The following is a 72089-nucleotide window of genomic DNA, read 5'->3' as shown; positions in this document are numbered from 1 at the left end:
GTAAACGAATTACTGTCGAGCAATTGATAGAATTGAGCATAGTTATGATAATATCTAGGTATGATCATGTATATAGGCATCACGTCCGAGACAAGTAGACCGACTCCTGCCTGCATCTACTACTATTACTCCACACATCGACCGCTATCCAGCATGCATCTAGAGTATTAAGTTCATAAGAACAGAGTAACGCTTTAAGCAAGATGACATGATGTAGAGGGATAAACTCATGCAATATGATATAAACCCCAACTTTTTATCCTCGATGGCAACAATACAATACATGCCGTTTCCCCTACTGTCACTAGGATCGAGCACCGCAAGATTGAACCCAAAGCTAAGCACTTCTCCCATTGCAAGAAAGATCAATCTAGTAGGCCAAACCAAACTGATAATTCGAAGAGACTTGCAAAGATAACCAATCATACATAAAAGAATTCAGAGGAGATTCAAATATTGTTCATAGATAATCTAGGTCATAAACCCACAATTCATCGGATCTCGACAAACACACCGCAAAAAGAAGAGTTACATCAAATAGATCTCCAAGAGAATCGAGGAGAACTTTGTATTGAGATCCAAAGAGAGAGAAGAATCCATCTAGCTAATAACTATGGACCCAAAGGTCTCAGGTAAACTACTCACCCATCATCGGAGAGGCTATGGTGTTGATGTAGAAGCCCTCCGTGATCGATGCCCCCTCCGGCGGAGCGCCGGAAAAGGCCCCAAGATGGGATCTCACGGGTACAGAAGGTTGCGGCGGTGGAAATAGGGTTTTGGCTCCGTATATGATGGTTTGGGGGTACGTAGGTATATATAGGAGGAAGAAGTAGGTCGGTGGAGCTACGAGGGCCCACGAGGGTGGAGGGCGCGCCCAGGGGGGTAGGCGCGCCCCCTGCCTCGTGGCCTCCTCGTTCGTTTCTTGACGTCCACTCCAAGTCCTCTGGATCACGTTTGTTCCGAAAATCACGTTCCCGAAGGTTTTATTCCGTTTGGACTCCATTTGATATTCCTTTCCTTCGAAACACTGAATAGGCAAAAAAACAGCAATTCGGGCTGGGCCTCAGGTTAATAGGTTAGTCCCAAAAATAGTATAAAATTGTATAATAAAGCCCATTAAACATCCAAAACAGAATATAATATAGCATGGAACAATCAAAAATTATAGATACGTCGGAGACGTATCACTTACCAGCAACGTCTTACTTTGATTCGGCGGCATTGTTGGATGAAGCGGCACCAGACCGACGTTACATGACCGCGTTCATGAGACTGGTTCTACCGACGTGCTTCGCACACAGGTGGCTAGTGGGTGTCTATTTCTCCACCTTTAGTTGAATCGAGTTTGACTACGCCCGGTCCTTGTTGAAGGTTAAAACATCAGACTTGACGAAAAATCGTTGTGGTTTTGATGCGTAGGTAAGAACGGTTCTTGCTAGAAGCCCGTAGCAGCCACGTAAAACTTGCAACAACAAAGTAGAGGACGTCTAACTTGTTTTTGCTGGGCTTGCTGTGATGTGATATGGTCAAGACGTGATGATATATAAATTGTTGTATGAGATGATCATGTTTTGTAGAAGTTATTGGCAACTGGCAGGAGCCTTATGGTTGTCTCTTTATTGTATGAAATGCAATCACCATGTAATTGCTTTACTTTATCACTAAGCGGCAGCGATAGTCGTAGAAGCAATAGTTGGTGAGACGACAACGATACTACGATGGAGATCAAGGTGTCAAGCCGGTGACGATGGTGATCATGACGGTGCTTTGGAGATGGAGATCAAAGGCACAAGATGATGATGGCCATATCATATCACTTATTTTGATTGCATATGATGTTTATCCTTTATGCATCTTATTTTGCTTAGTACGGCGGTAGCATTATAAGATGATCTCTCACTAAATTTCAAACTACAACTGTTCTCCCTGAGTATGCACTGTTGCTATAGTTCGTCGTGCCGGGACACCACGTGATGGTCGGGTGTGATAAGCTCTACGTTCACATACAACAGGTGCAAGCCAGTTTTGCACACGCAGAATACTCGGGTTAAACTTGACGAGCCTAGCATATGCAGATATGGCCTCGGAACACTGAGACCGAAAGGCTGAGAATGAATCATATAGTAGATATGATCAACATAGTGATGTTCACCGTTGAAAACTACTCCATCTCACGTGATGATCGGACATGGTTTAGTTGATATGGATCACGTGATCATTTAGATGACTAGAGGGATGTCTATCTAAGTGAGAGTTCTTAAGTAATATGATTAATTGAACTTTAATTTATCATGAACTTAGTACCTGATAGTATTTTGCATGTCTATGTTGTTGTAGATCAATGGCCCGTGCTACTATTCCTTTGAATTTTAATGCGTTCCTAGAGAAAGCTAAGTTGAAAGATGATGGTAGCAACTACACGGACTGGGTCCGTAACTTGAGGATTATCCTCATTGTTGCATAGAAGAATTACGTCCTGGAAGCACCGCTAGGTGCCAAACCCACTGCAGGAGCAACTCCGGACATTATGAACGTCTGGCAGAGCAAAGTTGATGACTACCTGATAGTTCAGTGTGCCATGCTTGACGGCTTAGAACCGGGACTTCAACGTCGTTTTGAACGTCATGGAGCATATGAGATGTTCCAGGAGTTGAAGTTAATATTTCAAGCAAATGCCCGGATTGAGAGATATGAAGTCTCCAATAAGTTCTACAACTGCAAAATGGATGAGAATAGTTCTGTCAGTGAACATATACTCAGAATGTCTGGGTGCCACAATCACTTGACTCAACTGAGAGTTAATCTTCCTGTTGATAGTGTCATTGACATAGTTCTTGTATCACTGCCACCAAGGTACAAAACCTTCGTGATGAACTATAATATGCAAGGGATGGATAAGACAATTCCCGAGCTCTTCGCGATGCTAAAGGCTGCGGAGGTAGAAATCAAGAAGGAGCATCAAGTGTTGATGGTTAACAAGACCACTAGTTTCAAGAAAAAGGGCAAAGGGAAGAAGGGGAACTTCAAGAAGAACGGCAAGCAAGTTGCTGCTCAAGTGAAGAAGCCCAAGTCTGGACCTAAGCCTGAGACTGAGTGCTTCTACTACAAAGGGACTGGTCACTGGAAGCGGAACTGCCCCAAGTATTTGGCGGATAAGAAGGTTGGCAAAGTGAAAGGTATATTTGATATACATGTTATTGATGTGTACCTTACTAATGCTCGTAGTAGCGCCTGGGTATTTGATACTAGTTCTGTTGCTCATATTTGCAACTCGAAACAGGGGCTACGGATTAAGCGAAGATTGGCTAAGGACAAGGTGACGATGCGCGTGGGAAATGGTTCCAAAGTCGATGCGATCGTCGTCGGCACGCTACCTCTACATCCACCTTCGGGGTTAGTTTTAGACCTGAATAATTGTTATTTGGTGCGAGCGTTAAGCATGAACATTATATCTGGATCTTGTTTGACGCGAGACGGTTATTCATTCAAAATCAGAGAATAATGGTTGTTCTATTTATATGAGTAGTATCTTTTATGGTCTTGCACCCTTGATGAGTGGTCTATTTTTGTTGAATCTCGATAGTAGTGATACACATATTCATAGTATTAAAGACAAAAGATATAAGTTTAATAATGATAGTGCAACTTATTTGTGGCACTGCCGTTTAGATCATATTGGTGTAAAGCGCATGTAGAAACTCCATGTTGATGGGCTTTTGGAATCACTTGATGCTTGCGAACCATGCCTCATGGGCAAGATGACTAAGACTCCGTTCTTCGGAACAATGGAGCGAGCAACAGACTTGTTGAAAATAATACATACTGATGTATGCGGTCCGATGAGTCTTGAGGCTCGCGGCGGGTATTGGTATTTTCTGACCTTCACATATGATTTGAGCAGATATGGGTATATCTACTTGATGAAACATAAGTCTGAAACATTTGAAAAGTTCAAAGAATTTCAGAGTGAAGTGGAAAATTATCGTAAAAAGAAAATAAAGTTTCTACGATCTCATCGTGGAGGTGAATATTTGAGTTACGAGTTTGGTCTTCAATTGAAACAATGTGTAATAGTTTCACAACTTACGCCACTTGGAACACTACAGCATAATGGTGTGTCCGAACGTCGTAATCGTACTTTATTAGATATGGTGCTATATATGATGTCTCTTACTGATTTACCACTATCGTTTTGGGGTTATGCTTTAGAGACGGCTGCAGTCACGTTAAATAGGGCGCCATCTAAATCCGTTGAGACGACACCATATGAACTGTGGTTTGGCAAGAAACCCAAGTTGTCGTTTCTTAAAGTTTGGGGCTGCGATGATTATGTGAAAAAGTTTCAACCAGATAAGCTCGAACCCAAATCGGAGAAATGTGTCTTCATAGGATACCCAAAGGAGACTGTTGGGTACACCTTCTATCACAGATCCGAAGGTAAGATATTCGGTGCTAAGAATGGATCCTTTCTAGAGAAGGAGTTTCTCTCGAAAGAAGTGAGTGGGAGGAAAGTAGAAGTTGTTGAGGTAATTGTACCGGCTCCCTTATTGGAAAGTAGTTCATCACAGAAATCAGTTCCAGTGATTCCTACACCAATTTGTGAGGAAGCTAATGATGATGATCATGAAGCTTCTAATCAAGTTACTACCGAACCTCGTAGGTCAACCAGAGTAAGATCTGCACCAGAGTGGTATGGTAATCCTGTTATGGAGGTCTTGTTACTTGACCATGACGAACCTACGAACTATGAGGAAGCGATGATGAGCCTAGATTCCGCGAAATGGCTTGAGCCCATGAAATCTGAGATGGGATCCATGTATGAGAACAAAGTGTGGACTTTGGTTGACTTGCCCGATGTCGGCAAGCCATAGAGAATAAATGGATCTTCAAGAAGACTGACGCTGACGGTAATGTTACTGTCTACAAAGCTCGACTTGTTGCGAAAGGTTTTCGACAAGTTTAAGGAGTTGACTACGATGAGACCTTCTCACCCGTAGCGATGCTTAAGTATGTCCGAATCATGTTAGCAATTGCCGCATTTTATGATTATGAAATCTGGCAAATGGATGTCAAAACTGCGTTCCTTAATGGATATCTTAAAGAAGAGTTGTATATGATGCAGCCAGAAGGTTTTATCGATCCAAAAGGTGCTAACAAAGTGTGCAAGCTCCAGCGATCCATTTATGGACTGGTGCTAGCCTCTCGGAGTTGGAATATATGCTTTGATAGTGTGATCAAAGCATATGGTTTTATACAGACTTTTGGAGAAGCATGTATTTACAAGAAAGTGAGTGGGAGGTCTGTAGCATTTCTGATATTATATGTAGATGACATATTGTTGATCGGAAATGAGACTAAATTTCTGGATAGCATAAAAGGATATTTGAATAAGATTTTTTCAATGAAAGACCTCGGTGAAGCTGCTTATATATTGGGCATCAAGATCTATAGAGATAGATCAAGACGCTTAATTAGACTTTCACAAAGCACATACCTTGATAAAGTTTTGAAGAAGTTCAAAATGGATCAGTCGAAGAAAGGGTTCTTGCCTGTGTTACAAGGTGTGAAGTTGAGTCAGACTCAATGCCCGACCACTGCAGAAGATAGAGAGAAAATGAAAGTCATTCTGTATGCCTCAGCCATAGGTTCTATCATGTATGCAATGTTGTGTACTAGACCTGATGTGTGCCTTGCTATTAGTTTGGCAGGGAGGTACCAAAGTAATCCAGGAGTGGATCACTGGACAGCGGTCAAGAACATCCTGAAATACCTGAAAAGGACTAAGGATATGTTTCTCATTTATGGAGGTGACAATGAGCTCGTCGTAAATGGTTACGTCGATGCAAGCTTTGACACTGATCCGGATGACTCTAAGTCACAAACCGGATACATATTTATATTGAATGGTGGAGCTATGAGTTGGTGCAGTTCCAAGCAAAGTGTCGTGGCGGGATCTACGTGTGAAGCAGAGTACATAGCTACTTCGGAAGCAGCAAATGAAGGAGTCTGGATGAAGGAGTTCATATCCGATCTAGGTGTCATACCTAGTGCATCGGGTCCAATGAAAATCTTTTGTGACAATACTTGAGCAATTGCCTTGGCGAAGGAATCCAGATTTCACAAGAGAACCAAACAAATCAAGAGACGCTTCAATTCCATCCGCGATCAAGTCAAGGAGGGAGACATAGAGATTTGCAAAATACATACGGATCTGAATGTTGCAGACCCGTTGACTAAGCCTCTCTCATGAGCAAAACATGATCAGCACCAAGACTCCATGGGTGTTAGAATCATTACTATTTAATCTAGATTATTGACTCTAGTGCAAGTGGGAGACTGAAGGAGATATGCCCTAGAGGCAATAATAAAGTTGTTATTTATATTTCCTTATATCATGATAAATGTTTATTATTCATGCTAGAATTGTATTAACCGGAAACTTAGTAGATGTGTGAATACATAGACAAAACAGAGTGTCCCTAGTATGCCTCTACTTGACTAGCTCGTTAATCAAAGATGGTTAAGTTTCCTGACCATAGACATGTGTTGTCATTTGATGAACGGGATCACATCATTACAGAATGATGTGATGGACAAGACCCATCCGTTAGCTTAGCATAAATGATCATTTAGTTTTATTGCTATTGCTTTCATCATGACTTATACATGTTCCTCTGACTATGAGATTATGCAACTCCCGAATACCGGAGGAACACTTTGTGTGCTATCAAACGTCACAACGTAACTGGGTGATTATAAAGATGCTCTACAGATGTCTCCGATGGTGTTTGTTGAGTTGGTATAGATCGAGATTAGGATTTGTCACTCTGTGTATCAGAGAGTGATGACCCACAAGTATAGGGGATCTATCGTAGTCCTTTCGATAAGTAAGAGTGTCGAACCCAACGAGGAGCAGAAGGAAATGACAAGCGGTTTACAGTAAGGTATTCTCTGCAAGCACTGAAATTATCGGCAACAGATAGATTTGTGATAAGGTAATTTGTAACGGGTAACAAGTAATGAAAGTAAATAAGGTGCAGCAAGATGTCCCAATCCTTTTTGTAGCAAAGGACAAGCCTGGACAAACTCTTATATGGAGCCGAGGACACATGGGAATTATCATCAAGCTAGTTTTCATCACGCTCATATGATTCGCGTTCGTTACTTTGATAATTTGGTATGTGGGTGGACCGGTGCATGGGTGCTGCCCTTTCTTGGACAAGCATCCCACTTATGATTAACCCCTATTGCAAGCATCCGCAACTACAAAAGAAGTATTAAGGTAAACCTAACCATAGCATGAAACATATGGATCCAAATCAGCCCCTTACGAAGCAACTCATAAACTAGGGTTTAAGCTTCTGTCACTCTAGCAACCCATCATCTACTTATTACTTCCCAATGCCTTCCTCTAAGCCCAAACAATGGTGAAGTGTCATGTAGTCGACGTTCACATAACACCACTAGAGGAAAGACAACATACATCTCATCAAAATATCGAACGAATACCAAATTCACATGACTACTTATAGCAAGACTTCTCCCATGTCCTCAGGAACAAACGTAACTACTCACAAATCATATTCATGTTCATAATCAGAGGGGTACTAATATGCATAAAGGATCTCAACATACGATCTTCCACCAAATAAACCAACTAGCATCAACTACAAGGAGTAATCAACACTACTAGCAACCCACAGGTACCAATCTGAGGTTTTGATACAAAGATTGGATACAAGAGATGAACTAGGGTTTGAGAGGAGATGGTGCTGGTGAAGATGTTGATGGAGATTGACCCCCTCCCGATGAGAGGATCGTTGGTGATGACGGTGGTGATGATTTCCCCCTCCAGGAGGGAAGTTTCTCTGGCAGAATAGCTCCGCCGGAGCCCTAGATTGGTTCCGCCTCGTGGCGGCGGTGTTTCGTCCCGAAAGCTTGCTTATGATTTTTTCCAGGGTAAATGACTTCATATAGCAGAAGATGGACACCGGAGGCCTGCCAGGGGGCCCATGAGGTAGGGGGCGCGGCCAGGGGGGTAGGGCGCGCCCCCACCCTCGTGGATGGTGGGTGGCCCCCCTCTGGTACTTTCTTCCCTCAGTATTTTTTATTAATTCCAAAAATAGCTTCCGTGGAGTTTCAGGACTTTTGGAGTTGTGTACAATAGGTCTCTAATATTTGCTCCTTTTCCAGCCCAGAATTCCAGCTGCCGGCATTCTCCCTCTTCGTGTAAACCTTGTAAAATAAGAGAGAATAGGAATAAGTATTGTGACATCATGTGTAATAACAGCCCATAATGCAATAAATATTGATATAAAAGCATGATGCAAAATGGGCGTATCAACTCCCCCAAGCTTAGACCTCGCTTGTCCTCAAGCGGAAGCCGATATCAAAAAATATGTCCACATGTTTAGAGATAGAGGTGTCGATAAAATAAAATACGGACATGAGGGCATCATGATCATTCTTATAACAGCGACATATATATATTGTCATATGATTTCTTATGCTAAAGTAATAATATATTCACAATGTAAAGTGTGAATCAGAAACTTCATTGAGAACCAACAAACTATTATCTCAGTCATTGAAGCAATTGCAATTTATCATAACATCGGAAAGAGTCAATATAAGAGCTTTTCAGCAAGTCCACATACTCAACTATCATTTAGTCTTTCACAATTTCTAACACTCACGTAATACTTATGGGTATAGAGTTTTAATCGGACACAGAGAAAGATAGGGGCTTATAGTAGGGTAATGTCAACAATAATAGTTCATGCTAACTTACATCCAATTGTGTGTGTGTGTGTATATATATATATATATATATATATATATATATATATATATATATATATATATATATATATCAGGATCTTTCCAACACAATGTGCTTGCCAAAGGATAAAATGTAAAAAGGAAAGGTGAAGATTGATACGTCTCCAACGTATCTATAATTTCTGATTGTTCCATGCTATTATATATTCTGTTTTGGATGTTTAATGGGCTTATTTATACACTTTTATATTATTTTTGGGACTAACCTATTAACCCAAGGCCCAGTGCAAATTGCTGTTTTTTTTCTATTTCAGTGTTTCGCAGAAAAGGAATATCAAACGGAGTCCAAACGGAATGAAACCTTCGGGAGAGTTATTTTTGGAACAAACATGATCCAGAGGACTTGGAGTGGACGTCAAGAAATCACCGAGGAGTCCACGAGGCAGGGGGCGCGCCTACCCCCTGGGCGCGCCCTCCACCCTCGTGGGCCCCTCGTGGCTCCACCGACCTACTTCTTCCTCCTATATATACCTACGTACCCTGAAACCATCGAGGAGCACCACGAAAACCTAATTCCACTGCCGCAACATTTTGTACCCGTGAGATCCCATCTTGGGGCCTTTCCCGGCGCTCTGCCGCAGGGGGCATCGATCACGGAGGGCTTCTACATCAACACCATAGCCTCTCCGATGATGTGTGAGTAGTTTACCACAGACCTTCGGGTCCATAGTTATTAGCTAGATGGCTTCTTCTCTCTCTTTGGATCTCAATACAAAGTTCTCCTCGATCTTCTTGGAGATCTATTTGATGTAACTCTTTTTGCGGTGTGTTTGTCGAGATCCGATGAATTATGGGTTTATGATCAAGATTATCTATGAACAATATTTGAATCTTCTCTGAATTCTTTTATGTATGATTGGTTATCTTTGCAAGTCTCTTCGAATTATCAGTTTGGTTTGGCCTACTAGATTGATCTTTCTTGCAATGGGAGAAGTGCTTAGCTTTGGGTTCAATCATGCGGTGCTCGATCCCAGTGATAGTAGGGGAAACGACACGTATTATATTGTCGCCATCGGGGATAAAAAGATGGGGTTTATATCATATTGCTTGAGTTTATCCCTCTACATCATGCCATCTTACCTAATGTGTTACTCTGTTCTTATGAACTTAATACTCTAGATGCATGCTGGATAGCGGTCGATGTGTAGAGTAATAGTAGTAGATGCAGGCAGGAGTCGGTCTACTTGTCGCAGACATGATGCCTATATACATGATCATGCCTAGATATTCTCATAATTATGCACTTTTCTATCAATTGCTCGACGGTAATTTGTTCACCCACCGTATACTTATGTTATCTTGAGAGAAGCCACTAGTGAAACCTATGGCCCCCTGGTCTATCTTCCATCATATTAATCTCCCGTCAACAAGCTATTTTTGTTGCCATTTATTTTTCTTTCTTTACTTTTAGTCTTTATCATAAAAATACCAAAAATATTATCTTATCATCTCTATCAGATCTCACTTTTGCAAGTGGCCGTGAAGGGATTGACAACCCCTTTATCGCGTTGGTTGCAAGGTTCTTATTTGTTTGTGTAGGTACGAGGGACTTGCGTGTGGCCTCCTACTGGATTGATACCTTGGTTCTCAACAACTTAGGGAAATACTTACGCTACTTTGCTGCATCACCCTTTCCTCTTCAAGGGAAAACCAACATAGTGCTCAAGAGGTAGCAAAGATCACCATGACTCTTGAATAAGGTATGAGACAAGAATAAAAGATAGGCCCTTCGCAGGGGGAAGCAGAGGTTGTCATGTGTTTTTGTGGTTGGATGCACAAAATCTTAATGTGAAAGAACATCACTTTATATTGCCACTTGTGATATGGACCTTTATTATGCAGTCCATCACTTTTATTTCTTCCACATCACAAGATCATATAAAGCTTATTTTCTCCACACTAATAAATCATACATATTTAGAGAGCAATTTTTATTGCATGCAACAATGACAACTTACTTGAAGGATCTTACTCAATCCTTAGGTAGGTATGGTGGACTCTCATGGCAAAACTGGTTTAAGGGATGTTTGGAAGCACAAGTAGTATTTCTACTTGGTGCAAAGAATTTGGCTAGCATGAGGGAGAAAGGCAAGCTCAACATGTTGGATGATCCATGACAATATACTTTATTTCGGATATAAGAAAACATAACCCATTACGTTGTCTTCCTTGTCCAACATCAACTCTTTAACATGTCATATTTTAAAGAGTGCTCACAATCATAAAATATGTCATATTTATATGTGAAAACCTCTCTTTCTTTATTACTTCCTATTAATTGCAACGATGACCAAAACTATGTTTGTCAACTCTCAACAACTTTTATTCATCATACTCTTTATATGTGAAGTCATTGCTCTCCATAAGATCCATATGATCTCTTTTATTTCTTTTTATTCTTTCTTTTTCTTTAATTCCCTCAAGATCATAGCAAGATAAACAAGCCCTTGACTCAACACTAATCTTTATTATATATAGCTTACAGACTCGATTACATAGAAGGATCATAAGGCAAAACTCAAAAATAAATCATACTAAAATTTTATTCTACTAGATAAAGATATTACTAAAAGGATCGAACTAAGAAAATCAGTAAAGATAGGAGTGTGATGGTGATACGATACCGGGGCACCTCCCCCAAGCTTGGCAGTTGCCAAGGGGAGTGCCCATACCCATGTATTTAAGTCTCTTTCCTCGGAGGTGGTGATGATGGAGTTGTTAATGATGTGGGCTTGTCGTCCATCTTCCAAGGCATAGGCTCACCATCATAGAAGGATGATCGAGTCTCCGGGATCCTCAAATCTGCAGCCAAACTCATCCTCTTGAATCTATATTCATACTCACAGGTTTGGTTTTGCAGGTCATATATTTGGGCTTGGAGGTGCTCGATTTTCTCGTGAAGCTTGAAGATGGCCTCCCCAATGTTCTTGGCGTCCAGCTTGTGGTTGTTGGTGAACTCCGTGATCATTATGTGATTGGCGTCGAGTCCACGTTCCACCATCTCCTGGCACTTGAAAACTTGTTGCTCCATTGCCTCGAGCCTTATCTCCACGCTTCCGGTCCTCCTTGGTCCTTCAACATCGCGGATGTGCAGCAACCCCTCACTCATCTCAATGGTTTGAGGATGTTGCCGCACTTCTGCGAGGTAAGGGTTGATGACCTTCTCGAAGAACTTGTCCTTGGGGGCACTTGGAGACGTCATGGTGATCTAGATCTGTCAAAAAAACAGCTCGAAACAAAAACAGAGGATATTTGCGTGGTACGGTGGTCAAAACCTTCGGGAGATTATATAATGAATTTTTACCGACCAAAAGAAGTATCGTGCAAGAAAACAGAGTCTGGAGAGCACACGAGGTGCCCACAAGGCAGGGGGGCGCCCAGGGGGTAGGGCGCGCCCTCCACCCTCATGGATGCCTCGTGTCCTTTCCGGACTGCTTCTTATTTTCCTATTTTCTTAAATATTCCAAAACGGAGAAAAAATACCATTAGAACTGTTTTGGAGTCGGTTTACTTACCGTACCACATACCTATTCCTTTTCAGAGTTTGGAACGTTCTGGAAAGTGTCCCTTATGTATTCCTCCGGGGTTACGGTTTCTATAACATTGGTTTCAACATTTATAGGATCACCTGAGATATAATGTTTGGTTCTTTGACCGTTCACCACCCTCGGATTTGTGCCTTCGAAGTTGTTGATTTTTATGGCACCGGAACGATAGATCTCTTCAATAATGTAAGGCCCTTCCCATTTAGAGAGAAGTTTTCCTGCAAAAAATCTTAAACGAGAGTTGAATAGTAACACATAATCACCTACATTAAACTCACGTTTTTGTATCCTTTTGTCATGCCATCTTTTAACCTTTTCTTTAAACAGTTTGGCATTCTCATAGGCTTGTGTTCTCCATTCATCAAGTGAGCTAATGTCAAATAGTCTCTTCTCACCGGCAAGTTTGAAATCATAATTGAGCTCTTTAATGGCCCAATATGCCTTATGTTCTAGTTCGAGAGGTAAGTAACATGATTTTCCATAAACCATCTTATACGGAGACATACCCATAGGGTTTTTATATGCAGTTCTATAGGCCCATAATGCATCATCAAGTTTCTTGGACCAATTCTTTCTAGATCTATTGAAAGTCTTTTGCGAAATTAATTTGAGCTCTCTATTACTTAGTTCTACCTGGCCACTAGACTGTGGGTGATATGGAGATGCAATTCTATGATTAACATCATACTTAGCAAGCATTTTACGAAAAGCACCATGAATAAAATGTGAACCACCATCAGTCATTAAGTATCTAGGGACCCCAAACCTCAGAAAATAACTTCTTTGAGCATCTTAATAGAGGTGTTATGATCAGCACTGCTAGTTGGAATAGCTTCTACCCACTTAGTAACGTAATCAACAGCAACTAAAATATGTGTATACCCATTAGAGGAAGGAAACGGTCCCATATAATCAAAGCCCCAGACATCAAATGGTTCAATAACAAGTGAATAATTCATAGGCATTTCTTGATGTGTACTAATATTACCAATTCTTTGACATTCATCACAAGACAAGACAAACTTACGGGCATCTTTGAAGAGAGTAGGCCCATAAAAACTGGATTGCAATACCTTATGTGCAGTTCTATCTCCAGTGTGGTGTCCTCCATAAGCCTCGGAGTGACACTTGCGTAGGATATGTTCCTGTTCATGCTCAGGTATACAACGTCTAATAACACCATCTACTCATTCTTTATAAAGATGTGGGTCATCTTAGAAGTAATGTCTTAAATCATAGAAAAACTTTTTCTTTTGCTGGTATGTGAAACTAGGTGGTATAAATTTAGCAACAATGTAATTAGCATAATCAGCATACCATGGAGCAGTACGAGAAGCATTTATGACAGCTAATTGTTCATCAGGGAAGCTATCATCAATAGGTAGTGGGTCATCAAGAACATTCTCTAACCTAGACAAGTTGTCTGCAACGGGGTTCTCAGCTCCCTTTCTATCAATAATATGCAAATCAAATTCTTGTAGTAGGAGAACCCATCTAATAAGTCTAGGTTTAGCATCTTTCTTTTCCATAAGATATTTAATAGCAGCATGATCAGTGTGAACAGTTACTTTGGAATCAACAATATAAGGCCTGAACTTATCACAAGCAAATACAACCGCTAAAAATTCTTTTTCAGTAGTAGCATAATTTCTCTGGGCAATGTCTAGAGTTTTACTAGCATATTGAATAACATTTAATTTCTTATCAACTCTTTGTCCTAGAACAGCACCTACAGCATAATCACTAGCATCACACATAATTTCAAAGGGTAAATTCCAATCAGGTGGCTGAACAATAGGTGCAGAAATCAATGCTTTCTTAAGTATTTCAAATGCTTCTACACAATCATCATCAAAGACAAAAGGAATATCTTTTTGTAAGAGATTAGTCAGAGGCCTAGAAATTTTTGAGAAGTCTTTAATGAACCTCCTATAAAAACCGGCGTGACCAAGGAAACTTCTTATACCTTTAATATCCTTGGGACATGGCATCTTTTCAATAGTATCAACTTTAGCTTTATCAACTTCAATACCTCTTTCAGAAATTTTATGCCCCAAGACAATACCTTCATTAACCATAAAGTGGCACTTCTCCCAATTCAAGACAAGATTAGTTTCTTCACATCTCTGCAAAACTTGATCAAGGTTGCTCAAGCAATCATCAAAAGAAGTTCCATATACTGAGAAATCATCCATGAAAACCTCGACAATCTTTTCACAAAAATCAAAGGATATAGCCATCATGCATCTTCGAAAGGTAGCAGGTGCATTACAGAAACCAAAAGGCATACGTCTATAAGCAAAAGGTACCGAAAGGGCAAGTAAAAGTGGTCTTTTCTTGATCCTCTTTTGACACAGGTATTTGAGAGAAACCAGAATAACCATCTAGAAAGCAAAAATGTGTATGTTTGGATATTCTTTCTAGCATTTGATCAATAAAGGCCAAAGGGTAATGATCCTTTTTAGTAGCTTTATTTAATTTGCGGAAATCAATTACCATCCTATAACCTGTAACAATTCTTTGTGGGATCAATTCATCTTTATCATTAGGAACAACAGTAATACCTCGTTTCTTAGGGACACAATGGACAGGGCTTACCCACTGACTATCAGCAACGGGATAAATTATACCTGCCTCCAAAAGCTTTAGTATTTCTTTTCTTACCACTTCTTTCACCTTAGGATTTAACCGTCGTTGGTGATCAACAACTGGTTTAGTGTCTTTCTCCAATTTTATTTTGTGTTGGCATAAAGTGGGACTAATGCCCTTAAGATCATCAAGAGTATATCCAATAGCAGCACGGTGCTTCTTCAGTGTTTTCAATAATTTCTTTTCTTCATGCTCTGAAAGGTTAGCATTAATAATAACAGGATATATCTTTTTCTCATCCAGATAAGCATATTTAAGAGTATCAGGTAATGGTTTAAGCTCAAACACAGGATCACCCTTGGGTGGAGGAGGATCCCCTAGGATTTCAACAGGCAAGTTGTGTTTCAAAATAGGTCCCTATTTAAAGAATACTTCATCTATTTCCCTTCTTTCATTCATAAACATATCATTTTCATGGTCTAGCAAATATTATTCTAAAGGATCATTAGGAGGAACGACAATAGAAGCAAGACCAACAATTTCATCTTTACTAGGCAATTCCTCATCACGGGGTTGTCTACGAAATTTAGCAAAATTAAACTCATGAGACATATCACCCAAACCAATAGTAACAACATCCTTTTCGCAATCTATCCTAGCATTAACAGTATTCAAGAAGGCTCTACCAAATATAATGGGACAAAAGTTATCTTGTGGGGAACCAAGAACAAGAAAATCAACAGGATATTTAACTTTCCCACACAAGACTTCAACATCTCTAACAATCCCAACTGGTGAAATAGTATCTCTATTATCAAGCTTAATTGTAACATCAATTTCTTCTATCTGAGCAGGTGCAATATCATGCATAATTTCTTTGTATAAGGAATGGGGTATTGCACTTGCACTAGCACCCATATCACATAAGCCATGATAACAATGATCTCCTATTTTAACAGAAATAACAGGCATGCCTACAACAGGTCTATGTTTATTTTTAGTATCGGGTCTAGCAATTCTAGCAGCTTCCTCACAGAAGTAAATAACATGCCCATCAATATTATCTGCCGAGAGATCTTTAACCATAGCAATACTAGGTTCAACTTTAATTTGCTCAGGGGGTTTGGGTGTCTTAATATTACTTTTGTTGACCACAGTTGAAGCTTTAGCATGATCCTTTATTCTAACAGGGAAAGGTGGTTTCTCAATATAAGCAGTAGGAACTACAGGATCATTATAAGTGATAGTCTTTTCTTCAACTTTAATAGGTGCAACTACTTTTACTTCAATGGGAGGATTATATTTAAACCACTTCTCCTTAGGGAGATCAACATGAGTAGCAAAGGATTCACAAAAAGAAGCTACTATCTCAGAGTCAAGTCCATATTTAGTGCTAAATTCACGGAAAACATCGGTATCCATAAAAGATTTAACACAATCAAACTTAGGTGTTATACCTGACTCCTTAACTTCGTCGAGATCCCAATCTTCAGAGTTGTGTTTAATTCTTTCCAATAAATCCCATTTGAATTCAGTAGTCTTCATCATGAAAGAACCAGTACAAGAAGTATCAAGCATGGAGCGATTATTGAGAGAAAGACGAGCATAAAAATTTTGAATAATAATTTCTCTTGAGAGCTCATAATTGGGGCATAATATAACATTGACTTAAGCCTCCCCCAAGCTTGAGCGATGCTTTCTCCTTCGCGAGGCCAAAAATTATATATATAATTGCGATCACGATGAACAAGATGCATAGGATAAAACTTCTGATGAAATTCCAATTTCAATCGGTTGTAGTTCCATGATCCCATATCATCACATAGCCTAAACCATGTCAATGCCTTTCCCTTCAAAGATAAAGAGAATACCTTCTTTTTGATAACATCATCGGGCATACCTGCAAGCTTAAATAATCCACAAACTTCATCCACATAGATTAGGTGCAAATCGGGATGTCATGTTCCGTCTCCTGTAAAAGGATTAGCTAGCAGTTTCTCTATCATGCCCGAAGGAATTTCAAAGTAAACATTTTCAGTAGGTTTAGTAGGTTGAGGAGAAACTCTTTGCTCTACTGGTCGGGGTGAAGATACTCCAAACAAGCCCCTCAAAGGATTATGTTCCATAGTAACAAGTGACAATAAATTTCAGCACACTATATAAATTTTTCCTTACCAAATTCCACTTACCAAAGGCGCTTCACTCCCCGACAACGGCGCCAGAAAGGAGTCTTGATGACCCACAAGTGTAGGGGATCTATCGTAGTCCTTTCGATAAGTAAGAGTGTCGAACCCAACGAGGAGCAGAAGGAAATGACAAGCGATTTTCAGTAAGGTATTCTCTGCAAGCACTGAAATTATCGGTAACAAATAGTTTTGGGATAAGGTAATTTGTAACGGGTAACAAGTAATGAAAGTAAATAAGGTGCAGCAAGATGGCCCAATCCTTTTTGTATCAAAGGACAAGCCTGGACAAACTCTTATATGGAGAAAAGCGCTCCCGAGGACACATGGGAATTATCGTCAAGCTAGTTTTCATCACGCTCATATGATTCGCGTTCGTTACTTTGATAATTTGGTATGTGGGTGGACCGGTGCTTGGGTGCTGCCCTTTCTTGGACAAGAATCCCACTCATGATTAACCCCTATTGCAAGCATCCGCAACTATAAAAGAAGTATTAAGGTAAACCTAACCATAGCATGAAACATATGGATCCAAATCAGCCCCTTACGAAGCAACTCATAAACTAGGGTTTAAGCTTCTGTCACTCTAGCAACCCATCATCTACTTATTACTTCTCATGCCTTCCTCTAGGCCCAAACAATGGTGAAGTGTCATGTAGTCGACGTTCACATAACACCACTAGAGGAAATACAACATACATCTCATCAAAATATCGAACGAATACCAAATTCACATGACTACTTATAGCAAGACTTCTCCCATGTCCTCAGGAACAAACGTAACTACTCACAAATCATATTCATGTTCATAATCAGAGGGGTATTAATATGCATAAAGGATCTGAACATATGATCTTCCACCAAATAAACCAACTAGCATCAACTACAAGGAGTAATCAACACTACTAGCAACCCACAGGTACCAATCTGAGGTTTTGATACAAAGATTGGATACAAGAGATGAACTAGGGTTTGAGAGGAGATGGTGCTGGTGAAGATGATGATGGAGATTGACCCCCTCCCGATGAGAGGATCGTTGGTGATGACGGTGGTGATGATTTCCCCCTCCCGGAGGGAAGTTTCACCGGCAGAACAGCTCCGCCGGAGCCCTAGATTGGTTCCGCCAAGGTTCCGCCTCGTGGTAGCGGTGTTTCGTCCCGAAAGCTTGCTTATGATTTTTTCCAGGGTAAAAGACTTCATATAGCAGAAGATGGACACCGGAGGCCTGCCAGGGGGCCCACGAGGCAGGGGGCGCGCCCAGGGGGTAGGGCGTGCCCCCACCCTTGTGGATGGTGGGTGGCCCCCCTCTGGTACTTTCTTCGCTCAGTATTTTTTATTAATTCCAAAAAAGCTTCCCTGGAGTTTCAGGACTGTTGGAGTTGTGCAGAATAGGTCTCTAATATTTGCTCCTTTTCCAGCCCAGAATTCCAGCTGCCGGCATTCTCCCTCTTCGTGTAAACCTTGTAAAATAAGAGAGAATAGGCATAAGTATTGTGACATAATGTGTAATAACAGCCCATAATGCAATAAATATAGATATAAAAGCATGATGCAAAATGGACGTATGAGAGAGGTATCTCTGGACCATCTCGGTAATGCTCATCACTATAAGCCATGCAAGCAATGTGACTAATGAGTTAGTCGCGGGATGATGCATTACGGAACGAGTAAATAGACTTGCTGGTAACGAGATTGAACTAGGTATAATGATACTGACGATCGAATCTCGGGCAAGTAACATACAGATGACAAAGGGAACAACGTATGTTGTTATGCGGTTTGACCAATAAAGATATTCGTAGAATACGTAGGAGCCAATATGAGCATTCAGGTTCTACTATTGGTTATTGACCGGAGATGTCTCTCGGTCATGTCTACATAGTTCTCGAACCCGTAGGGTCTGCACGCTTAATGTTCGATGACGATTTGTATTATGAGTTATGTGATTTGATGACCGAAGTTTGTTCGGACTCCCGGATGAGATCACGGACATGACGAGGAGTCTCGAAATGATCAAGACATAAAGATTCATATATTGGAAGGTTACATCCGGACACCGGAATGGTTCGGGTCGTTTCGGCTAAGTTTCGGAGTACCGGAGGTTACCGGAACCCCCCCCCCCTAGGAAGTTCATGGGCCTTAGTGGAAAGGAGATGAGGGATACAAGGGAGGCCCCCCCCCAATGGCCAGTCCGAATTGGACTAGGGAGGGGGCGGCGCCCCCTCCTTCCTTCTCCCCTCTTCCTCCTTCCCCCCTTCTCCCTCTCTTGGATGGAAGGGGACTCCAACTAGGATTGGGAATCCTAGTTGGACTCCCGATGGGGCGCGCCCCCCTTGGCCGGCCTCCTCCTCCTCCCCTCCTTTATATACGTGGGAGGGGGGCACCCCAAAGGACACACAAGTTTCTTTTAGCCGTGTGCGTTGCCCTCGTCCACAGTTACACACCTCGGTCATATCGTCGTAGTGCTTAGGCGAAGCCCTGCGCCGATAACTTCATCATCACCGTCGCCACACCGTCGTGCTGACGAAACTCTCCCTCGGCCTCAACTGCATCAAGAGCTTGAGGGACGTCATCGAGCTGAACGTGTGCTGAACGCGGAGGTGCCATACGTTCGGTGCTTGGATCGGTTGGATCGTGAAGATGTTCGACTACATCAACCGCGTTACTAAAACGCTTCCGCTTTCAGTCTACGAGGGTATGTGGACACACTCTCCCCGCTCGTTGCTATGCTTCTCCTAGATAGATCTTGCGTGATCGTAGGATTTTTTTTTGAAATACTACGTTCCCCAACAAGTGCCTCTACTCCAGTTAGTAGCTTAGGTTAGGGTTTTAAGTCCTCATAGGAGCGGCGCTCGGGCGGACGTACGGTGGTGGTTCTTCTTTGAGTTTGTCTTTCAGGCACCGATCCTCCTCGAGTTCGTTTGTCTGGACGTAGTCGACGGAGCTCCGGCATAGATTCATGCCATCTCCTTTTGGTGGCGAGGTTAGGATTTCTCATCATGTGACGAGATTTGGTGTGATGTGATTCAGAACTATGCAAGGGTTCAACTACGACAACTGCGGCTCCAGGACGCTGGTCCTTAGGGGCATGCGCATGAAGACTTCTCAGCGTCCTCCACAAGGTCATGCCGGTGATGATGATGAACATGGCGCCCCGAAGATGGAGATCAAAAGGAGCAAAATGATATTGGCCATATCATGTCACTATTTGATTGCATGTGATGTTTATCATGTTTTACATCTTATTTGCTTAGAACGACGGTAGCATGAATAAGATGATCCCTCGCTAAAATTTCAAGAAAGTGTTCCCCCTAACTGTGCACCGTTGCGAAGGTTCGTTGTTCCGAAGCACCACGTGATGATCGGGTGTGATAGGTTCTAACGTTCGCATAAAACGGGTGTAAGCCAGATTTACACACGCAATACACTTAGGTTGACTTGACGAGCCTAGCATGTACAGACATGGCCTCGGAACACAAGAGACCGAAAGGTCGAACATGAGTCGTATAGCAGATACGATCAACATGAATATGTTCAACGATGATTACTAGTCCGTCTCTCGTGATGGTCGGACACGGCCTAGTTGACTCGGATCATGTATCACTTAGATGACTAGAGGGATGTCTGTCTGAGTGGGAGTTCGTTAATAATTTGATTAGATGAACTTAATTATCATGAACTTAGTCTAAAAACCTTTACAATATGTCTTGTAGATCAAATGGCCCTAATGTTGCCCTCAACTTCAACGCGTTCCTAGAGAAAACCAAGCTGAAAGACGATGGTAGCAACTACACGGACTGGGTCCGTAACCTGAGAATTATCCTCATAGCTGCCAAGAAAGCATATGTCCTTGAAGCACCGCTAGGTGATGCACCTGTTTTCCCAGCAACTCAAGGCGTTCTGAGCGCCTGGCAGTCACGTAGTGATGATTACTCCCTGGTTCAGTGCGGCATGCTTTACAGCTTAGAACCGGGGCTCCAAAAGCGTTTTGAGCAGCACGGAGCATATGAGATGTTCCAAGAGCTGAAAATGGTTTTCCAAGCTCATGCCCGGGTCGAGAGATATGAAGTCTCCGACAAGTTCTACAGTTGTAAGATGGAGGGGAATAGTTCCGTCAGCGAACACATACTCAAAATGTCTGGGTTGCACAACCGCTTGTCTCAGCTGGGAGTTAATCTCCCGGATGACGCGGTCGTTGACAGAATCCTTTAGTCGCTCCCACCTAGCTACAAGAGCTTTGTGATGAACTTCAATATGCAGGGGATGGAAAAGACCATTCCTGAGGTATATTCAATGCTGAAATCAGCGGAGGTGGAGATCAAAAAGGAATATCAAGTGTTGATGGTGAATAAAACCACTAAGTTCAAGAGAGGCAAGGGTAAGAAGAACTTCAAGAAAGACGGCAAGGGAGTTGCCGCGCCCGGTAAGCAAGCTGCCGGGAAGAAGACAAAGAATGGACCCAATCCTGAGACTGAGTGCTTTTATTGCAAGGGAAACGGTCACTGGAAGCGGAACTGCCCCAAGTACTTAGCGGATAAGAAGGCCGGCAATACCAAAGGTATATGTGATATACATGTTATAGATGTGTACCTAACCAGCGCTCGTAGTAGCTCCTGGGTATTTGATACCGGTGCGGTTGCTCATATTTGTAACTCAAAGCAGGAGCTACGGAATAAGCGAAGACTGGCGAAGGACGAGGTGACGATGCGCGTCGGGAATAGTTCCAAGGTCGATGTGATCGCCGTCGGCACGCTACCTCTACATTTACGTACGGGACTAGTTTTAAACCTCAATAATTGTTATTTAGTGCCAGCTTTGAGCATGGACATTGTATCTGGATCTTGTTTAATGCGAGATGGCTACTCATTTAAATCCGAGAATAATGGTTGTTCTATTTATATGAGAGATATGTTTTATGGTCATGCCCCGCTGGTCAATGGTTTATTCTTAATGAATCTCGAACGTGATGTTACACATATTCATAGTGTGAATGCCAAGAAATGTAAGGTTGATAATGATAGTCCCACATACTTGTGGCACTGCCGCCTTGGTCACATTGGTGTCAAACGCATGAAGAAACTCCATGCAGATGGACTTTTGGAGTCTCTTGATTATGAATCATTTGACACGTGCGAACCATGCCTCATGGGCAAAATGACCAAGACTCCGTTCTCCGGAACAGTGGAGCGAGCAACCAACTTATTGGAAATCATACATACTGATGTGTGCGGTCCAATGAGCGTTGAGGCTCGCGGTGGCTATCGTTATGTTCTCACCCTCACTGATGACTTGAGTAGATATGGGTATGTCTACTTAATGAAACACAAGTCTGAGACCTTTGAAAAGTTCAAGGAATTTCAGAGTGAGGTTGAGAATCAACGTGACAGGAAAATAAAGTTCTTACGATCAGATCGTGGAGGGGAATATTTGAGTCACGAATTTGGCACACACTTAAGGAAATGTGGAATTGTTTCACAACTCACACCGCCTGGAACACCTCAGCGTAATGATGTGTCCGAACGTCGTAATCGCACTCTATTGGATATGGTGCGATCTATGATGTCTCTTACCGATCTACCGCTATCATTCTGGGGTTATGCTTTAGAGACTGCCGCATTCACTTTAAATAGGGCTCCGTCGAAATCCGTTGAGACGACACCGTATGAATTATGGTTTGGAAAGAAACATAAGCTGTCGTTTCTTAAAGTTTGGGGATGCGATGCTTATGTCAAGAAACTTCAACCTGAAAAGCTCGAACCCAAGTCGGAAAAATGCGTCTTCATAGGATACCCTAAGGAAACCATTGGGTATACCTTCTACCTCAGATCCGAAGGCAAGATCTTCGTTGCCAAGAACGGGTCCTTTCTGGAGAAAGAGTTTTTCTCGAAAGAAGGAAGTGGGAGGAAAGTGGAACTTGATGAGATGACCCCTCTCGAACCAGAAAGTAGTGCAGCACAAGAAAATGTTTCTGTGGTGCCTGCACCGACTAGAGAGGAAGTTAATGATGACGATCATGATCAAGTTACCACTGAACTTCGTAGGTCCACAAGGACACGTTCCGCACCAGAGTGGTACAGCAACCCTGTCCTGGAAATTATGTTGTTGGACAACGGTGAACCTTCGAACTATGAAGAAGCAATGGCGGGTCCAGATTCCAACAAATGGCTTGAAGCCATGCAATCCGAGATAGGATCCATGTATGAAAACAAAGTGTGGACTTTGACAGACTTGCCCGATGATCGGCGAGCGATAGAAAATAAATGGATTTTTAAGAAGAAGACGGACGTGGATGGAAATGTTACCATCTATAAAGCTCGACTTGTCGCTAAGGGTTATCGACAAGTTCAAGGAGTTGACTACGATGAGACCTTCTCACCCGTAGCGAAGCTGAAGTCCGTCCGAATCATGTTAGCAATTGCCACATTCTACGATTATGAAATATGGCAAATGGACGTCAAAACGGCATTCCTTAACGGCTTCCTTAAGGAAGAATTGTATATGATGCAGCCGGAAGGTTTTGTCGATCCTAAGAATGCTGACAAAGTATGCAAGCTCCAGCGCTCAATCTATGGGCTGGTGCAGGCATCTCGGAGTTGGAACATTCGCTTTGATGAGATGATCAAAGCGTTTGGGTTTACACAGACTTATGGAGAAGCCTGTGTTTACAAAAAAGTGAGTGGGAGCTCTGTAGCATTTCTCATATTATATGTGGATGACATACTATTGATGGGAAATGATATAGAATTCTTGGAAAGTATAAAGGCCTACTTGAATAAGTGTTTTTCAATGAAGGACCTTGGAGAAGCTGCTTACATATTAGGCATCAAGATCTATAGAGATAGATCGAGACGCCTCATAGGTCTTTCACAAAGCACATACCTTGACAAGATATTGAAGAAGTTCAATATGGATCAGTCCAAGAAGGGGTTCTTGCCTGTATTGCAAGGTGTGAGATTGAGCACGGCTCAATGCCCGACCACGGTAGAAGATAGAGAAAAGATGAGTGTCGTCCCCTATGCCTCGGCCATAGGGTCTATTATGTATGCCATGTTGTGTACCAGACCTGATGTAAACCTTGCCGTAAGTTTGGTAGGAAGGTACCAAAGTAATCCCGGCATGGAACACTGGACAGCGGTCAAGAACATCCTGAAGTACCTGAAAAGGACTAAGGATATGTTTCTCGTTTATGGAGGTGATGAAGAGCTCGTCGTAAAGGGTTACGTCGATGCTAGCTTCGACACAGATCTGGATGACTCTAAGTCACAAACCGGATACGTGTATATTTTGAATGGTGGGGCAGTCAGCTGGTGCAGTTGCAAGCAAAGCATCGTGGTGGGATCTACATGTGAAGCGGAGTACATGGCAGCCTCGGAGGCAGCACATGAAGCAATCTGGATGAAGGAGTTCATTGCCGACCTAGGAGTTATTCCCAATGCATCGGGGCCGATGACTCTCTTCTGTGACAACACTGGAGCTATTGCCCTTGCCAAGGAGCCCAGGTTTCACAAGAAGACCAGGCACATCAAGCGTCGCTTCAACTCCATTCGTGAAAATGTTCAAAATGGAGACATAGATATTTGTAAAGTACATACGGATTTGAATGTCGCAGATCCGTTGACTAAACCTCTTCCACGGGCAAAACATGATCAACACCAGAACTCTATGGGTGTACGATCCATCACAATGTAACTAGATTATTGACTCTAGTGCAAGTGGGAGACTGTTGGAAATATGCCCTAGAGGCAATAATAAAATGGTTATTATTATATTTCCTTGTTCATGATAATTGTCTATTGTTCATGCTATAATTGTGTTATTCGGAAATCGTAATACATGTGTGAACACATAGACTATAACATGTCCCTAGTGAGCCTCTAGTTGACTAGCTCGTTGATCAATAGATGGTTATGGTTTCCTGACCATGGACATTGGATGTCATTGATAACGGGATCACATCATTAGGAGAATGATGTGATGGACAAGACCCAATCCTAAGCATAGCACAAGATCGTGTAGTTCGTTTGCTAAGAGCTTTTCTAATGTCAAGTATCATTTCCTTAGATCATGAGATTGTGCAACTCCCGGATACCGTAGGAATGCTTTGGGTGTACCAAACGTCACAACGTAACTGGGTGGCTATAAAGGTGCACTACAGGTATCTCCGAAAGTGTCTGTTGGGTTGGCTCGGATCGAGACTGGGATTTGTCACTCCGTATGACGGAGAGGTATCTCTGGGCCCACTCGGTATTGCATCATCATAATGAGCTCAATGTGACTAAGTAGTTAGTCACGGGATCATGCATTACGGAACGAGTAAAGTGACTTGCCGGTAACGAGATTGAACGAGGTATTGGGATACCTACGATCGAATCTCGGGCAAGTAACGTACCGATTGACAAAGGGAATTGTATACGGGATTGCTTGAATCCTCGACATCGTGGTTCATCCGATGAGATCACCGTGGAATATGTGGGAGCCAACATGGGTATCTAGATCCCGCTGTTGGTTATTGGCTAGAGAGGTGTCTCGGTCATGTCTGCATGATTTCCGAACCCGTAGGGTCTACACACTTAATGTTCGATGACGCTAGGGTTATAAAAAAGGTTTGTATGTGATTACCGAATGTTGTTCGGAGTCCCGGATGAGATCCCGGACGTCACCAGGAGTGCCGGACGTCACCTCCCTCCTCCTTCGACGGCGCCTGGTCCAGATCGGGCTCAGGTCATCGCCTGGTCCAGATCGGGCTCAGGTCGTCTCCAAGCAGGGGTGAACAGCGGGAAGCGGTGGGGAGAAGCGAGCGGCAGCCGGCAGGGAGAGGCGGAGAGCCACGACGGGGTGGACAGCGGGAAGCGGTGGGAAGAAGCGAGCGGCAGTCGACAGGGAGAGCCACGACGATGGCCGGCGTGAGCTGCCACTTCCTCCCCTCGTCGGCGCCGCGAGGCCGCTGAGCCCGCGCCGGAGCTTCCCGTCTGTGAGCGGTCGCTCCGCCCACCGGCCGTCCCCCGTCCGTGTGCTTCTTCTCGGGACGTCGACGCCACGGAGCTCGTCAAGGTGCCCTCTCATCCCTCTTCACCTCCTCCACGCGTCTGTCTCTATTCGATTTGGTCCTCTGATTCAGATTTCTCACACAAGCGGATGGTTGTTGTCCTCTGTTCGTGTTCGCGCTCGTGCAGCTCCCTCTCTGCTGCTGCAGGAGGATTGGATTGGATTGGTTTCTACTTGCTCTATTATCTATTTGAGAATCTGAGATGCGGCCCTCCAAATCTTCGGCCCCAGAAGGAGGATTTGAGAGTGGAGAAGGGTCACCTGAATGTGATTTGGAGGAAGGAGTTGTCCAGGAATCAAAATGTTATTATTTTACTATTCTGCAGGGGAGAATCTAAAGATTATTTGTTTCTTTTTATGCCTGCAGATCGTGTTTAGTGTTTGGGATTCACACCCTGCATTGATAAGGTCTGAATTTAACATCCACTTTTAACACTGGGATCCTCAAGTGTTTCAGTTCGTACTTTGCCGACGTACAATCTATTGGCCACATTTTCTAGCACACTTATTCCAACTGAAGTCAGCTCCTGCTTGCACTTCTCCACTGAGTGAATGCTAATAGTTCTAAAAAGATAAACCACCCATAGAATTGGTTCTAATTAGATCCTCTGAAAGATGCAAGCAGCTAGAGTACCTTAGTCCATAGGAGTCCTGAACTGGTTCAGAAGTTCTTGAGTAAACTGGATCAGTGAGAATATTAATTGAGTCGCTGCTCAAGAAACAAAGTAGAATAACGACAGCGTAGCTAATACCATTTGTCCCTGCATGATGTATTTTGATCTCAAATGCATTTGAATGGCTTGATTTTTGCAGAGATCTTGTCACCTGCGCCCTTGTTTGGTCGTACATAAAACTGTCATCTTGCTTTAAATTCAAGTGGTCAGGTCTTTGATAGCACGCATGGCTGAACCCACCTTTTGTTGAATTTGGGAACCGTCTAATATAGCTATTTTTTAAGGAGCTTGAACAGATCTCAGTATATGTTAATTTTGTAGAACTAAAGGTTAGCACAGAACTAAAGGAGCCTGAGTGACTAGGTAAATGTATTGGCAAGAATGTTAGACCATAAAGAAGCTATCATATCTCATTTAAGTTGGGCTAGCCTCTATTCCCAGCGAACTGAAGCAGCTAAGCTTGCAGGCATGTGTACTGTAAACAGAACCAAGTTCTGCATATATTGTATTTGCAGAAAATGTTTTTGGCCTGTACGTTCTAACAAATTTGAGGTGATAAATTCTGAACACTAAAAGAATTAGTTTTGTAGGACCAGTTTTCTTGTATGACCTTGCACTACTGTATTGATTTTCTTGTACTTGCATGGTCGGACTAATAATCAGCACAGTACATTACTAATTCAATAGGACTAATTTATTTGAACTAAAGCCTTAGTATGTATGTTCATAATATGTGCAGATCACCACATGCAGACTATTCATTCCTTGCCAAACTGCACATGCTAGCTACTGTTTGAAGATGACGTTGTAAAAAATGCATAAGCTGGGGATGGCATGGTGATGCTGCTGGTCGAGAAGTACCATCCCAGTGCGTACTTCCTCCAGCCCATAATTTCAATTTTCTCTTGTTGAATGGCAAATTTATGCTTGGCTAGGTTCGGATTCTGGCGTTTAGTGCATCCGCACTGAACTGATTGCTGGATTTGGTAGGGGGTGATATCATTTCGTTCATGGGTGAACCTGAACACTGATGTAGCTTCCCAGATTCCTCTACGCTCCAGTCATTCAAATATTTTGTGATGCCTTAGTTCTATCTTCAGGAATAAATTTAACATCAACACGGTGATTTGAGAATGCAAACAAGCACAATAGGATCTTCCATGTCAATTGGTATATTTATCTCTCTCCTTTTAGATTCCCTGCTAAATGAAATTTCCAATGACGCTTGATTATGGTACATGCTAAAGAATTAGTGGTGGCATTTGGTTATTTTGTACGGTACTTCTGAACACTAAAAGAATTAGCTTATTCAATTTCTTCCATTGTTGTGCCCGCCACTGATGTTCTCTATGGTTCCCTTGGTTGCAGTTCCCTCCTTACCTGCCAATGCTTCCTCCTGCCTTGCCAGCCACGCGTGTCCTCACCTTTGTTCATCAATTCGTGTGCAGGTATGGATCGGTGATGTTTTTGACGCCCATAGAGCCATTACCTTGTGCATGTGTATTTTGTGTGCCAGTTTACCAGTTAGTGGGTGATAATGTCCGTATGAATGTTTCATCGTTTAGCAACTGATCAGCAACAGACATCTCTTACTTTTGGATTGAAGTGCAGATCTTGCTAAAGAGTTGACCATGGAGTCATTTATGTATTCTTATGCCCCAATGCTTCATTAAGTATTCTTATTATGCAATATAAAATTATTTCTTACCGTCTTCTATTGTTTCCTCTGTTTTTCTCAGTTATTCAGAGAACACCACATGTACATGAATTCTAGACTACTTTCCTAGAGGTAGTTGTTAGAATCATCTTCTTGAATTTGCCTGCTTAGCATCTAATATTTCACACTCGCCAATTGTAATATCTCACGCTTGCCAATTTTTAGAATCAGGTTCTTGAGTTTGCTTGCTTAACCGTGTCCCTGTGCAATTGCTCACCAACCTCACCAATTGTGAGTTTGTCCCACATAGTGGAGTTTCTGTGAGTTTTTGTAGTCTATAAATTCTTGGAAGTTCCCTTGTTGCTGCTATAATGTGGGTGTGTTCGGCTTCCTTCTTCATTTAAGGTGAATCCTTGCTTCCAGGTTGGCCTATGAAATGATGTAGTTTCTGCTGGAAAATAAGTTGTTATGCAATTATAGTTAGGTTGCCAATTTTCCTTCATAACTGCATTTAATGGGTGGCTGTTATGCTCACTTTGCTCAAAGAAAGGTTGTCTAGCCATGCTACTTTGTGATTTAAGAAATAGGCTGACACCAAATCAGTAATCCCGGACTTCTGCTTTGTTGGCCGAAATTTACTAATTTTGTTTTTCTTGTTATCTTTAGCCATTCCAAAACATTTATCTGGTTCTGTAGAATTACAGACCATAGGATTATAGCTGGCCATATTTTTGAATGCGTGAACCTCACATAGATATCATGCTAATGTAGTTTGACGGAAGTTGTAAAACCAATGGATAGGCATCGTCTTCTGCTAAGGTTCCTTTCACCCTTCTTTAGAACCCAACAAGCATTCATCAAAAAATTAAAGATCTTGGTTGGTGATTCATTTCAATGGCCGGTATAGTAAGGCTACATCAATTATCAAATTATTTTTCATTTCTTTTTGCCTGCCCTTGTTTCACAACCTAATACTGATTGATCAGGTACATTGCAATGAGTGCTTACTTATGTTTTGTCTCCTGTTATTTTTTGATTCCAGTCTTCATACTTTCAGACACCTTTGATAATATAAGAAGAAGAAAGTATTCGCTCCAGACGAAGATGTCTAGCTTGCTTGTGTGCTATAACATTAATCAGTGCATCGGGCCCAACGTTTTCTATCATTGGAACCTTGATGATTTATCTCATTTGAACATAATCTAACCCCTCTGATTTTTGTCAGTACATGATTGTACACCTCCTATGCTCGCTTAATTGTGTGTTCATTTTGTTAATCAAGAAGCATCTGATTTTATGGCTGGGTACGCTGAAAATATATAAAACCTTTCTTCTTTTGGATAATTTGTTTTCCTTTGACCAATCTTTGTTACTTGCCTACACATCTGTGCATAGCGTAATGCTCCACCGCTTCGTGTGCTGCCTCGAGTCGCGCGGCCACTAAGCTCGCGCTGAGGTGGAGGCAGCTGCCACTCTCGACGCCCTCCGCTGCGCGCTCTCGCCGGCGGCGTTCACAAAGCCTTGTCACCACGCTGCAAGTGTTGCCCCCCTCCTCCCCAAGGGCAAGGTGAAGAAAGGTGCATGTGTGGTTTTTCTGCAGCTTACAGCGAGGATTGCTGTGTCCAACCTGCACAATAATGCCAAGAAGTCCTTCTTGGAGACGTAAGCTACGGCGCATGTTTCTGCCATGATTTCCTTCGGTTGGTTTTCGTGGATTTAGGTGTTAAAAAATTATGGGATGTGGATGCAGGATTAAGGACATGTACATGCAATACAACGAGAGATCTGGGCTGCTTCTTTGTGGCTTCCAAACTTGAAATTTTTGTTTGGAAGTTAGTTTAGTTTTTTGTTGTGGATTCACATCTTCTCACATGTACCATCCTCTTAGACCTTTAGATTTCCAAAAAAACTAAATGAAGATATGGTGGTATGGTCTCAATAGTACAACTTAAAGCCTTGCATGCTTTATATTTTCTCTGAAATTTGGTCTTGAAGAATCATGTATCTATGTTAGATCCGGTGAGAAAAGGCGGCTTCCAAGCAGCGGATGTGGGAGTGTTGGCCACATTTGGTTTTCGACTTGGGTGTCTAAATATTCTCACAATACTTGGCTCCCTCTCGGCCTTTGCGCCATTGGCGCAACGAGTCATCTAGTGAACCTAAAAACCAAAGTACAAAGGGAAACCGTTTTTTATCAACATGACATTTCGTTGAACACGTGCTTGGTATCGATGTTCATCATCGTCTGCGCATGACATTTCGTTGAACACGTGCTTGGTGTCGATGTTCATCATCGTCTGCGCGGCAGTTGGGTCAGAGGGATGTACGGAGGAGGGGTAGACACCCGGATGGGGTGCGTGAGAGTGTTCACCTTCTTGTTTCGGTTCACCGTGCCCTTCGCCATGGAGTCGTCGGTGGAGGCAGCTGGAGGCGGCGCAACAATTGCAGTGACGTACTCCCTCCGTTCCAAAATAGATGACCCAACTTTACACTAATTTTAGTACAAAGTTAGTACAAAGTTGAGTTATCTATTATGGAACGGAGGGAGTAGCTGACAGGAAGAAAGAGGGGGAGAGGAAATATCGCTAGCGCCAAAACTCTTCAGGATAGAGTGCGCTCCAAAATCTCCTTCCCTTCCTCCAAATATGCAGGCTAACGGGTTGGATTTGAAGTGCCCTTCAAATAATTTAGGGAGTTCGCTTTAGAGAATCCGCTAGACTGTAATTTTACAGTATGTCCTTTATAACAGAGTTTCTTTTCATCTTGGGAGTCTGCTAGAGTTGCTCTTATCGTTTTCCGAGAAAAATGATGGCTGTATGCATGTGTATTCAAGTACCCAGGACACTGAAGACATATATGCCTAGTTTACAACATGGAAATTAGTCAAATGTACAGCACAACTGATCATCACTAACCACAGCGTTTACAAAATTTTCACTAGCAGGTATGGGCGACAACAACATATGGAACTCATGAAATCCAGAAATGTACATAACTGTTATGTACATTTACCAAACACGCAATCAGCCTTTAGTGTACACACGGCGTCAAAAACCTCCAAGCCCTCGTCATATTGGAAGGGAAACCAGGCTCAAACGTGATCTGAAAGAACCGACGCGGAAATCCTCTTCAAGGATGAACACGCTTTGGAGATGTCCGATTCAGTGTGACCAGCTGAAACGAACAGCCGGATTCCGACGGGGAGCTTGCATCTGTCCAGAGTTGACCTCTTCGAGGCCACAATGAAAACTGAATCTTCCTTCAAAACCTGTTGGAGGAAAGGCGTGTGAACGTGTGCTTATGAAAGTTGATGTAAAGTGCAACTGGAAGTCTAGTCAGAGTCCATCTGAACTTACCTGCTCGGCAATGGTTTCAAGAAGATCTAGGTCAGTGGCCAGAGAACCCGTCGATTTCTTCAGCTTAAGGAAGACGATCGGTGACAGGACATGGCTAGAAATCTCAAGTCCTGGTGTATCTGACAGTCCTGCGATCACATACATAAAAGGAATCAAGGTGGTGACCAGGGGCAGCTAGCTAACAAGCATGTTGTGGCATGCCTGACTGTACTTCACACATACTCCCTCCACCCCAAAATAAGTGTTGTGTTTTAGTTCAAATTTGAACTAAAATGAACTAAAACCAAGACACTTATTTTGAGACGGAGGGAGTATATATCATGGTTTGCATATCTAATTCCACAACTAGCAGTTAAATGCCAAGAGAAACATCTTTACCTGTATGCAGAAGAGCAACATTGCTCCTTAGGTTAGCGAGAACTGAAGGATTCTCCTCCAGGTAGTTTACAGCAGAAACTGCGGCACTTGCAAGATAGGGTGGCAGAGAGGCAGAGAAAACATAGCCAGCGCTGCTTAGACGCTGCAAAAATGTAACTCCTTGGTCATTCAAAGCTCAAAATATTTAACACAGTTCTGGTTATATCAATCGATGTTCCACTAATCTGAAATTGCATCTACCTGATGATCAACAACTCTGGCACTTCCTGTACAGAAGCCACCATCAGTAGCTAATGCATTTCCCATTCCGGCAGTGATGATATCAATTTTGTCAATCTGCACAATGCAAGGAAAATCTCAGAAACAGAAAGAACATGGCAAGAAGTATACAGCTCTTCAGTGTTGCAGCAAAGTTTTTTCTTTAACACTAGGAGTAAACACCAAAGCACTCACCGGTACACCATAATGTTCGGCAAGGCCCCGCCCAGACTTGCCAAGCACACCAAACGAATGACTCTCCTCCAGAATTACACGGAACAGATATTTCTCCTTCAATTTGACTATCTCATCCAAGGGGGCGATTTGACCAGAATTCTGCAGTCACCACAAGAGGGGGTTTCATCCGAAGGTCATCTAACGTATTTCATGTGTTTACAATCAAGATCAATATTTAGTGTTGAAAACCTCCACAATAAGAAAAAACCTACACTTATCTAACAGAAAACAACCATGAAAGGTAGCACACCTGGTAGATAGATTCCACAACAATGTAGCGTCTAATCTTCTCGGTACGTTTGTTTCCGCGAGTAAGTTTTTCCAAAGTGCTAGCGAGTGAAGCCATATCATTGTGCTTGAAATAAACAACAGTACTTCTCGATAGATAGAGACCATTTTGCACTGCCCAGTGAACACCCTCATCACTGCAATGCACATACAAAAATTGCTTCAGTTTTAACTTGAAAAAAGGATATCCAGTGCAAAGTATTAGTGAGGTATAAGCTGTGAAACTGAAAAGGCAAGAACAATGATGCCTGAAGGTACTATGTTATTTTCAAATATATAAAAACGTTCTCAAAACAGGAAAATGAAGGATGACTCACGCCACTATGATATCTCCTTTCTTACAAAAGGCAGGTATAACACTGAATATGGTAGATATCCCATACGAATACAGAATGGAGTCCGGTGTTCCCAGGAAATTGGCTATTTTTGCTTCACAGTCAAGGTGGACATCTGCAAGTGTTCCACATTAAGAAAGTCAGCTCCTTTATATTTGCAATAGAGGTAATTGGCTATGAACATGAACAAAGAATATACAAACCAATTGTTCCATAGAAGCCACGTGGACCACAGGATCCAACACCATATTTCTCCAATGAACCAACACAAGAATCCTACAATTCACTCATCGATCAGAAATTCCAGACTAATATATAGCTGTCGAAAATACTGTCAAATATTAGAGTTCTCTCTTACAATAAGTTTCTCGTTGCCAATTAAACCAAGGTAGTTTGCTGATGCAAAGTTTACAACTTCTTTCCCCTCGATGGTCGTATGTGGTCCAGCAGCACTGTATCAAAAAAATACAGATAGCAGTGTTAATTATGACCCTCAAAAGTCAGGACTGATTATATATCTCCCACAAATAAAGGACAGAATATAGATGTCCAGCGACTACACACATCCTGTAATTGTAACTTGCTCATGTTGTAATTATTTGCATTTCATATTCCATGGATCAAAGCAAATGGAACTAGAATAGATTAACAACCACATACAAACAATCTCTAGAATGGTAGCTGCCAACGGTTCTCTAAAAAAGGACATCTGCCGATGATGAGCTTAAATTAAACAAAATCATATCATCTGCAGATACTACTGTGAGAGGTTATCTTCCACTGTTTTTATTTCTTTTGTAGATACTTAAACAGTAACCAAGGAAAAGAAAACCGTAAGATATATTGTATGGTAGGAAGTACTTCAGACAGAGTAATGCTAACGCTAGGGAGTTTACAGTTATTCATAAAACTTGTAGGAGTGCACACTGGTTACGCTTCCTTGTAATTGCACAGACACAGACAGAAAAATAAATTCAAAAATACTGTTCCATATTAACAAACCAATAAGCCACACAGACCTTTCTAAGATTGGTGGGTCAATATGAGACCTCTCCTTGACTGGAGGACATAAAGGTTCTGGTTCCCATTCATCACATAGCTCATCAACCTCCTGCGGAGATTAAAATGCAAACTGTTAACTAAATATTTCATGAAACAAAAACCAGTGCTTATTAACTTTATCAAACTGCGAACAAAGGATAAAAAACACTCTACCTTCTCGCTAAGTGGCTTCTTTGGAGGTTTGTAGCTCTTCCTGGAAAGCTGAAACACTATGACGGCAATAAGAAGTCCTTCCACAACCAAATGACCTGAATCAATGACACCACCTCAAGATGTCAAAAACTATACCACCACCATCATGAAATCACACATTATTTGTTGATGAGTAGAAGAGGATCACCATCGATATGAACCCCGAAGACGACGGCGCGGGCAAGAGGAGCGTTGAATGCAGCTGAGACACGAGCAAGCGCTGCTGTGGTGGCATTCACAATCGGCAATGCCATGTCCATGTCCTAGCTCTATGGCGAGCCTTTTCCAACAAAGGGTAACTTCAGCCTTTCAAATCTGCCAAACAAACAACGCTCCTTTCCTCAATCAACCAGATCGGTCACAGAAAAGCAGAATCTAGTACTGGAACGCACACAAAACTGATCCCAAAGATCGAACAGACACAAAGGCATCATGTTTAACCCGGGTTATTTTTACAACAGTTACAGTAAGAAGTCACGCGCTTGGATCCAATCTGAGGGCGAACTCAATAAAGCTCTTAACTTTCCCACTTTCTGCACGCTCCTAGTAAAATCTAAATCTCACCCGCATCGAGGGACATGGGCAGCGAGATAAAGCTCAATGAAGGCCTTGCCTTTGCGGCCCCAAACCCGGATGGCCGCTGCCGGCGGCGGAGATCTCAGAGGAGAGGATGCCGCGTTTCGTTTCGTTTCGTTTCGTTTGGTTGGGAGGAAATTGAACTTATGAACACCAATTTTCAAAAGAAACCCATCTTACCTCCGGCAAAGAGCCATTGTCGTCCTCGCAAATCCCCAGAACTCGAAATTCTAAATTCCAATGGAAGAGAACAGGGAACATGAGCTCTCCTCACCTGGGACACCCTAATCCGATGCGCCGGACGGCGGTGCTCCTGCTGATTACCAGGTGCCAGCACCGGCGCAGGATCGCAGCCCCGCAATGGATGGCAGCACGGGGCTAACAGAGCAGAGGGGGGCGAGGGATTCGAAGAAAGTCAGTGCTGGAGAGAGACGAGGAGGAGGAGGAATAGAATACGGAGGGAGGAGGAGATGGGTTTTGTTTGAGTGGGCTCGTGTTCGGGCGGCGGTCGGTCATCTTTGGCTGGCTGGGCTGTGTCTATACTTTTCGGCCGGCCAGCGCGTTAATAATGAGGAAGATTCAAGGCTCTCAGTTATCCGTGTGCTATCCTCCTGTTTTGCTGGGCTCCCGTCGACCTCACCTCTGCATCCGCGGCCGGCCCTCTCCCGAGATGCAGATCGAAAGAAAAGGAAAAAGAAGCAGCGGCGGCGGCGGCAAACCGAGAAGATGACGGAAGTACCTGTCGGTGGCTGAACTGGAGGGAGCCAGGTCGTTGGCGTCGGGCGGGTCGGTGACGCCTCCGGATCCGCTCTGGCCGTCTGGGACTCTGGGTAGGTGGGCAGCTCTTTCGGGGGGATCTGGTTCTCGGGGGGCAGAAACTAACGGACATATGAGTGGGTCAAGTCGTGGCCATCCGAAACGCGGAAGGAGGGAAGGTTCCGTTCCCCTTCTCCCTCGCTCGAACACGACGGCGCCACCGCCGTCTCCTTCCGGCACCATGTCCATGCCGTCTCCTTCCGGCACCAAGCGTTTCCTTCTCCTTCGTCGCTGACCCCCTGACCCCTCCTCCATCTCCGTCTCCCTAGTGCAGACCTTCCTCCTGCCCCGGCATGGGCATGGCGGCCACGAGGCTCACGGACGACCTCCTCGTGGAGATCCTCGCGCGCGTGCCCGCCAAATCGCTCGCCCGTTTCAAGTGCGTCTCCAAGCACTGGCTGGGCCTCACCTTCGACCGCAGCCACCGCAGGAGGCTCCCCCAGACACTGTCCGGCTTCTTCTACAGCAGCGCCGGCGAGGAGTGCTTCCTGGAGTCACCTGTCCACTTCACCAGCGTCGAGGGCAGCCGCCGCCCTCTGGTCCGCACCTCTTCCGCGTTCCTTCCCAGCCACCGGCGCGTCGACCTCCTGGACTGCTGCAACGGCCTCCTCCTCTGCCGCTGGTACGAAGTCTCTGCCCGTGCCGACGAGTTCCGTTACGTCGTGTGCAACCCCGCGACGGAGAAGTGGGTCGTCTTGCCGGACTCTGGCCAGGCGGGCGAGGCGGGCGCCGCTCGTCTGGGCTTCGACCAGGCGTCGCCTCACTTCCATGTGTTTGAGTTGGTGGAGCAGGAATTTTTTTCGCCGGACTTCCCTGTCTACCTCATCGGAGTGCAGGTGTATTCTTCTGAATCCGGGAGATGGGTTCATAATGAGAAGGCATGGGATGAGCATATTAGGCTCGCCAATCGCCAGTCGGCGACTGTCTTCCTTAACGGCCATCTGCATTTTCACACCTATGACGGCGAGTCACGCCAGTGTCTAGCCGCGGTGGACACGGAGGGGGAAACATGGACGGACTTCCGCGCCCCTGGCGGTCTAGATGGCGGTCATATTCAGCAGTCACAGGGTCGCCTGCATTATGCCAATTTTCATCAAGATGAAGATGCCCGTGTGGTTCGACTAGTAGTTCATGTTCTCGAGGACTACGACAGCAAAGAATGGATATTGAAGCATAGCGTTGAAACTTCATATTTATCTGGAGGGACACATGTTCTTGACCTTAATGTGGACTTCCATTTGATTGCAGTTCATCCGGAATGTAACTTGATCTTTTTTACTGCGGGTTGGGATACCACCTTCATGTGCTATAATATGGATAGTCGGCGGGTCAAAGTGATCTGCAATCTTGAAGATGGCAAGCCGCCATATCTGCCGTATGTGCCATTGTACACAGAGTTACCATCACTGCACACATGATATCAATATCACACTTCTGATGCCTTGATAAGAAGTGCATCTTCGACAGGAGTCGATTGCTGCCGTGGCTTGGTATGTCTGTTTCAATTGGTTCTTGTTTTCTCTAACTTGGATAGTAAAGTGAGGTTCCAATTCTTGCCAACCTTAGTATGTCTGTTTGAATTGGTTCATGTTTTCTGTAAGCAACTGAATTTCGTAGACTTGCCTGAAAGACTAAAAGTTGTAATGCTGCCCTGATTCTAGGATTTGTAGCTGGTGATGCAGTCAGTTTCATGCGGGACTTATTTCCTGACGGGTGCATGCTTTTGCCTTTTGATTTTGAAGCCGTGGTGGTTCATTATGTTTGCTGATTTCTTTGAGTCATTCGAAGTTTCTGTTGTTTGTACTTGTTTCTACTACATACCAATAGTTTCTGGGCACTGCTACTCAACTATTTTGGTTGACTTTGTAAACATTTGGTGAAAGGCCTGAATCAATGATTGCCCACGGGGGAAGTAGAAGCATTTCATTGACAAAGACCTAGTAAACGACGCCATCTCTACTAATGCTATAACGTCTGAGATCATTTCCTATTTACTTCTAGATATGTTTCTGTTGATGGTGACGATAGTGCCGCTAGGTTGGTGCTAATTACCGCGGCATGCTTTAAATTGGAAAAGTTAGCAGCAGAACATCACCAAGCTGTGATTAGATCATACATACTGTTCTTTCTTTTGTCAGACAGCTCTCCCTTTCGTGGGTTTTCTTCAGTTTGGTACGTTCAAAGAGTTTGAAATCAGTAATGACATGCACTTCCCGTGGAACTATAATCTTACTTCTAGTTGTACGAGACCTGTTGTTTTCAAGTACAACTTTCCTCCTGAATTAACTGTCGCTGAAATAAGTTAATTTCGGACGGTGGGAGTATTTTGTTAAACTCCAATGCAACTTTACGGCATTATTTCTGAATTTCGATTTTTTTATGTTCTCTACCATTGTATAAGAGTTGGGTGATGGATGAACAGGAGTAGGATGGGTGGTTGCACTACTGTAAACAAATATCCTTATTAGAACTACTGTAAACTACACATCCTTATTAGAGTTAGCGCAAATATTTGCATGAACGAGGAGAAAGATCTTAAACTTGCATTATAGAGCAGTTTATTATTCAATTTGTGGAGACATACAGATGAAAATTGCAACGTACATTTGAGATAATGGTTTCATCCTTCACTAGCAAAACGGCCCATGCGTTGCAACGGGAGAATTTTTTTTTTATAATCTTCAATGGTCATGACCATATTTTGCTGCATCACCGAGATACACTATTACTCTCATTTTCGTCAAATCATGAACAATTTTTGAAACTCGTGAACATTTTTACAGATTTTGAGCATTTTTCTAAAATCATGAACATTTTTTGAATTCATCAACATTTCATACTATTTGCAAAAAAAAATATGAAAATTTTTTATAACAATTTCTTGAGTAGGTGAACATTTCTATAATTGACAAACATTTTTTTGAAAATTGGTGGAACAAATTTGAAGATTCACGAACATTTTTTGAAATATATGATCATTTTTTCAATCAAGAACATTTTATGAATCAATGAACTATTTTGTAAGTCACGAACAGTTTTTGAAATTTTAGGATAATTTTCAATTCATGAACATTTTCTAATACACTAACTTTTTAAAAATCATGAACCTTTTTTGATTTCTCAAACATTTGTTTTCAAAATTATGAACATTTCTTGAATACGCGAACATTTTTTTTAAAAATTGTGAATATTTTCTAAATCCACAAACATATATGAATCACTAAAAAAATTCAAAACTTTTTTGAAGTCCCAAATTATTTAAAGTAAAAAACAAAGACGAAAAAGGGAAACGAAATTAAAAAAACAGGCTGCTCGGACATGGGCCGGCCCAAACCGGCGCGCTGTGTCTTCTCCCAGTGCACAGAGCGTAGTATAGAAAATTCGTACTGCATGGGCCGGCCCACCCTGGGATTCCCCTGTGTGAAAGGTTTTTTTTATCACTTATATAGGTGGCTTTAGTGGGTAATATTTTACAAATTTGGTGGGTAATTTCGGTGACATACTACCAGAAGCAATAACCCTTTTATTATTAGGTAGGTATAGATAAGCAGAGGTCACGGATCCGCCCATCTATCTGAGATTACTACTACTAGACAACCGCAGGCTAACTGCTCCCAAACCCTAGTTTAATGTTGCCGCCGCTGTCGACATCGCTACCCTTCTCCAGCGACCAACTAGCTGCCCGGGCGGACGGCTCCTCCTCCACACCAAGCGGACCAAACATGACACCGCCAGAGCTGATCGAAGACCTGATTCCCGAGATCCTGGTCCACGTCCTGCCGGAGGATCCGCGCGGACCCACTTCCACTGATTTCTTGCGGGAAGGTTCTATAAGGGAAGAAGAATCAGAGCTGTGACCTGGTAACCTTGATTTCTTTCGGAACGTCATTACGAGAGTAACAAAGAAAGGCATACCTCGTGCGCACCTCCGTCGCTTGCGAGCCCTGGCGCCGCCTGCTCACCGACCCCGGCTTCCTTTGTCGCTACAGCACACTCCATCTAACGCCTCCCATGCTGAGTTTTATCAAGTGAAAAAATAGCGCGTTGTAGCGTTATGAGATATGCCTCGCTAAAAAAACAATGTATAATGTCTTGTTAATAGCACACTATAGCTTCTGCATATCGTGCTGTTAGCGCTGGGAACTAGCTTAGAGAATCGAACATGTGTTGCGCGTGTACTTCATATCAGAATGTTTTCATGTGAACAAATGTTGTTTCTTTTCGTGCTTGGGTAAATAAACAAGTAATCCTACATTGATAGGGATGTTCACAACGGCGAGTTTATCTTGTCACCCTTAGTTTGCTGATTCTCCATACTATGTAGTTGGGTTCTAAGGATTGATGTGATGTGCATATATCAACTTTTAAGAGAAGTCAGGATCACCAAGTGGCGAACTGCCCCTTTACGGACAGGTGATACGTCTCCAATGTATCTATAATTTTTTATTGTTTTATATTATTATATTATCAATCTTGTATGTTTTATATGTATTTTATATCATTTTTGGAACTAATCTATTAACTCAGTGCTCGGTGCTAGTCAAGGTTTCGGATTCCGTTTTACAAATTTTACCGCACCCGAACTAAATGGACGAAATTCGGTATTTCAGTATTTTTAGGAAAATCTCGGACGAAAAGCATAATTTAAAATTTGAATTTTGAATGAAAAAACGAGCAAAATTTTGACGAAAAACAACTGAAATTTTTACCAAAAAAATGAAAATCATCCAGCAAATGAAAAACAAAAAAATCTTACAGGATCGCAACTATCAATTGATTGCTCACACCCATGATTCGCTTCAGTTGTAACCAAATAGTATCACGAACTCAACAAAATAGCGGGAATCCCACACTCCTTACAACTCATCTTGCCCAGAATCGAACGCCTGCTCCACTCCTTGTCCCGTTTCGGTAGCCCAGACTAGCACGCATGCGCCCAACCAACCGCGTAAGCAAGGGCTCGCCGTGGATGAGAGCGACTTGCGGAGGGATCAGGAGGAGGGGCGGCGCGAACACGTCAGGGTTGGGCGTGAGGGTGGGGCCGACGCTAAAACAGAGAGGTGGGGAATTTCATTACTTTCTAGGGTTAGGGGCTCTATTCAGGCATTTTCCTTCACCAGAAGGGGTATGCAGGCTGGGCCGGACGATTAAGTGGGCCAAAAAATTCAAACAGGGCTAGAATAATTTGGCCGGTTACTACTTCTTGAGATCGCGTTGGTTTTCCCTTGAAGAGGAAAGGGTGATGCAGCAAAGTAGAGATAAGTATTTCCCTATGTTTGAGAACCAAGGTATCAATCCAGTAGGAGGAACGCACAACTCGCCAATGGTTGCACCTACACAAACAAAGAAATACTTGCACCCAACACGATAAAGGGGTTGCCAATCCCTTCACGGTTACTTGCAAGGGTGAGATCTGATAGAGATAGGTATAAAAGATAAGTAAAAGTGCAAAACAAAGTAAAAGTAAATAAATTGCAGCAAGGTATTTTTGGGTTTTTGGTTTTACAGACCTGAAAATAATATGATAAAAGATAGACCCGGGGGCCATAATTTTCACTAGAGGCTTCTCTCTTGAAAGAACGCATACGGTGGGTGAACAAATTACTGTTGAGCAATTGATAGAAAAGTGCATAGTTATGACGATATCTAAGGCAATGAACATGAATATAGGCATCACGTCCTTGACAAGTAGACCACACATCGACCGCTATCCAACATGCATCTAGTGTATTAAGTTAACAAGAATGGAGTAACGCCTTAAGCAAGATGACATGATGTAGAGGGGTAGGTCCAATCAATATGAATAAACCCCACATTTTTATCCTTAATGGCAATAATACAATACGTGTCATGTCCCTTTCTGTCACTGGGAATAAGCACCGCAAGATTGAACCCATTACAAAGCACCTCTACCATGGCAAGAAAAATCAATCTAGTTGGTCAAACCAAATCAATAGATCAAAGAGAAATACAAAGTTATCTTAATCATGCATAAATTTTTTTAGATAAGACTCAAATAATATTCATAGATAATCTTATCATAAACCCACATTTCATCGGATCTCAACAAACGCACCGCAAAAGAAGATTAGATCGAATAGATCTCCAAGAACATCGAGGAGAACATTGCATTGAAGATCAAAGAGAGAGAAGAATCCATCTATAGCTACTAGCTATGGACACGTAGGTCTGTGGTAAACTACTCATACATCATCAGAAGGGCAGCAAGGTTGATGTAAAGGCCATCCGTGATCGAATCCCCCTCCAGCGGAGTAACGGAACAAGTCTCCAGATGGGATCTCACGAGGACAAAAACTTGCGGCGGCGGAAAAGTATTTTTTGTCTGCCCTCTGGTCTACGGGGAATATTTGGCTATTTATAGAAGAAAAAATAGGGTTGGAAGTGCCACGGGGGGCCCACAAGCTTGTGGGGAGTGCCCCCCTTAGGGCACGCCCTATGATCTTGTGGCCACCCCGTGGCTCTTTTGACTTCCTCCCGTACCTTCCTGGGTGTCTTGTGGTCCAAGAAAATTTGTCAAAAAGTTTCGTTCCATTTGGTATTGATTATCTATAAAGACAAAAACAAGGAAAAGACAACAACTGTCATTTGGCACTAGGTTAATAGTTTAGTCCCAAAAAATGATATAAAATAGTGTAATGATGCATATAAAACATCCAAGATGGATAATATAATAGCATGGAACAATAAAAAATTATAGATATGTTGGAGACGTATCAAGCATCCACAAGCTTAATTCCTGCTCGTCCTCGAGTAGGTAAAAGATAAAAACAGAATTTTTGATGTGGAATGCTACCTAACATGTTTATCATGCAATCTTTCTTAATGTGGCATGAATATTCAGACCCATAAGATTCAAAACAAAAGTTTAATGTTGACATAAACACAATAATACTTCAAGCATACTAAAAAGCAATCATGTCTTCTCAAAATATCATGGCTAAAGAAAATTATCCCTACAAAATCATATAATCTTGTCATGCTCTATCTTCTTAACACAAAATATTTATGATGCAAAATCCCGATGACAAGCCAAGCAATTGGTTCATACTTTTAAACGCGCTTCAACTTTTTCAACTCTCCCGCAATATATGAGCGTGAGCCATTGATATAACACTATGGGTGAAATAAAATATGATGTTGGAGGTTGTGTGGAGAAGATAAAAAAGGAGAAAGTCTCACATTGACGAGGCTAATCAACGGGCTATGGAGATGCCCATCAATTGATGTCAATGCAAGGAGTACGGATTGCCATGCAATGGATGCACTAGAGCTATAAGTGTATGAAAGCACAAAAGGAAAACTAAGTGGGTGTGCATCCAACTTACTTGCTCATGAAGACCTAGGGCATTTGAGGAAGCCCATCATTGGAATAGACAAGCCAAGTTCTATAATGAAAAATTCCCACTAGTAATGTATGAAAGTGACAAAATAGGAGACTCCCTATCATGAAGAACATAGTGCTACTTTGAAGCACAAGTGTGAAAAATGATAGTAACATTGTCCCTTCTCTCTTTTTCTCTCATTTTTTCTCTTTTTTATTGGGCTCTTTGGCCTCTCTTTTTTATTTTGGGCTTTTTGGCCTCTTTTTGTTTTTAGTCCGGAGTCTCATCCCGACTTGTGGGGGAATCATAGTCTCCATCATCCTTTCCTCACATGGGACAATGCTCTAATAATGATGATCATCACACTTTTATTTACTTACAACTCAAGAATTACAACTCGATACTAGAACAAAAATATGATTCTATATGAATACCTCCGACAGTGTACCCGGATGTGCAATGATCTAGCATGACTGTAACGCCTGGATAATTATGCTACAGTAAACCCCTGTTAATTGTGCCATGTCATCATGTTACTGTTGCTAATCTCTGTTTGATCCAAATCGAATTCAAATTAAAAACCGAGTTTAAAGTCAGAATTCAAATTTTGTCAAACATGCAAACTAAAATGTTGATCATGTGACAAATATTCAATTATTAGTATTGGTGGTGAACCAACTTTTTATAAAGTAGCTAAGTGCCATAAAATAAAAGGAAACAGGGGCAATAAAATGAAAAAGAAAAGGCAAAAGAACAAAAAGAAAAGGGGGGAAAGGCCCCTGCCCCCCGGGCCAAGCTCAACAGACCAGCCGAGTGGCCCATTTCCCTCACCGGTCGTCTCCTCCCACCCGCACTGTTCTGCCAACCGGGCACCGCGGGCGCCACCCGACCACCTCGTCGGCAACACCGACGAGGGGATAAGGGAGCCAACCCCGCGCCTCCTCGGGCTCCCCTCCCACTCCCCTCGTCCACTTCCCCCCTCCACCTCGCTCGCTTGCCCGCTCCCCCTCGCCTTCCTCCTCTGCTCGCAGCCGAGCTCATGCCCACCGCCGCGCCCCACCGTCGACGCGGCCACCGGCCTCCCCTCTCCACGCTGACGGGCCCAGGAGGACCGCCGCCGTCCGCTCCGTTGACCACGCCCACACGCAGGAGCCGAAATCCCCTCCATCGCCGACCCAGCCTTCTTCTTCCTCCTCGGATCACCGCGACCTCGCCAACAACTTCGGCAGCCGCACGTCTTCCCCGGGCCTTCTCAGCAACGGTGGTGAGCTTCCGCTTCTCCTCCCCCTCGCCATTCGTTCGCCCGCGCCCCCGAGCTAGTCCCGCCACCGCGTCCGAGAGCTCGCCGTCGCAGCTCGCCTCGCCGTCACGGCCCCGGTCCCCTGAGCTCGAAAGCGAGCTTGGCCCCGTGCTCCTGGGGCTCCAAGGGACCTGTAGAGCCAACCCGCGCCGCTCGCCGTACCCGCCTAACGCCGCTCCGCCGCGAGCCCGACTCCGGCCTCCGCCCCTGCTCGTTGATGGCGCCGTCTCCGGCCGTTCCAGCCGATCCCACCGCCTCCATTCAACGCGGCTGCGTCGCATCGTTCGAACGCGCCAAGCCGCGAGCCCGGGGACCCTCTGTGGCCGATTCCCGGTGATGGCCGAGCCCGCCGCCGCCTTATCGTGCACGCCGGCGCAACCCCGTCGTTGTCCGCCAAAGTGGCCGGCCGGGGCCAGCCCCTGGGTCACTGACCCGCGGGGCCCAGGGCCCCGGCTGGACAATTGACCTGGTCAACCCCGCTGACTGGACCGACCCCCCAGTTGCTGATAAATGGGGCCCACCTCCCCTAATTAACTAAAACATTTTAAAAATAGTTAATTAACTTAATTGGACACTGACAGGTGGGCCCGGTAGTTGAACTAGCTATGTTTAGATTAGTTTTTAACCCTGTTTAACCCACTGTCTATGACAGGCGGGTCCCACCCGTCAGTTTAACCAATCAACTGGCTGGCTGAGTGCGGACATCACTCTGACCTCATGCTGACATCATTATTCTTTTTTCTCTCAAATTTAGTAATTAATAATAAATTCAGAATATTCCTAAAAACTTTAGAAATTCGTAGAAAATAAACCGTAGTTCGGATGAAAATACTTTGTACATGAAAGTTGCTCAGAACGATGAGACGAATCCGAATACGCGGTCCGTTAGTCTGCCACACGTCCCTAGCATAGTGGACCTGCAACCGCCCCCTCCGTTTCATCCATTCGAAAATGCCGAACACTGGGGATACTTTCCCGGATGTTTTCCCCCTCCACCTGTATCGCGCAGCATCGCGTTAGAACATCCCTAACGCTGCTTATTGTCTTGTCATGCATAGTTTTGCACTTGTTTGCTCTGTATTTATTGTTTCTCCCCCCTCTTCTCTCCGGTAGACCCCGAGACCGCTATTGATGTCCCTATGATCGACTACGTCGACGACGACCCTTCTTCCCTTTCAGCGGAGCTTCCAGGCAAGCCCCCCTTTGATCATCCCGACATCGCCCATTCCATTCTCTCATGCTTGCATCAGATTTTACAACTCTAATTGATTGCTCCTATTCTGATGCATAGCCTGCTTTTGTACCTCTGTTGTACCTTACCTGCTTATCCTAAACTGCTTAGTATAGGTTGGTTAGTGATCCATCAGTGACCCCCACCTTGTCCTTGTTGCCCCTGCTTCATGATCGACGACTCGATCAACGTGATCGACGACCAGAGCCCGACACCTCACATCACATCACACCCCTTTTGTTGCTCGACTCTGTAGAGCTACTATCGAGTGCCGAGGGTGATACCTCATAACGCACTCCTGGTGATGACTCTGTAGTGTAGCTATTCGGCCGTGGTCATCAAGGGTGATTCCTCCTTTACCACTCCAGATACGACTCTGTCGTGCAACCCCTCAAGTGTGAACCTCGCAGGTGGTTCCTCTTACGTCCACCTTGACGATTACATCGAGTGGAATCCATCGAGAGTGATTCCTCGGGTTTTCCCCTTGATGTTTGGACACACGGTTACCTTGACTTTACTTGAGACCTTTGTGAAAGTCGGGCCGGCCCGGAGATCACCCGCAAGATAATTACATGGCACAGCCGGGCATTCTGGGCCCTTGCCGTAAGTCCACGAGACGGGGCGACGGGGTCACATTATCACGAGTCTCTGCTCGTCTCCACAAGCTACTAATACACTAATGGTTTCGGTATTTGTTCTGAGTTGGCCTTTGGCCTTTACTCACTAACCACCACGCGAGAATAGTTATGGGCCTCGACGTCATAGTATTAGCCGAAGCTTTGTCAGACGTCCAGTTCAGCATTGCGTCACGGCTGGGCTGGCACCCCAGAGGTGGTGCCTAGGTCCGCCCTACACGAAACGATCCGGAGTGCAATGGGCGATGGGCCCAGACCCCAGAGTGCTTAGAATGTAGACCGATGGGGACCTCTCTGCTGAGCCTAGGTAGGGCTACGACGTGTTGATCTTCCGAGCCGGGCATTGACCCAGAAAAGTGTGTCCGACCAGAGTAATCATGCGTGTTGGAAAATGTGGTGCACCCCTGCAGGGAAGATTATCTATTCGAATAGTTGTGTCCACGGTAACGGACGTTAAGACTTGTGTCCTGATCTATTACAACTAGAAATGGATACTTGAGATATGTGGCCCCGGGATTACTTTCTCGCAAGGAGTCGAGGAAGGATCTCTCGGCATTAATACCACAGCATGCTTGTTAATGATAAACTACTATTCTTTACTCTTCTACATTCTGCAAGATGCTTGGAGCTGCTTGAAGATGCTAGTCTTTGGTAGGCTAGGCCTTCCCCTCTATTTTGGCATTCTGCAGTTCAATCCACAGATACAACCCTTCCATTTGATACCAATGCATACTTAGTATAGATCTGATGCTTGCGAGTACTTTGGATGAGTACTCATGGTTGCTTTGCTACCCCCTTTCCCCTTTCTTCCTTCTTTCCGGTTGTTGCAACCAGTTGGTGGATCCCTGGAGCTAGATGCCACCGTCGACGAATACTACTACATGGATGCCGCCGAAGACCAGGAGTAGTTAGGAGGTCCCAGGCGGGAGGCCTTGCCTCTTGGATCGTTGTCGATTTTGTGTTTGTCTTCTTAAGACAGTCTTGTTTCACTTATGTCTGTACTCAGATATTGTTGCTTTCGCTGACACTTGTGTATCGAGCTATGTATTCGAGCCCTCGAGGCCCCTGGCTTGTAATATGAAGCTTGTGTTAATTTATTTATGTCTATAGTTGTGTTGTGATATCTTCCCGTGAGTCCCTGATCTTGATCATACACATTTGCGTGTATGATTAGTGTACGGTCGAATCAGGGGCGTCACAAGTTGGTATCAGAGCCGACTGCGTGTAGGATCCCCCTTTCCAACTCCTTGGCCGAAGTTGAGTCTAGTCTTTGAAAACTATTTTACTAACATAGCTGTGTAGCTTACGGGCCCATGTCGCCATTGGGTGGTATTAGGATCTTTTACTCCTCGTCTATACTCTAGGACTCTAATCTCTCTTCTATTTGGGTTAAATGGTTTTGCTAACTCTAACCTTAGGATCTTGTGATCAGATCCACCCGGAGATTTGTATTACGCCTTTCTTGAGTTGAGGGCCAGGATCTGCTTCACATTGTTCACGGGTCGGAGGATCCTTTTATCGAGGGCACCTTGCGTCATCCCCTGCAGATTCCTCGCACTAGTGGTTTTCTCCGACGTAGATGTAGCCTTTTCTATGTCTCGTTGTTGTTTCCCTCCATTACGTGCCAGCGTGGCGCCTAGTATGTCTAGGATGATTCTCTTGTTCGATCTCATACAAACAATGTGTAATTGGCTCTGTATATGTATCTGTATGTCTTTAATGACTACTGCTTTGTACATACTACGCCTTTGCTCATTGTTCAAGTTACATCATGAATGACTCCATTGATGTCTACTACACAACCTTCTTCTTGTAGACGTTGTTAGGCCTCCAAGTGCAGAGGTTTGTAGGACAGTAGCAAATTTCCCTCAAGTGGATGACCTAAGGTTTATCAATCTGTGGGAGGCGTAGGATGAAGATGGTCTCTCTCAAACAACCCTGCAACCAAATAACAAAGAGTCTCTTGTGTCCCCAACACACCCAATACAATGGTAAATTGTATAGGTGCACTAGTTCGGCGAAGAGATGGTGATACAAGTGCAATATGGATGGTAGATAGAGGTTTTTGTAATCTGAAAATATAAAAACAGCAACGTAACAAGTAATAAAAGTGGGCGTAAACGGTATTGCAATGCTAGGAAACAAGGCCTAGGGTTCATACTTTCACTAGTGCAAGTTCTCTCAGCAATAATAACAGAATTGGATCATATAACTATCCCTCAACATGCAACAAAGAGTCACTCCAAAGTCACTAATAGCAGAGAACAAACGAAGAGATTATTGTAGGGTACGAAACCACCTCAAAGTTATTCTTTCTGATCGATCTATTCGAGAGTCCGTAGTAAAATAACACAAAGCTATTCTTTCCGTTCGATCTATCATAGAGTTCATACTAGAATAACACCTTAAGACACAAATCAACCAAAACCCTAACGTCACCTAGATACTCCAATGTCACCTCAAGTATCCGTGGGTATGATTATACAATATGCATCACACAATCTCAGATTCATCTATTCAAACCAACACAAAGTACTTCAAAAAGTGCCCCAAAGTTTCTACCGGAGAGTCAAGACGAAAATGTGTGCCAACCCCTATGCATAAGTTCACGAGGTCACGAAAACCGCAAGTTGATCACCAAGACATACATCAAGTGTTCTCAAATCCTTAAAGACTCAGTCTGATAAGATAACTTCAAAGGGAAAACTCAATCCATTACAAGAGAGTAGAGGGGGAGAAACATCATAAGATCCAACTATAATAGCAAAGCTTGCGATACATCAAGATCGTACCACCTCAAGAACACGAGAGAGAGAGGGAGAGAGAGAGAGATCAAACACATAGCTACTGGTACCTACCCTCAGCCCCGAGGGTGAACTACTCCCTCCTTATCATGGAGAGCGCCGGGATGATGAAGATGGCCACCGGTGATGGATCCCCCCTCCGGCAGGGTGTCGGAACAGGGTCCCGTTTGGTTTTTGGTGGCTACAGAGGCTTGCAGCGGCGCTCCCGATCTCGGTTATTTTCTGGAGGTTTCTGTATTTATAGGAATTTTTGGCGTAGGTCTCACGTCAGGGGGGTCTCTGAGCTGTCCACGAGATAGGGGGGCGCACCCCCCACCCTCGTGGGCAGCCCGGGACTCTTCTGGCCCAACTCTTTTACTCCGGGGGCTTCTTTTGGTCCATAAAAAACATCAAAAATTGGCACGTCAATTGGACTCCGTTTGGTATTCCTTTTCTGCGATACTCAAAAACAAGGAAAATACAGAAACTGGCACTGGGCTCTAGGTTAATAGGTTAGTCCCAAAAATCATATAAAATAGCATATAAATGCATATAAAACATCCTAGATGGATAATATAATAGCATGGAACAATAAAAAATTATAGATAAATTGGAGACGTATCAAGCATCCCCAAGCTTAATTCCTGCACGTCCTTGAGTAGGTAAATGATAAAAACAGAATTTTTGATGTGGAATGCTACCTAACATAATTTTCAATGTAATTTTTCTTATTGTGGCATGAATGTTCAGATCCATAAGATTCAAGACAAAAGTTTAATATTGACATAAAAACAATAATACTTCAAGCATACTAACAAAGCAATCATGTCTTCTCAAAATAACATGGTCAAAGAAAGCTATCCCTACGAAATCATATAGTCTGGCTATGCTCTATCTTCATCACACAGAATATTTAAATCATGCACAACCCCGATGACAAGCCAAGCAATTGTTCCATACTTTTGATGTTCTCAAACTTTTTCAATCTTCACGCAATACATGAGTGTGAGCCATGGACATAGCACTATAGGTGGAATAGAATGGTGATTGTGGGGAAGACAAAAGGGAGAATATAGTCTCACATCAACTAGGCGTATCAACGGGCTATGGAGATGCCCATCAATAGATATCAATCTGAGTGAGTAGGGATTGCCATGCAACGGATGCACTAGAGCTATAAGTGTATGAAAGCTCAACAAAAGAAACTAAGTGGGTGTGCATCCAACTTGCTTGCTCACGAAGACCTAGGGCATTTTGAGGAAGCCCATCATTGGAATATACAAGCCAAGTTCTATAATGAAAAATTCCCACTAGTATATGAAAGTGACAACATAGGAGACTCTCTATCATGAAGATCATGGTGCTACTTTGAAGCACAAGTGTGGTAAAAGGATAGTAGCATTGCCCCTTCTCTCTTTTTCTCTTTTTTTGTTTTTTTGGCCTTTCTATTTTTTATGCCTCTTTTTTTCTCTTTTTTTTTATTTTTCGTCCGGAGTCTCATCCCGACTTGTGGGGGAATAATAGTATCCATCATCCTTTCCTCACTGGGACAATGCTCTAATAATGATGATCATCACACTTTTATTTACTTACAACTCGATACTTAGAACAAAATATGACTCTATGTGAATGCCTCCGGCGGTGTACCGGGATGTGCAGTGAATCAAGAGTGACATGTACGAAAGAATTATGAAGGTGGCTTTGCCACAAATACGATGTCAACTACATGATCATGCAAAGCAATATGATAATGATGAAGCGTGTCATAATAAACGGAATAGTGGAAAGTTGCATGGCAATATATCTCAGAATGGCTATGGAAATGCCATAATAGGTAGGTATGGTGGCTGTTTTGAGGAAGATATATAGTGGGTATATGATACCGGCGAAAGGTGTGCGGTATTAGAGAGGCTAGCAATGGTGGAAGGGTGAGAGTGCGTATAATCCATGGACTCAACATTAGTCATAAAGAACTCACATACTTATTGCAAAAATCTATTAGTTATCAAAACGAAGTACTACGCGCATGCTCCTAGGGGGATAGATTGGTAGGAAAAGACCATCGCTCGTCTCCGACCGCCACTCATAAGGAAGACAATCAATAAATAAATCATGCTCCGACTTCATCACATAACGGTTCACCATACGTGCATGCTACGGGAATCACAAACTTTAGAACAAGTATTTCTCAAATTCACAACTACTCAACTAGCATGACTCTAATATCACCATCTTCATATCTCAAAACAATCATAAGGAATCAAACTTCTCATAGTATTCAATGCACTTTATATGAGAGTTTTTATTATACCCATCTTGGATGCCTATCATATTAGGACTAAATTCATAACCAAAGCAAATTACCATGCTGTTTAAGACTCTCAAAATAATATAAGTGAAGCATGAGAGTTCATCTATTTTTTCAAAACAAAACCACCGCCATGCTCTAAAAAGATATAAGTGAAGCACTAGAGCAAATGACAAACTACTCCGAAAGATATAAGTGAAGATCAATGAGTAGTTGAATAATTATGTAACTATGTGAAGACTCTCTAACATTTAATAATTTCAGATCTTCGTATTTTATTCAAACAGCAAGCAAAACAAAAGAAAATAAAATGACGCTCCAAGCAAAACACATATCATGTGGTGAACAAAAATATAGCTCCAAGTAAAGTTACCGATGAACGAAGACGAAAGAGGGGATGCCTTCCGGGGCATCCCCGGGCATCCCCAAGCGTAGGCTCTTGGTTGTCCTTGAATATTACCTTGGGGTGCCTTGGGCATCCCCAAGCTTAGGCTCTTGCCACCCCTTATTCCATAGTCCATCGAATCTTTACCCAAAACTTGAAAACTTCACAACAAAAAACTCAACAGAAAACTCGTAAGCTCCGTTAGTATAGGAAAATAAATCACAACTTAGGTACTGTTGTGAACTCATTCTAAATTCATATTGGTGTAATATATACTATATTCAAACTTCTCTATGGTTCATACCCTCCGATACTACTCATAGATTCATCAAAATAAGCAAACAACACAATGAAAACAGAATCTGTCAAAAACAGAACAGTCTGCAGTAATCTGTATCAAACGTATACTTATGTAAGTCCGAAAATTCTGAAATAAATTGGTGGACCTGAGGAATTTGTCTATTAATCTTCTGCAAAAAGAATAAACCTAATATCACTCTCCAGTAAAAAGTTGTAGCTAATCTCGTGAGCGCTAAAGTTTCTGTTTTTTACAGCAAGATCACAGAGACTTCACCCAAGTCTTCCCAAAGGTTCTACTTGGCACAAACACTAATTAAAACATAAAACCACATCTAAACAGAATCTATATGAATTATTTATTACTAAACAGGAACAAAAATCAAGGAACAAAAATAAAATTGGGTTGCCTCCCAACAAGCGCTAACGTTTAACGCCCCTAGCTAGGCTTGATGATTTCTATGATGCTCACATAAAAGATACGAATTGAAACATAAAGAGAGCATCATGAAGAATATGACTAGCACATTTAAGTCTAACCCTCTTCCTATGCATAGGGATTTTGTGAGCAAACAACTTATGGGAACAATAATCCACTAGCATAGGAAGGCAAAACAAGCATAACTTCAAAACTTTAAGCACATAGAGAGGAAACTTGATATTATTGCAACTCCTACAAGCATATGATCCTCTCTCGTAATAATTTTCAGTAGCATCATGAATGAATTCAACCATATAACCAGCACATAAAGCATTCTTTTCATGATCTACAAGCATATAAATTTTATTACTCTCCACATAAGCAAAATTCTTCTCATTCGGAATAGTGGGAGTATCATAAGAAACTCGAATACTATAAATTGTTTCCACATTAAAAGAGTAATGTTAAGAAGAAGGGTAATCATAATCATGGCAGGTTTTATAAATATAATCATCACTACTTTTTATAGCATAAGTTTTATCACAATAATCATCATAAGTAGCAACTTTGTTTTCATCATAATCAATTGAAACCTCTTCTGAAATAGTGGATTCATCACTAAATAAAGTCATGACCTCTCCAAATCCACTTTCATAAATATTATAAGATTCAACACCCTCCAAAATAGTGGGATTGTTACTTCCTAAAGTTGACACTATTCCAAACCCACTTTCATCAATATAACCATCATAAATAGGAGGCATGCTATCATCATAATAAATTTGCATATCAAAACTTGGGAGGTTAAACATATCATCTTCATAAAACATAGCATCCCCAAGCTTGGGACAAACATTAACTGCAGCAAATAAATTCACAAACATGTCATTCTCATCAAACATAGCATCCCCAAGCTTGGGCCTTTGCATATCATAAGCATACTCACTCTCATCATGAATAGTATGGATAGCACCAATAGTATAGCAATTATCATCATCACAATGAGTAATAGGAGCAACATCGTTTGGGAGGGATACCTTTCTACCTTTGCTTCTCCGTCTTTTCTTTTTCTTCTTCACATCATGTGTGGGTTTAAACCTCTCTAGCTCCTTATTAATGAGATTGGTTGAATAGAAAGCTCCTCCTCGTTACCTGATTCATCATAAGAAATAATAGGAGGATATTGGGAAGTCTCTTCCCTTTCATTAGTATTCTCTTCATCTTCTATTTTTTTCTTTTCTTTATGTAATTGGCAATATAAGGATTTTCAATGCAATTCACCGCACAATACATATAAATTTCCTCTAGATCAAAATCAACAACTTTATCAAGGACAAATTCTGGAAGATCCTTAGTTATACGTTTCATTTCTTCATAACCCACAAGCAAACTAAGTTCATTACGATATGCAAGGGAAATCAAGTCATCACAATTTTTTGACACGATTCGATCATGAAACAATTTGCATTGGACATTTAAATGATCGCGTTCATTGCAAAGTTCACAAGGATGGCAAAGAAATTTCAAAATTTTCAGCACAAGCATCTAGCCTCTCTTGCAACCATTTAGTTTCTAAATATTTATGCCTCTTGCAAAATCTATCTTCCCTATTTGGTGTGTACCTGCAAACTCTATGCACTCCACAAAAATTGACATGCTTATAAGAGGCATTTTCATCATGACTAGTGCAATCATCATTGGTACTATGGATATTCAAAGAATTCATACTAACAACATTGCAATCATGCTCATCATTCAAAGATTTAGTGCCAAACATTCTAATGCATTCTTCTTCTAACACTTTGGCACAATTATTGGAATCCTTATTTTCATGAAAGACATTAAAAAGATGAAGCATATGAGGCACCCTCAATTCCATTTTTTGTAGTTTTCTTTTATAGACTAAACTAGTGATAAAACAAGAAACAAAAAGATTCGATTGCAAGATCTAAAGATATACCTTCAAGCACTCACCTCCCCGGCAACGGTACCAGAAAAGAGCTTGATGTCTACTACACAACCTTCTTCTTGTAGACGTTGTTAGGCCTCCAAGTGCAGAGGTTTGTAGGACAGTAGCAAATTTCCCTCAAGTGGATGACCTAAGGTTTATCAATCCGTGGGAGGCGTAGGATGAAGATGGTCTCTCTCAAACAACCCTGCAACCAAATAACAAAGAGTCTCTTGTGTCCCCAACACACCCAATACAATGGTAAATTGTATAGGTGCACTAGTTCGGCGAAGAGATGGTGATACAAGTGAAATATGGATGGTAGATAGAGGTTTTTGTAATCTGAAAATATAAAAACAGCAACGTAACAAGTAAAAAAAAGTGGGCGTAAACGGTATTGCAATGCTAGGAAACAAGGCCTAGGGTTCATACTTTCACTAGTGCAAGTTCTCTCAACAATAATAACATAATTGGATCATATAACTATCCCTCAACATGCAACAAAGAGTCACTCCAAAGTCACTAATAGCGGAGAACAAACGAAGGGATTATTGTAGGGTACGAAACCACCTCAAAGTTATTCTTTCTGATCGATCTATTCAAGAGTCCATAGTAAAATAACACAAAGCTATTCTTTCCGTTCGATCTATCATAGAGTTCGTACTAGAATAACACCTTAAGACACAAATCAACCAAAACCCTAATGTCACCTAGATACTCCAATGTCACCTCAAGTATCCGTGGGTATGATTATACGATATGCATCACACAATCTCAGATTCATCTATTCAAACCAACACAAAGTACTTCAAAGAGTGCCCCAAAGTTTCTACCGGAGAGTCAAGACGAAAATGTGTGCCAACCCCTATGCATAAGTTCACGAGGTCACGAAACCCGCAAGTTGATCACCAAGACATACATCAAGTGTTCTCAAATCCTTAAAGACTCAGTCCGATAAGATAACTTCAAAGGGAAAACTCAATCCATTACAAGAGAGTAGAGGGGGAGAAACATCATAAGATCCAACTATAATAGCAAAGCTCGCGATACATCAAGATCGTACCACCTCAAGAACACGAGAGAGAGAGAGGGAGAGAGAGAGAGATCAAACCCATAGCTACTGGTACATACCCTCAGCCCCGAGGGTGAACTACTCCCTCCTCGTCATGGAGAGCGCCGGGATGATGAAGATGGCCGCTGGTGATGGATCCCCCCTCCGGCAGGGTGCCGGAACAGGGTCCCGATTGGTTTTTGGTGGCTACAGAGGCTTGCGGCGGCAGAACTCCCGATCTTGGTTATTTTTTGGAGGTTTCTGTATTTATAGGAATTTTTGGCATAGGTCTCACGTCAGGGGGGTCTCCGAGCCGTCCACGAGATAGGGGGGCGCGCCCAGGGGGGTAGGGCGCGCCCCCCACCCTCGTGGGCAGCCCGGGACTCTTCTGGCCCAACTCTTTTACTCCAGGGGCTTCTTTTGGTCCATAAAAAATCATCAAAAATTGGGACGTCAATTGGACTCTGTTTGGTATTCCTTTTCTGCGATACTCAAAAACAAGGAAAAAACAGAAACTGGCACTGGGCTCTAGGTTAATAGTTTAGTCCCAAAAATCATATAAAATAGCATATAAATGCATATAAAACATCCTAGATGGATAATATAATAGCATGGAACAATCAAAAATTATAGATACGTTGCAGACGTATCATCCATACACCTGCTCCAACCTCTTGTTAAAACTGCTCCCTGATGTTTTTAGCAGGATGGCTGACGATCCTCCACCTCCACCTTATATTGCCGCAATGATGCAACAGTTTGAGCTGAATCGTCAGTTTATGACTGGAGTAATGGCTCAGTTTCTAGACCAGAATGCTCATCAACAGCCTGCCCCAATAACACTGCCAGAATTTGTGCACCTCAACCCGTCCATTTTTCGCAACTCCACCAACCCTATGGATGCTGATGATTGGCTTCGTGACATCCTGTTTGAGATGGAGTCAGCTAATGTTGCCCCTGCCAGTTACGTCACCTTTGCGACATTCCACTTGAAGGGTCTAGCTGCTCAATGGTGGGAAAGCCACAGGGGTATGCTGCCTATGGAGAATGTAACCACTTGGCAAGAATTTCAGTTAGCCTTCCGTGCACAGCACATTCCTCAAGGTCTGATGGACCAGAAGAAGAAGGAGTTCCGCAAACTCTCATAGGGCACAATGACTATGGATGAATACCGGCGGAAATTCCTTGAATTATCTTGCTATGCTACGGATGACGTCTGCACTGACGCTCGCAAGCAGGAGAAATTCCGTGAAGGATTGCGTCCCGATATAAAGCTCGCACTTGTTGCTCATGATTGCGTAGACTTTGCGACGCTTGTCAGCCAAGCTTTCTAAACTGAAACTGGTCTGACTGAGTATCAGGAGTCGCTCAAGCAAACTCGAGATGTTGGCCCATCCTCGAGTCAGCCTGCTAAGAAACGTAGAATCTGGATCCCACACAATGTTCATCACCGACCTGCTCCAACACCAAGGTCGTCTTATGTTGCACCTTGTCTGCCTCCGCCACCGAGACAACTAACGATTTAGGGTGGACAGTCCAATGCTGTAGCTCCCCCATAATGATGGTTTATGCTGCAAGTGCGGACAGCCAGGGCACCTTGCTCTCAACTACCGCCAGGGTCGACCCCAAAATGCTTCACATCCTCTTGTTGGCCATGGTAAGGGCCGTCGAAACCACCCTATCAGAAATTGTAGTGCCAGACTGCCTGCTATGAGTGGTGGTCAAGTCACCCATGTCAAAATTGAAGAAGCTCGTGAGTCCCCAAAAATCGTGATGGGTACCCTTAGTGTTAATTCAGTGCCAGCTTATGTTCTCTTTGATTCAGGAGCATAACATGCTTTTGTGTCCCAACAATTTGCTCAGTTACATGAGTTATACCTAGAAAAATTGCCCACTCCTCTAACAGTTCAATCCCCGGGGTCCAAGTAGCAAACCACAATGGTAAGCCCACGCAACCAAATCGAGATTGGAGGACTACTTTTTCTGGCTTCTCTCATTGTACTCGGACCTTCCAACATACACATCATTCTTGGTATGGATTGGTTGACAGCCCATAATGCTTTGATTGACTGTGCTACCAATGCAGTCCAGCTCACTCACCCTTCTGCCCAGACAGTCCAATACTCAGCCCGAGCAGCTCAGGATGCCGAGAATCAAATATATGTTCTGAATGCATTGAATGCTTCACCTCTTGAGGGAATAGAGAACATTCCAGTCGTTCGTGATTTCGAAGATGCCTTTCCAGAAGAACTTCCAGGAATACCCCCTGCTAGAGCTGTTGAATTCATCATAGACTTGAAGCCGGGCACTACTCCTATTGCCAAGCGGCCATACAAGATGCCGCCACTTGAGCTCCTTGAACTTAAGGAGGAAATTGACAAATCCCTTTGCAAGGGATTCATTCGTCCTAGTTCATCTGCTTGGGGAGCACCTTCTCTCTTTGTCAAGAAGAAGGATGGTACAGATCGTTTGGTCCAAGATTACCGTCCTATCAACCAAGCAACAATTTAGAACAAGTATCCGCTTCCCAGAATCAACGATCTGTATGATCAACTTGCTGGTTCCTCAGTATTCTCTAAACTTGATTTGAGGTTGGGTTACCACCAGATCCGGGTTCGTGAAGAGGATATTCCCAAGACCGCATTCATTACTCGCTATGGTTCATACGAGTACACTGTTATGTCTTTCAGTTTAACCAATGCTCCAGCGACGTTCTCTCGTTTGATGAACTATATATTCATGGAATACCTCGATAAGTTTGTCGTGGTTTATCTGGATGATATCCTTGTATACTCCAAGAATAAGGAAGAACATGCTGAACACCTTCACCTTGTGCTGGAAAAGCTTCGAGAACATCAACTCTATGCAAAGTATTCTAAGTGTGAATTTTGGCTTCCCGAAGTGACCCATCTTGGGCATGTCATCTCCAAGGATGGTATTTCCGTCAACCCCGAGCGAGTTCAGGCTATTCTCGATTGGACTCCTCCGAAGAATGCCAAGCAAGTCAGAAATTTTCTTGGACTCGCCAGCTATTCCCGTCGATTTGTCGAGAACTTCTCCAAGATTGCAAAGCCCCTGACTGGTCTGGGCGTCAAGTTCGATTGGACAGAAAAGTGTCAGGAAAGTTTCCAGGCACTCAAAGACAAGCTGACTTCTGCCCCAGTGCTTGCTCCACCTGATACTAAGAAGGACTTCGTCATTTACTGCGATGCTTCACGTCAAGGATTAGGCGATGTCCTAATGCAAGATCGTAGAGTGATTGCTTATGCCTCTCATCAATTGCACCCTCACGAAGAGAACTACCCAAATCATGACCTCGAGCTTGCTGCTGTCATACATGCACTGAAACAGTGGCGACATTACCTTCTTGGTAATCATTGCGAGATCTTCACCGACCACCAAAGTCTGAAGTACCTGTTTACTCAGCCAGATTTGAACCTCCATCAGCAGAGATGGATGGAGACCGTAGCAGACTTTGATTTTGGTATTTCCTATACCCCAGGCAAGGCTAATGTAATGGCTGATGCTTTGAGCCGCAAGTCATATTGCAACCATCTCGAGGTTCGCAAAGTTCAACCCTCGCTTGTTGAAGAATTCAGAAAGTTGAACCTCCATATTGTTCCACCTGGTGCACTCGCTCCCCCTCCTCCAGAGTTCCGCAAGATGAACCTCCATGTTGTTCCCCAGGGTTCTCTCTATACCCTGGTTGCTAAACCAGATCTCGTGGACACCATCAAATGGCTTCAAAAGGCTGACAATGAAGTCGAGAGGATTAAACGCTATCTCGCAGAGGGAAAGCCCTCATTCTTCACTGTGGCTGATGATGGCACTTTGTACTTCAAAGGCCGCCTAGTGGTGCCGTATAAGGAGAACAATCTGGATATGACTAAGGAGGTTATGGAAGAAGCTCATGACACTCCGTTGTCTATTCATCCCGGTAGCACCAAGATGTACCAAGACATTCATCAAAGATTCTGGTGGTCAAACATGAAGCAAGACATTGCTCGCTATGTTACTGAATGTGACGTTTGCCGTTGTATCAAACCAGAACATCAAAGGTCTGTCGGAACTTTGCAACCTATCTCTATACCTGAATGGAAATGGGACCATGTTGAAATGGACTTCGTCACTAGATTCCCCAAATCACAGAAAGGTAATGATGTTATTCTTTTCGCCATTGACCGGCTTTTTAAAGTTTCACACTTTCTGGCTGTCAAAGAAACCATAACTGCTAGTCAGCTGGCAACCCTCTATATGTCCAGAATTGTTTCACTTCACGGTATTCCACTAGTAATTAGCTCAGACCGTGGCAGCTTATTCACTTCAAGATTATGGGCAAGTTTCCAGGAAGCTATGGGAACTCATCTGTCTTTCAGCACTGCTTTTCACCCTCAGTCACAGGGACAAGTTGAACGAGTCAACCAAGTTCTTGAAGACATGCTTCGAGCTTGTGTCATTTCCTTTGGCAAGAAATGGGAGGAATCCCTCCCGCATGCTGAGTTATCTTACAACAATAGCTTTCAAGCTAGTCTGAAGATGGCCCCCCTTCGAACTGTTATATGGACGAAAGTGCCGAACCCCTCTAAACAGGTAAAAAACTGGGGAACGTCCACTCTTTGGTCCGGATATTATCCAACACGCTGAAAAACAAGTCCGCGTCATTCGCAAGAATCTCAAGACTGCTCAGTCACGACAAAAGAGTCAATATGATCGTCATCATAAAGACATGGTTGATAACCCACAAGTATAGGGGATCACAACAGTTTTCGAGGGTAGAGTATTCAACCCAAATTTATAGATTCGACACAAGGGGAGCCAAAGAATATTTCAAGGTATTAGCAGCTGAGTTGTCAATTCAACCACACCCGGAGATTAATTATCTACAGCAAAGTGATCAGTAGCAAAGTATTATGATAGTTTTGATAATAGTGACAGTAGTAATGGTAACAGTAACAGTGATAGCAGTAATTTTATAACAAGTGCAACAGTAATGATAGCAATAGTAACTTAGCAAGAACAATATGAGATAAATTCGTAGGCATCGGATCGGTAATTTGTTGGATGATATTCATCATGTAACAGTCATAACCTAGGGCAATACGGCACTAGCTCCACTTCATAAACATAATGCAGGCATGTATTCTGTAATAGTCATACGTGCTCATGGAAAGAAGTTGCATGACATCTTTTGTCCCACCCTCCCGTGGCAGCAGGGTCCATATTGGAAACTAAGGGATATTAAGGCCTCCTTTTAATAGAGAACCGGAACAAAGCATTAACACATGATGAATACATGAACTCCTCAAAGTACGGTCATCACCGGGAGTGGTACCGATTATTGTCACTCCGGGGTTGCCGGATCATAACACGTAGTAGGTGACTATAACTTGCAAGATCGGATCTAGAACATGGATATAATTGTGATAACATAAACGGTTCAGATCTGAATTCATGGCACCTGGGCCCAAAGTGACAAGCATTAAGCATGCCAAAGTCATAGCAACATCAATCTCAGAACATAGTGGATACTAGGGATCAAGCCTCTCGATCTGGCCTCCCGATGAAGAACAGGAGGTGACGGCAGCTCCGTCTTGTGGATCATGATAATTCTTTCTCCCTGATTTTTTTTCTAGAAAAATAGGATTTTATAGCGTCAGTTTCAGGGTCTGCGGGGCCACCAGGTGGGGACAACCCACCTGGGCGCGCCTGGGAGGGCAGGCGCGCCCTGGTGGGTTGTGCCCACCCAGGTGCCCCCTCTGGTGGCTCTTGGCTCCAGAAATTCTCTTTTATTTTATTAAAAATCCTCGCAAAGTTTTGTTCCATTCCGAGAACTTTTATTTCTGCACAAAAACAACACCATGGTAGTTCTGCTGAAAACAGCGTCAGTCCGGGATTAGTTTCATTCAAATCATGCAAATTAGAGTTCACACAAGAGGAAAAGCGTTAGGAAAAGTAGATACGTTGGAGACGTATCAACTCCCCCAAGCTTAAACCTTTGCTTGTCCTCAAGCAATTTAGTTGATAAACTTGAAGTGAAAAAGAAAAACTTTTACGAACTCTTTTGCTCTTGTTTGCATAAATAAGCTTAAACAGCACCCAGGTTTTCAGCCAACATTATAACTAACCATGCCGACAATAACTCTTAAAGATTATATTGACTCATATCATTAACATAATCAGCTCACGAGCAATAATAAGATATCTCAAACGGCAACACGTTATCAAAACAACCATGATATAATATGACAATAGTGGTATCTCGTTAGCCCTTTCTGAGACCGCAAAACATAAATGCAGAGCATCTCCAAAGTTCAAGCAGCGACTAAACATTGTAATTCATGGTAGAAAACATCCAGTCATGATGCACCCAACATTAGCTACACACAATACATCAGCATGACAATAATGCTCTCAGGTTCTGGCACTTATTTTAGAAGGTGATGACACAACATAAAAGTAAATAGATAGTCCCTTCGCAAAGGGAAGCAGTGATTTGCAGAGGTGCCAGAGCTCAAGTTTTTAAAACAGAGGTAAATGATATTTTGAGACATGCACCCTTCTCATTTACTTCACGACTATCAGCTATCAATATCTTCCATGCTAAGCATGCTAGTGGTGGTTCCCAAGTGATAAAAGTAAAGGTTTTGACTCCATTGGGAGTTTTTGTTTGATTATTTGTAAGCTTTTCCTGTTTGCAGTTTGGGACTGGGCATCCCTATTACCGCCCTTTTCTCGTGCGATGGTGAGTGAATAAACACTCGACCTGAGAATAACCCGCTTAGCATGGAAGATACCGACCACCTCCTGTCGTTCCATGAACGATCCAGGCACACAAAAAGGATATTTATTAGAAGTTTTTAGAGGTGGCACATGCAAATTTACTTAGGACGGCAGGGTAATACCGCATATAGTTAGGTATGATGGACTCATATGGAATAACTTGGGTTCAAGGTTTTTGATGTACAAGCAGAATTCCCACTTAGTACAGGCGAAGGCTAGCAAATAGATTGAGAAGCGGCCAGCTAGAGAACAACAACGGTCATGAACATGCATTATGCATAAGTAACATTGGACACTAGCATGAGTAGGATATGAACACCATGAACATAAATATCATAGAGGCTATGTTGGTTTTGATTCAACTACATGCATGAACATGTGCCTAGTCAAGCCACTCGAACATTCAGAGGAGGATACCATATCACCATACTACATCACAATCATTTTAACGCAATGTTGATATCCAAGATAAATCATTATCCACTACCATCTACTTATGCATGGCATGAGAAACTATAATCTCTAATTGTCATTCCAAACATGTTTAATCATAATGGGCTGAATCATGGATACTAGGTTAAACATATTTACACAAACAGAACAAGTCGAGTTCATACCCGTTTCTCTCTGCCACGGCCAGTTCATCGAATATCGTCATTATTGTCTTTCACTTGCACGACCAAACGATGTGAAAATAATAACAATGCAAGAGTGTTGTGGACTAAGCTAGAATCTGCAAACATTTTATTCAACATGAGAAGACAAGGTAAAATGGGCTCTTTATTAGATCAACAATTATTCATATGAGAGTGATACATCTCCGTCGTATCTACTTTTCCAAACACTTTTGCCCTTGTTTTGGACTCTAACTTGCATGATTTGAATGGAACTAACCCGAACTGACGCTGTCTTCAGCAGAATTGCCATGGTGTTATTTATGTGCAGAAACAAAAGTTCTCGGAATGACTTGAAACTCCACGGAGATTATTTTTGGAAATAAAAAAATACTGGCGAAAGAATTAAGGCCAGGGGGCCCACACCCTTTCCACGAGGGTGGGGGCGTGCTTGCCACCCCTGGGCGCGCCCCCTGCCTCATGGGCCCCCTGGAGCTCCACCGACCTCAACTCCAACTCTATATATTCGTGTTCGGGGAGAACAAAATCAGAGAGAAAGATTCATCGCGTTTTACGATACAGAGCCGCTGCCAAGCCCTGAACTCTCTCGGGAGGGCTGATCTGGAGTCCGTTCGGGGCTCCGGAGAGGGGAATCCGTCGCCGTCGTCATCATCAACCATCCTCCATCACCAATTTCATGATGCTCACCGCCGTGCGTGAGTAATTCCATCGTAGGCTTGCTGGACGATGATGGGTTGGATGAGATTTATCATGTAATCGAGTTAGATTTGTTAGGGTTTGATCCCTAGTACCCACTATGTTCTGAGATTGATGTTGCTATGACTTTGCTATGCTTAATGCTTGTCACTAGGGCCCAAGTGCCATGATTTCAGATCTGAACCTATTATGTTTTCATGAATATATGTGAGTTCTTGATCCTATCTTGCAAGTCTATAGTCACCTACTATGTGTTATGATCCGGCAACCCCGAAGTGACAATAATCGGGACCACTCCCGGTGATGACCGTAGTTTGAGGAGTTCATGTATTCACTATGTGTTAATGCTTTGGTCCGGTACTCTATTAAAAGGAGGCCTTAATATCCCTTAGTTTCCATTAGGACCCCGCTGCCACGGGAGGGTAGGCCAAAAGATGTCATGCAAGTTCTTTTCCATAAGCACATATGACTATATTCGGAATACATGCCTACATTACATGATGAATTGGAGCTAGTTCTGTGTCACCCTATGTTATGATTGTTACATGATGAACCGCATCCGGCATAATTCTCCATCACCGATCCAATGCCTACGAGCTTTTCACATATTGTTCTTCGCTTATTTACTTTTCCATTGTTGCTGTTACAATCACTACAAAACCCAAAAATATTACTTTTGCTACCGTTACTGTTACTTCCATATTACTTTGCTACTAAATACTTTGCTGCAGATACTAAGTTATCCAGGTGTGGTTGAATTGACAACTCAACTGCTAATACTTGAGAATATTCTTTGGCTCCCCTTGTGTCGAATCAATAAATTTGGGTTGAATACTCTACCCTCGAAAACTGTTGCGATCCCCTATACTTGTGGGTTATCAAGACTATTTCTGGCGCCGTTGCCGGGGAGCATAGCTCTATTCTTTGAGTCACTTGGGATTTATATTTGCTGGTCATTATGAAGAACTTGAAAGACGAGAAAACAAGAATTTATCCCTCAACTACGAGGGGAGGTAAGGAACTGCCATCTAGCTCTACACTTGATTCACCTTCTGTTTTGAGTAAGCTTGCGACACCTAAACCTGCTTCTGCTATTAATTCCTATATGTCGCATGTTATTGATGATGCCACTTCTGCTATGCATGATACTTATGATGAAACTACTTCTATGCTTGATACTACTGTGCCACTTGGTGAATTTCTTGATGAACAACTTGCTAGGGCTAGAGAGAATGAAATTATTGAAACTGATAATATTGATGAAAGTGATGATGAAGACTCTCCCCCTAAATATGAATGGCCTGTTGTGCCAGAGGGCTATGCTATGGATGAAGAAACTGCTAGAGACTTTCTTTCTTGCAATGATAGAAGTGATCTTAAGAAATTATTAGCTAAGCTTAAACAAAAAATTCTGAATGCTGGAATGAAATATGATCCTGCTTATGCTACTTCACCTATCTTTGTTACTGATAAGGATTATGAATTCTCTGTTGATCCTGATATAATTACTTTGGTTGAATCTGATTCTTTTTATGGCTATGAATCTGAAACTGTTGTGGCACATCTTACTAAATTAAATGATATAGCCACCTTGTTCACTAATGATGAGAGAACTCGCTACTTTTATATCCTTAAAATATTTCCGTTCTCATTAAAGGGTGGTGCTAAGATATGGTTTAATTCTCTTGATCCTGGTTGTGTGCGTAGTCCCCAGGATATGATTTATTACTTCTCTGCTAAATATTTCCCTGCTCATAAGAAACAAGATGCTTTGAGGGAAATATATAATTTTGTGCAAATTGAAGAAGAGAGTCTCCCACAAGCTTGGGGGAGGCTTCTCCAATTACTTAATGCTTTGCTTGATCATCCTCTCAAGAAAAATGAAATACTTGATATCTTTTATAATGGACTAACCGATGCTTCCAGAGACCACCTGGATAGTTGTGCTGGTCCTGTTTTCAGGGAAAGAACTCCAGATGAAGCTGAAATTCTATTGAATAATATGTTGACCAATGAAAATAATTGGACACTTCCTGAACCAACTCCTAAGCCAACTCCAAAGAAAAGGGGTGTTCTATTTCTCAGTCCTGAAGATATGCAAGAGGCAAAGAAATCTATGAAAGAAAAGGGTATTAAAGCTGAAGATGTTAAGAATTTACCTCCTATTGAAGAAATACATGGTCTTAATTTATCGCACGTTGAAGAAATATATGATCTTAATCCATTACCTATTGGAGAAACTCATGGTCTTGATAATCCGACACAGGTAGTAAAGGTAAATTCTCTCTATAGATATGATAAAGCTGAAATCCCTCCTACTAAGTTTGCTAGCCAATGTTTGGATGAGTTTGATAACTTTATGGTTAAGCAAGAAGACTTTAATGCTTATTTTGGTAGACAATTAAAACAAAATGCTTATATGATTGAACACTTGGGTGATTATATGTCTAGAGTTAAAGGTGAACTTAAACTCATTAGTAAACATGCTTCTATGGTTACCACTCAAGTAGAACAAGTACTTAAAGCTCAGAATGATTTGCTCAATGAATTGAATAGTAAGAATAATGATTATGCTGTTAGAGTGGCTACTAGAACTGGTAAGATGACTCAGGAACCTTTGTATCCTGAAGGCCATCCTAAGAGAATTGAGCAGGATTCTCAAAGAACTAATTTAGATGCACCTAGTCCTTCTAAAAATAAGAAAAAGAAAAATGATAGGACTTTGCATGCTTCTAGTGAACCTGTTGCTGAAATACCTGAGAATCCGAATGATATTTCTATTTCTGATGCTGAAACACAATCTGGTAATGAACATGAACCTAGTGATAATGTTAATGAGGATGTTCATGTTGATGCTCAACCTAGAAATGATAATGACGTAGAGACTGAACCTGCTGTTGATCTTGATAACCCACAATCAAATAATCAATGTTATGATAAGAGAGACTTTGTCGCTAGGAAGCATGGTAAACAAAGAGAGCCATGGGTTCAGAAATCCATACCTTTTCCTCCCAAACCATCCAAGAAAAAGGATGATGAGGATTTTGAACGCTTTGCTGAAATGATTAGACCTATCTTCTTGCGTATGCGATTAACTGATATGCTCAAAATGAATCCTTATGCTAAGTACATGAAAGAAATTGTTACTAATAAAAGAAAGATACCGGAAGCTGAAATTTCCACCATGCTTGCTAATTATACTTTTAAGGGTGGAATACCAAAGAAACTTGGAGATCCAGGGGTACCTACTATACCATGCTCCACTAAAAGAAATTATGTTAGAACTGCTTTATGTGATCTTGGAGCCGGTGTTAGTGTTATGCCCCTCTCTTTGTATCGTAGGCTTGATTTGAATAAGTTGACACCTACTGAAATATCTTTGCAAATGGCTGATAAATCAACTGCTATACCTGTCGGTATTTGTGAGGATGTTCCTGTTGTGGTTGCAAACGTTACTATTTTAACGGACTTTGTTATTCTTGATATTCCCGAGGACGATAGTATGTCTATTATTCTTGGAAGACCCTTTCTGAATACTGCAGGGGCTATTATTGATTGCAACAAAGGCAATGTCACTTTCATGTTAATGGTAATGAGCATACGGTACACTTTCCGAGGACACAACCTCAAGTCCACAGTATCAAATCTATTGGAAAAATTCCATCGATTATTTTTGAAGTTTTGAATTTCCTCTTCCTACTGCCAAGAAGAAATATGATATTCTTATTATTGGGGATGTGCATATCCCCATTGAGGTAACATAGTGTTATCAAAATTTCTCCGGTTCCATGTTATTTGGAATGAGTTCGTTAACAAGACTTGATCAACCTTGTTAGTGGATTCCTTTTGATGAGCATGAGATGGATGAAGTTAGAAAGCACAACCTTCTGTACCCTCCTTTTACCTTCTGTTATTTAGTTGAAATAAAGTAAAAATAGTATTTTCTGTCATTTTTCTGATTTATCCATGCAATATAAAAATACCCCGAAAATAAAAGTTCTCCAAATGCCCTGCCAATTTAATATGTTTTTTTCTGGAATATTTGAGAATATTTGGCACTGAGAACACAGCAGGGGGAGCAAGCACCTGGGCACGAGGGTCCAGGGCGCGCCCACCCCCTGGGCGCGCCCCCTGCCTCGTGGGCCCATGGTGGCTCCCCTCCACTTATTCCTGCACCTGCACACTTCTTATTCCTCCCCAAAAAATCACCATCCAGCTCAAGCACGAGTTCTAGCTCATTTTGCTGCGATTTTCGATCTCCTTGCTCAAAGCACCTCTCACAAAACTGCTTTGGGGGATTTTTCCTTGGTATGTAACTCCTCCAATGGTCCAATTATTTTTTGTTCTAGTGCTTTATTCATTGCAAATTTGTGCTGTCTAGGTGACCATGTTCTTGAGCTTGCATGTCAAATTTATATGGTTCCAAGTAGTCCTAATTCATGATATAGGCTCTAGGCACTTGTAGGAGTAGTTGCTATCAATTTTGTTGAGCTTGGTTCACTTTTATTTGAAGTTACTAAAAATTTCAGAAATTTTCAGAAAATGATGAAGAGATTTTTGAGGGGCTCTTCGAGCCGAAGCTCGAAGGATAAGCAAAGTGAAGAAGCGGAGAGGCCCAAATATAATCTGCCTTGCACCATGGAGGTTCGGCCGTGTGAATGGCCTTGTGATGATTTCTTGAGAGCAGCCGGGATTTATGATGATTTTTATGAGTTGGCTGAGAATGCAGGCCTCACCGACTTCCTCCGGGACCAACGCGAACAGTATCTCTTACTCACCAATACCTTTGTGCAAAACTTTCATTTCTTCTAGGAAGTCACCACCTATGGTGGATTTTTATTTATATGATGAGTATAAGGAGATGACCCTTCGTGAATTCTGTGGGGTGTGCAAGTTACCTTTTCTGGGTTTCATAGAGGAACCACATAGTAACGATGTGGAGGGGTTTATTGATACAATTGCTGTACGGGAAACGAGGAAGGTTTCCGACGCACGAATCACTAGCATACACTTGCCTGTTCTACGCTACTTTGCTATATTTGCTAGTAGGTGCTTAATTGGTCGCGGAAACTGTGGAAACCTGAGTGTCCCTGATATTATTATTTTGTGCCATGCCTTGTTTCGTGATGACACATTTAGTATGGGCGCTATTGTTGCAAAGCGGTTAAATCTTAACCGTACTAAGGGTCCCATCTTGGGAGGCATCTTCGCCTCGCGCCTCGCTGCATACTATAACATACCTATTAGGCACTATGAGAAAGAAGAAAAATTGTTGCCTACTATTTTTCTAGACTATAAGAGTATGGTAGCGCATGATTTTATTGTTAAGAATAGGGAAAGGGCGCTTAAATACAAAATGTTATTTGATAAGAATCACCCTGAGACTATTACCTTGCCCGCTCCTTCCTTGTTTGATTTATCTGCAGGCCAGTATCTCGTTCCGTTGACGACCATCCAGGCTTACCGGAACCCTACAGAGCCAGAGCTGGAACCACAATTTGATCCTCCACGACAGTCTAATTACCAGTGGGATCCGGAGGCTATTGCCAACCAGTGGCAATCCGAGGCTTCTTCGCAATACGACCCCAACTGTAACTTTGGATATCCGCGAGGCCAGCCGTGGAAATAGACCAACTTAGGCCAAAAGCCTAAGCTTGGGGGAGTACATATTTCTCACCGACATTACATTTATGTTCACACACTCATTGCTAGATGTCGGTGCTCATACTTTTTCATTGTACTATCCATGCTAGATTATTTTCCTTTTTATGCTTTCTTCTTGTGTGTTTGATAAACCTTAAGAAAAAAAATTAGTAGTAGCTTTTAGCTAGTTTACTTTTCTTGTTGTTGTAGTAGTAATTAAAAAGAAAAACCCAAAAAGATTTCCTGTTCTTCTTTTGCTTGTTGGGAGCTTTCCTGTGTAAATAGTTTTTATTTCTTTTCTTTGGGGGTCGATAGGAGAAGACCATGATTAAATTGTTGAAGTGGCTCTTATATGCATTATTGTTGATTTAACCAAGAGCCCATATTGCCTTGTCTTCTCCTGTTTATTGAATGCTTGCAGATTCTAGCTTAGTCCAATGCACGTGCACTATTATTATTATTCACATCATTCGGTCGTGCAAGTGAAAGGCAATTATGACGATATATGATGAATTGATTGAGATGAGAAAAGCTGGTATGAACTCGACCTCTCTTGTTTTTGTAAATATGATTAGTTCATCGTTCCTGATTCAGCCTATTATGAATAAACATGTTTGCAATGACAATTAGAGATTATAGTTACTTATGCCATGCTTAATTAGCTAGGAGCTTATAATGGTTTACCTTGCGTGCCAACATGCTATCAAAATGGTTGTGATGTGGTATGATAGGGTGGTATCCTCCTTTGAATGATTCCAGTGACTTGACTTGGCACATGTTCACGCATGTAGTTGAAACAAATCGACATAGCCTTCATGATATTTATGTTCATGGTGGATTATATCCTACTCATGCTTGCACTCAATGTTTATTAATTTTAATGGATGTTCATGACTGTTGTCGCTCTCTAGTTGGTCGCTTCCCAGTCTTTTGCTAGCCTTCACTTGTACTAAGCGGGAATACTGCTTGTGCATCCAATTCCTTAAACCCCAAAGTTATTCCATATGAGTCCACTATACCTTCCTATATGCGGTATCCGCCTGCCGTTCCAAGTAAATTTGTATGTGCCAAACTCTAAACCTTCAAATGAAATTCTGTTTTGTATGCTCGAATAGCTCATGTATCAACTAGGGCTGTCCGTATCTTCCATGCTAGGCGGGTTATTCTCAAGAGGAGTGGACTCTGCTCCTCACTCACGAGAAAATGGCTGGTCAACGGGAGGCCGAGTCCCATGCTTTATGCAAACCAAATCGAAATAATTGCAAACAAAACTCCCTCAGGACTGTTGTTAGTTGGAGGCACTCGTTGTTTCGAGCAAGCCATGGATTGATGCTTGTTGGTGGAGGGGGAGTATAAACTTTACCATTCTGTTTGGGAACCGCCTATAATGTGTGTAGCATGGAAGATATCGCCATCTCTTGGTTGTTATGTTGACAATGAAAGTATATCGCTCAAAATATTATTTATCTCTATTTCAAAATCGAGCTCTGGCACCTCTACAAATCCCTGCTTCCCTCTGCGAAGGGCCTATCTATTTACTTTTATGTTGAGTCATCACCCTCTTATTAAAAAGCACCAGCTGGAGAGCACCGCTGTCATTTGCATCCATTACTATTAGTTTATATTGGGTATGACTATGACTGGATCTCTTTTACCATGAATTACAATGTTTAGTCAGTCCTTGATCTTTAAAGGTGCTCTGCATTTATGTTTTGCGGTCTCGGAAAGGGCTAGCGAGATACCATCTTGTTATATCATATCATGATTGTTTTGAGAAAGTGTTGTCATTCGAGATTTATTATTATTGCTCGCTAGTTGATTATGCCATTGACATGAGTAAACATGAGACCTAAGTGTTATTGTGAATATGGTTAGTTCATAATCTTTGCTGAAAACTTGAATGCCGGCTTTACATATTTACAACAACAAGAGCAAACAGAGTTTGTTAAAGTTTTCCTTTATCACTTTTAGTTTATCAACTGAATTGCTTGAGGACAAGCAAAGGTTTAAGCTTGGGGGAGTTGATATGTCTCCGTCGTATCTACTTTTCCAAACACTTTTGCCCTTGTTTTGGACTCTAACTTGCATGATTTGAATGGAACTAACCCGGACTGACGCTGTCTTCAGCAGAATTGCCATGGTGTTATTTATGTGCAGAAACAAAAGTTCTCGGAATGACCTGAAACTCCACGGAGATTATTTTTGGAAATAAAAAAAATACTGGCAAAAGAATCAAGGCCAGGGGGCCCACACCCTTTCCACGAGGGTGGGGGCGTGCTTGCCCCCCTGGGCGCGCCCCCTGCCTCGTGGGCCCCCTGGAGCTCCACCGACCTCATCTTCAACTCTATATATTCGTGTTCGGGGAGAAAAAAAATCAGAGAAAGATTCATCGCGTTTTACGATACGGAGCCACCGCCAAGCCCTAAACTCTCTTGGGAGGGCTGATCTGGAGTCCGTTCGGGGCTCCGGAGAGGGGAATCCGTCGCCGTCATCATCATCAACCATCCTCCATCACCAATTTCATGATGCTCACCGTCGTGCGTGAGTAATTCCATCGTAGGCTTGCTGGACGGTGATGGGTTGGATGAGATTTATCATGTA

The 72089-nt window shown here is 42.6% G+C and overlaps 2 protein-coding genes and 1 long non-coding RNA gene across 8 annotated transcripts; 2 read left to right on the top strand and 1 right to left on the bottom strand.

The window, feature by feature from the left end:
- The first annotated feature begins 25800 nt into the window (after positions 1-25800).
- On the top strand, positions 25801-30511 carry LOC123098039 (uncharacterized). 4 transcript variants are annotated; one of them, XR_006447621.1, is made up of 6 exons: positions 25801-26209; positions 26332-26611; positions 27617-27745; positions 27978-28047; positions 28246-28325; positions 29930-30511. It is a non-coding gene; the product is annotated as an uncharacterized lncRNA (long non-coding RNA). The 4 variants fall into 4 exon arrangements; XR_006447623.1 differs by having other exon boundaries at positions 26332-27745; positions 29930-30196; positions 30285-30511; XR_006447620.1 differs by having other exon boundaries at positions 26332-27745.
- An 862-nt stretch (positions 30512-31373) lies between these two features.
- On the bottom strand, positions 31374-36163 carry LOC123098037 (long chain base biosynthesis protein 1a). Of its 3 annotated transcripts, none has more exons than XM_044519911.1 (13): positions 35956-36163; positions 34789-34955; positions 34602-34696; positions 34406-34497; positions 33745-33838; positions 33590-33662; positions 33369-33501; positions 33014-33188; positions 32722-32862; positions 32509-32604; positions 32269-32410; positions 31891-32018; positions 31374-31802 (listed from the first exon to the last, which is right to left on the bottom strand). In XM_044519911.1, the coding sequence occupies exons 2-13, from the start codon at positions 34898-34900 to the stop codon at positions 31626-31628; spliced, it is 1458 nt and encodes a 485-aa protein (XP_044375846.1). In that variant the 5' UTR covers positions 34901-34955; positions 35956-36163; the 3' UTR covers positions 31374-31625. The 3 variants fall into 3 exon arrangements, with proteins under 3 accessions (XP_044375846.1, XP_044375847.1, XP_044375845.1); XM_044519912.1 differs by lacking the exon at positions 35956-36163 and adding an exon at positions 35397-35805; XM_044519910.1 differs by lacking the exon at positions 35956-36163 and adding an exon at positions 35491-35805.
- A 115-nt stretch (positions 36164-36278) lies between these two features.
- Positions 36279-38770, top strand: LOC123098038 (F-box protein At5g07610-like). The gene has a single exon (XM_044519913.1). The coding sequence runs from the start codon at positions 36326-36328 to the stop codon at positions 37448-37450; it is 1125 nt and encodes a 374-aa protein (XP_044375848.1). The 5' UTR covers positions 36279-36325; the 3' UTR covers positions 37451-38770.
- The last annotated feature ends 33319 nt before the right edge of the window (positions 38771-72089 follow it).

The sequence above is a fragment of the Triticum aestivum genome, chromosome 4D (genome assembly GCF_018294505.1).
Source record: "Triticum aestivum cultivar Chinese Spring chromosome 4D, IWGSC CS RefSeq v2.1, whole genome shotgun sequence".
Lineage (NCBI taxonomy): Eukaryota > Viridiplantae > Streptophyta > Magnoliopsida > Poales > Poaceae > Triticum > Triticum aestivum.
Note: the sequence above shows the minus strand (reverse complement) of the source record. Positions and strands in the feature narration are given on the sequence as shown.

Bases quoted from the DNA above. Each gene is read 5' to 3' on its own strand.
- LOC123098037 (XM_044519911.1), bottom strand. From the start codon at position 34,900: ATGGACATGGCATTGCCGATTGTGAATGCCACCACAGCAGCGCTTGCT. The intron at 33,839-34,405 runs GTCTGTGTGGCT...TTTTTGATACAG, and splicing joins GACCCACCAATCTTAGAAAG to TGCTGCTGGACCACATACGA. The intron at 32,863-33,013 runs GTGTGCTACCTT...TGGTGACTGCAG, and splicing joins TTGTGGAATCTATCTACCAG to AATTCTGGTCAAATCGCCCC.
- LOC123098038 (XM_044519913.1), top strand. From the start codon at position 36,326: ATGGGCATGGCGGCCACGAGGCTCACGGACGACCTCCTCGTGGAGATC.